General features: G+C 32.8%; 7 protein-coding genes and 1 pseudogene across 10 annotated transcripts in view; 2 read left to right on the plus strand and 6 right to left on the minus strand.

Annotated features, from left to right (window-relative positions):
- Nucleotides 1-4,453: 4,453 nt before the first annotated feature.
- On the minus strand, nucleotides 4,454-7,258 carry LOC133306520 (patellin-3-like). Its single transcript, XM_061506845.1, has 4 exons — nucleotides 5,897-7,258; nucleotides 5,640-5,764; nucleotides 5,276-5,417; nucleotides 4,454-5,174 (listed from the first exon to the last, which is right to left on the minus strand). Exons 1-4 carry the CDS (start codon nucleotides 7,133-7,135, stop codon nucleotides 4,920-4,922), a joined length of 1,761 nt encoding a protein of 586 aa, XP_061362829.1. The 5' UTR covers nucleotides 7,136-7,258; the 3' UTR covers nucleotides 4,454-4,919.
- Nucleotides 7,259-9,252: 1,994 nt separating this feature from the next.
- LOC133306553 (dof zinc finger protein DOF2.2-like) lies at nucleotides 9,253-10,073 on the minus strand (annotated as a pseudogene).
- A 10,214-nt stretch (nucleotides 10,074-20,287) lies between these two features.
- LOC133306528 (protein NRT1/ PTR FAMILY 5.10-like) lies at nucleotides 20,288-36,769 on the minus strand. Its single transcript, XM_061506857.1, has 4 exons — nucleotides 36,471-36,769; nucleotides 36,136-36,353; nucleotides 21,658-22,202; nucleotides 20,288-21,107 (listed from the first exon to the last, which is right to left on the minus strand). Exons 1-4 carry the CDS (start codon nucleotides 36,643-36,645, stop codon nucleotides 20,288-20,290), a joined length of 1,758 nt encoding a protein of 585 aa, XP_061362841.1. The 5' UTR covers nucleotides 36,646-36,769.
- On the minus strand, nucleotides 32,733-35,545 carry LOC133306530 (polyadenylate-binding protein 2-like). Its single transcript, XM_061506859.1, has 3 exons — nucleotides 35,049-35,545; nucleotides 33,950-34,020; nucleotides 32,733-33,168 (listed from the first exon to the last, which is right to left on the minus strand). Exons 1-3 carry the CDS (start codon nucleotides 35,269-35,271, stop codon nucleotides 33,073-33,075), a joined length of 390 nt encoding a protein of 129 aa, XP_061362843.1. The 5' UTR covers nucleotides 35,272-35,545; the 3' UTR covers nucleotides 32,733-33,072.
- Nucleotides 36,770-43,148: 6,379 nt separating the features above from the next.
- LOC133306529 (protein NRT1/ PTR FAMILY 5.10-like) lies at nucleotides 43,149-46,798 on the minus strand. Its single transcript, XM_061506858.1, has 4 exons — nucleotides 46,486-46,798; nucleotides 46,162-46,379; nucleotides 44,546-45,090; nucleotides 43,149-44,022 (listed from the first exon to the last, which is right to left on the minus strand). Exons 1-4 carry the CDS (start codon nucleotides 46,637-46,639, stop codon nucleotides 43,203-43,205), a joined length of 1,737 nt encoding a protein of 578 aa, XP_061362842.1. The 5' UTR covers nucleotides 46,640-46,798; the 3' UTR covers nucleotides 43,149-43,202.
- A 5,192-nt stretch (nucleotides 46,799-51,990) lies between these two features.
- LOC133306540 (transcription factor bHLH80-like) lies at nucleotides 51,991-55,718 on the plus strand. Of its 3 annotated transcripts, none has more exons than XM_061506871.1 (5): nucleotides 51,991-52,261; nucleotides 52,462-52,584; nucleotides 52,702-52,767; nucleotides 55,031-55,099; nucleotides 55,218-55,718. In XM_061506871.1, the coding sequence occupies exons 1-5, from the start codon at nucleotides 52,028-52,030 to the stop codon at nucleotides 55,287-55,289; spliced, it is 564 nt and encodes a 187-aa protein (XP_061362855.1). In that variant the 5' UTR covers nucleotides 51,991-52,027; the 3' UTR covers nucleotides 55,290-55,718. The 3 variants fall into 3 exon arrangements, with proteins under 3 accessions (XP_061362855.1, XP_061362856.1, XP_061362857.1); XM_061506872.1 differs by having other exon boundaries at nucleotides 55,252-55,718; XM_061506873.1 differs by having other exon boundaries at nucleotides 55,242-55,717.
- Nucleotides 55,719-57,243: 1,525 nt separating this feature from the next.
- LOC133306545 (uncharacterized) lies at nucleotides 57,244-58,816 on the minus strand. The gene is made up of 2 exons (XM_061506879.1): nucleotides 57,814-58,816; nucleotides 57,244-57,715 (listed from the first exon to the last, which is right to left on the minus strand). Exons 1-2 carry the CDS (start codon nucleotides 58,786-58,788, stop codon nucleotides 57,419-57,421), a joined length of 1,272 nt encoding a protein of 423 aa, XP_061362863.1. The 5' UTR covers nucleotides 58,789-58,816; the 3' UTR covers nucleotides 57,244-57,418.
- Nucleotides 58,817-67,918: 9,102 nt separating this feature from the next.
- Nucleotides 67,919-71,061, plus strand: part of LOC133306537 (multiple C2 domain and transmembrane region protein 6) — a 3,483-nt gene continuing 340 nt past the window's right edge. Inside the window, exons 1-2 of one of the 2 annotated variants that reach the window (XM_061506868.1) lie at nucleotides 67,919-68,724; nucleotides 68,923-71,061. The exon at nucleotides 68,923-71,061 is cut by the window's right edge and continues 340 nt beyond it. In XM_061506868.1, coding sequence (XP_061362852.1) covers nucleotides 68,305-68,724; nucleotides 68,923-71,061 — 2,559 coding nt within the window. In that variant the 5' untranslated portion in view covers nucleotides 67,919-68,304. The other variant, XM_061506867.1, reaches the window with a different exon arrangement.

Raw genomic sequence — 71,061 nt, forward strand, 5'->3', positions numbered from 1 at the left:
CCTTTCAATAATAAACTTTCCATTTTATTATGGAAGGGTGGATAATAATAATTAGAAAGAAAATAGGAGTCGTCTTACATTCATATTTTAGGTATTTGTTATTTTATCACATATTATATTTTAATAATAAAAATTACGACTTTATTTTTTATGAAAAAAATTCAATAATAATTTTAAAAAAATAAAATATTATTAATTTAATATCGTGGAGTAAAAATTATAGTATTATTAAACCGTGATTATCCCGGGTTAATATTTGGAATTTGATTACCAAAAAAAAATTGGAATTGAAAAGAACGAAATTGGTTGGTTGAGCTTTCAATGTTTAGGTGGAATATGTATCCGGGTTAGGTGACATTTTCTGCTTTATTCTTTTGCTTCCATGATCAATTTAGTGCGAAAGATGGTTGTAATCATTATGTTTGCAGTTGATAAAATATATGGGGTTCCTATCATCCTTTAGACCTTTGCTTGTAGTTTTTAATAATGGACTAAAGCAACTTCCAGTTGGACATCAATCAAACACCAAAGCATTTCAAAACGCAGCAGAGGACCTCTTAATAGTTTAAGATTTTCAAATCCTTATAATTCTCTTAACATGGAATCTCCTCAACTGCTAAAAGATGTCCAAGTTAATTTATCTCTCTCTCCATAATATAGGTTTCTTAGCTCCATCTTTTATTTATGTACTCTTTCATGTAAAGTCAAAACAAATTATCATAAATTTTGATATTTTTACACATAATATGTCCATTAACAAGTGTCTTTTAAAAATATATATATATCCAAAAGGCCGTTGATGAGAGATGTAATAGCTGAATGCAAGGACAGTTCAGATACACAAGTTTTATAAGTTAAAGTTTAAAAAAAGAAGTTAAAAGCTGTTTGAAAATTACATAAAAAATTTAGCTTAAAAATTACTTAAAAGCACATATTTCAAGAAAATTATCTCTCTCCCTATCTTTATCACTTTTCATTTAAAAAAAAAGCACACAATTCAAGAAAAACAGATAAGAGCTAAAAAAAAACTCCTCCTTGGAGCTTTTAATTTTCAGCTTTTTCTTCATTATAAAAAAAGAGAGCTTTTCGTTATAAGAGTTTTTTCCAAAACCTGTTTGGCCTAGCTTATACTTATAAGTAGTTTATAGCTTAAAAATAAGAGAACCCAAACAGGCAATTAAACTAAACAAAAAGTCTTCATTAGTTTTATGATTGCAACAGCTTTTATATAGTCAAACTGCTAGCCTGTCCAGCGGCCATATATGGATCAAGTGATTTATCAGAGGTTTACGATCCGATTCATATCAAGTGGGATGTAACCTAATATATTTAATAAAATTAAATATGTTTAAGTCTTTATAAAGGTTCATTAAAAAAAGAAAAACATATATATATTATTTTAAATGATATAAGTTGTATTATTTCATAGACACAAAAAAATAAAACACACACCTTTATTTTATTTTTTGTCTTTATTTTTTTTCAACGGAACTTACACCTTTTTGTGAGTTTGAAATAACACATATTTTTACTTTTTTTATTAAAACCGTCAAGTTTACATGAGGGCTTATATTGGATTATTTATTTTAATTAAAATAAATTAAATATTTTACTAATTTTAATTAATAAAAATATAATATTATTTTGTTTTAAAATAATATTATATCATTTTGTTTTAAAATAATATAATATAAATCAAGTCAAATTTATAATTTAACTTACACTAAATTAATATAGGCAATGTCATATTCAAAATATTTTATGTAGAGTTAACCTATTTGTGCTCATATCATCATATCCAATCAAATCCATGATGCACCGTCGCTGTGAAGTGGGAGTATAAGTGACACGTATGGGTTTTTTTACTCTTATAACCCTTTATTATTAATTAATTACCGATTTGACCTTGATTATAAACTATTTCAAAAATTTAACCCTCTCAAAAAACATAACACCAATCTGCTCATGTTTGACCGTTGACCACCAAGCCTACCCGGGTACACCCCTCTGTACTCGGGTATTTTTTGAAAATTTTTGTCTACCCGAGTAGGGAGGCGTGTACCCGGGTATTGTTCTTCGCACCTGAGAAATTGCTTGAATTATTTACCCGGGTAGAGAGGGGTGTACCCGGGTAAATCTTCGACCACCCGGGTATGATTACTCTTTGGATCTCCCATGCACTCTTCTTCTCCAAGCTTTGAATATGGAGGCACCCACTATCACATGCTCCGCCTCTGCAACTTTTTTGGGTCTGTAAAGCACACAAATATTTTTCAATGATTATTTTAGAAAGGGAATTCTCAGTTAACACTATAAAAGTAGACCCCATCATAATCGATACGAACATGGACCGCTTTGATGAGCAGTAAAGTGTTGATGTATGGAAATTCCAAATCCATTCTCAAAGCTAAAAGCTCTTCAAATTGGTTAGGCATGCTTAACTTGATAATACTGATCTATCTCATTAGCTGTAAAAAAGAGAGAAAAAAAAATTACCATGAAACAATTAATTACACATCCGCAAATATAATTAACTTGTGGTAAAATCAAATAAATCATATCTGTTCTTATATCCATCAGCTACAAGTTGCCCCAGTTATAGCAAGTACCAAATGGGTGGTCGAAGATTTACCCGGGTACACCCCTCCCTACCCGGGTAAATAATTCAAGCAATTTCTCAGGTACGAAGAACAATACCCGGGTACACTCCTCCTTACCCGGGTAGACAAAAATTTTCAAAAAATACCCGGGTACAGAGGAGTGTACCCGGGTAGGCTTGGTGGTCAACGGTCAAACATGGGCAGATTGGTGTTATGTTTTTTGAGGGGGTTAAATTTTTGAAATAGTTTATAATCAAGGTCAAATCAGTAATTAGTTAATAATAAAGGGTTATAAGGGTCAAAAAGCCGACATGTATGCTTTGGTTTAGTTTGAACCAAATGTAGTTCATCAACAATTTTTTTAATTGTTACACATTGTTTTGATTACGATAAATATGCATTTTCATAAAAAATTATTCACATCCTAAAATAAAATAATTCATATTTATTTATAAAAGATAGCTTAGAATATTATTGAGTGTTTTTCCCTTAAAAATCAATTTCTTTTAATAAGCATCTCTATGTCTTCCCATTTTATTTGTGCTCAGTTTAGTGTTGGACCTGTGTGTGTGTGTGTCGTGGTTAATTATTTAGTAGTTGGTAATTTGGTATGGACCCTCGAAAGATGCTTCTCTTAACACATTGGGTGGGGACAATTTTTCTTTCCTTTTTTTGTCTTTCTCAACACCGGGTTTGTAACTTGTATTAGTCACCAAAGAATTTATTTGATTTTATTTCATACACATATTTATTATTTTGTATTTTAAATAAATTGATATCACAGGAAGCCAGCCCAAATTGTGTGGATTGCTTGCTCAATCGGCCACTTAAATTGATTTATCCTAAACTCTACGTACCTAACTTTTATGGAGAGCAATTTTGATACTACTACAATATCACATATTTCATAATAATTTTGTAATTTAAGATTCGAGTTAAAAATATAAAATTCATTTAATTTTAATATACTAAAGAATGAGTTATTTGTATTGGTAAAACTGTAAGTAAGAAGTACTTTCTTGCTTATCATTATTTTATTTTTTAAAAATATTTCATTGGTTCATCGCTTCGTGACTAGTCTAATTTAAGCTTTAAACTCTTCCTAAAGGTGACACTGAAGATGGTCGAACACATGCTCTTACCCTACCTGCTCAACTCTCGTGCGCCAATTGAATTATCACCATTTAATTGCTTATCATCATTTAGATTTAGACTAGTGTTACTTTTTTTCTCGTAGGTAAATATGAATTGTCATAAAAAAACAAATAACGGCGTGAATATATACTGTGTGTCAAAGTACCAAAAGCTGTCATAACTATAAAGAAATCATAAAGCTATGGGTTAAATTTCTGTAGGAAAATGTCAGCATATGATACGAGTTATATTCTTTACTTAGTTTAGAATGTTATTATGTTGGTACCAATTTTGAGTCAGCCATCCTAAAGTAGACGAACAGATTTCTGAGCGTTCCTTAATTGAAAAGTGCCATTATCGAGACCAGATAACATTAAAATGGGCCTAATTGCTAATGACTCGAGACTGTAAGGTGGCTGCAAAACGCTACACTGCTGACATTGTTGAGCCACATTCCAGCGATGCTATATTGGAAACAACTCATATATGCTACTTGACCAACAATCCTCACTCTCATCATTCAAGTTTTCATTTAGATGCAACTGCTGGGCTTTAGAAGAGTTAATATAATAATAGTATTGTCCTTAATTTATAAAAGAATAAAAAAAATATAATATTTACCTCAATTTACTCGAAGCTAAACTCAACCAGTAAATAATTTCTCAATCAAGAAAGCATAACATCAGAAACAATGAACTAATTTTTTATTATTTACGGGGAATAAGAAAGTAATACATCATGACATTTAAACAAACTTTACAGCTATAAGAGCATCACAATGCAAACAGTTTTTCTTCCACAGTTCATCACGCAGACATTAATTTTTCCTTTACAAATGAACTCCAATTGTGTTCCCTCCCCACCCACCGTCCTTCATCCAGTTCATGCATCTCAGAAATTTCCAAGCAGTAAATGTTTTATCAAATTCCAAAACCAAATGAACAAAATACCACATCCACGTCACTGTAACTGTAAATAAAATTGCCCAACCCCCAGACTCGAAACAAGAAACAAAATAATTTATAAACCAAATGAACAAAATAACCCCTTGTATAAAAGAATAAGTTCCCCCACCCCCAACTTCCACAATGTTCTTTTACTTTCAATGAAAATACATAACAACCCCTGGTCTTCACCATGTCATTCTCTTATCCATGGGAATTCAGACATTCTTCCTCGAAAGCTTTACTCGGAGATGGCTTTGGTCTTGGACCTGTACAGGAGTTTCTTCCTCTTGGAAGTTTGGTTGTCTATGGTGAGTACAACCTTGCCCGGTTCACCAATTTTGAAGCTGTTAGTAATTACTGTTTCATCAGCGGGAGCAATTTTCCTGCTCTTCTGCACTAACACAGTGTATCCATCCTCGGTGCTGGGCACGAATTCAGCTCCATAGTTAACATCCCAACCCACAACTCGGACTTCCCAAACCAGATGGCTTTTCTGCATATACAATGGTTTAGTCAGCACACCAAATATGCACGTTAGAGATAGGGCCCTACTTAATGAAATAAGATTGTATCAAATAATTGTCTCCTAGTTACCTCAGAAACTGGGAACTCAACAGTATGTTTTGTTGCTGGTTTAATAGTAACCTCGGTGACAGGGTCAGCATTGGTGAATTCCTGTTCACCCTCTCTGCTCAGTCCACCATATTGAACCGGCACTAGCTCGGGAGCTATATACCTGTCCCGGCCAAATATGTATCATTATCAATAAGAGCTAGCTAACAGTAACCATAATAATAATAATAATATCATATCAATAGAGTAAGTTGCTGATAATGGTACCAATAATGACGTAGAGATATAAATACACGACGACCCAACAAACCGAAAGGAAGACAAAAAAACACAGAACATATTTATGATGATCGAGCAGTAAAAAAAGGAGAAGAAATGCCCTTACTTGAAAAGGGTTTCAGCAGATTTGGATGGACCAGCAAATACAAATTTGCTCTTTGTCCTCTGTGTCAGGAAAGCACTGATCATCCTAGAAAAGGCAAGGTACCACCAAGGAACATTGATAAATATCTGCGGAAACAAAAACCAAGCAATCACTTTTAAGAATACAAGGTTGCCAAAATTCCATCTTCAAAATTAGAATACAAAGAAAATTGAAAAGGGGGCTGAGTTAGAAATAATAAGGGAACAAGTAGTACGAACCTGCTTGGCAACGAACTCAGGGTAGTTATCCTGAAGCAACTGAAGGGCCTGATTGGTAGCCTGCCTGAGCTCCCTCTTGCCAAGTCCAGGAGAATTTCTAAGATCATTCACCTGGACAATGGTAGAGATACCAGTTGGACTGTATTCAAGATTTCTGACACTCTTCTCCAAGAACTGAGTCCTCCACCTGATGAACTTGTTGCGCTTCTCCTCATCAGAAAAGGTGTTGTTATACAACTCCTTGTTCTCAAACTCACCAAAGACGTTGTAGCAAACTGGGTGTCCTTCTTTGTCATATCCATGAGTAAACACCACCCTGTCCCAATCACTTCCGAGATCTTCATCGACGAGCGCGTCGGCTCCGAATTCCTTTCTCCAACGGACGGTGTTTTTGATCATCGCGAAGGCATCCTTGACCTTGAAATCCCTGGCTCTGAGGAATTTAAGGAGAATGACATCGCTCCTCTCATCGGCAAGGAGGGGAATTCCCCATATTTCAACTTCCTCAGGCGAAGGCGGAGCCGGTGCTTCCTCGACAGCAGGAGCAGACACTGAAACTATGGTCTCCTTAATAGCCTCCACCGTCTTTTCACCGTCCTCCTCCACAGCCTCACCCTTCTTCTCTTCGCCAGTTGTTGCAGTCTCAGCCTCAGGTTTAACTTCAATTATAGGTTCCTCAGAAGCTGAAACTGGTTTATCTTCTATTGCCTCCTCTTCCTTCTTCTCTTCTTCTGTCACCTCCGCGGCCTTCTTCTCTTCTTCTGTCACCTCCGGAGCCTTCTTCTCTTCTTCTGCCACCTCTGGAGCCTTCTTTTCCACTTCAGTTGCCTCTTCCTTCTTATCTTGCTCCTGTTCTACTTCTGCCACCTCTTCCTTCTTTTGTTCTTCAGTTATTATCTCTTCCTTCTTATCTTCTTGTTTCTTATCTTGTTGTGTGACCTCAGGGGCCTTGGGTGGTGGTGGGGGAGTAGTTAGCTCATGCTTGTTAAGTGCTTCTTGAATAAGGTGCTTGAGTTCATCGAGGGCCTTCTTCTCAGCTTCGGGGAGGTCACCAACAACGTTGGTCTCCTCCTTGAAGGAAACCGACTGGGGAATCTTGTCATCGAGGGGTTTCTCCACTTCTTCAGCAGATGGTGGCTTCTCTTCAGCAGGAGCAGCAGATGCATCAGCAGCGGGGTCCTTGTCAGCGTCCACGGCGGTCACTACTTCTTCAGTTGGTTTTTGGGTTTCCTCAGCCATGGATGATGTGGATGGATGGTGTTGAAAGTACAAAATAAGTATGAACAAAAAGTAAAGACTGACAGAGTCGTTGAAGCAGAAAGAGATGATGAAGAAGGAGGGAGGGAGAGAGAGAGGGGTCTGTCTAATAAAAGAGAGAGGGAATGAGAAGAACCAGACTGTCAGGACTAATATGCCAGCAGGTACACCACTTTCTTTCTCATTGTGGGCCAGCCCAATTCCACTTCTCTCTCTCACTACATCAATCATTCATTTTTTTTCCACTTCTATATCACCGTTTATGTATAATCTAAAGCTCAGTTTATATTTATAATTTTTTTTTTTTTTTTACAAATTATATTAGGATAGTATATTGTGACACATAAGTTATGTTACACCTAGTCAATCTCACCGTTAGATCGCTTATGTTGATCCAACGGTTATATTTATTTCCATCTTTGTATGGTCATGATTTCCCAAATTTAATATTTTATATTTATTTCTACCTTTGTATGGTTATGATTTTTCATATTTAATTCTTTCACTTTAAATTTGGGAAATCATGACCATACAAAGATTGGAAATAAATATAACCGTTGAATCAACATAAACGATCTAACGTGAGATTGACTGGGTGTCACATGGGTGTAACATAACTTGGGTATCACAATATCCTATCTCAACCATATTATGTAGTATCGGTCCTACATTAATCAATTAATCATACAGTGTACGACTAATCTTACATTAGTGTAATTGTAAAAAAAGTTTGTAAACAGGTCCCTATTATTAGATATTATGTCCTTTTAAACCTCCATTCAATTCGGATTTCCTTTTTCTTCTATTCTATTCACTTGTTCTCATCCTTAAATGCTATATAACGTAAACAAAACTATGGTTATTATTCAAAAAAATCATTTAATGGGGATCAATGATAACTTGATTTTCAAATTAATAATACTAAGAATGAATCACAATACGTGTATTATTTGACTGATTTTTTGTATTGTGATTCATATTCAATCATAAGATATAAAAATATATTAAAAAATAATTTAAAAATAAATATTAAAATATTTCTTTTATTATTACAATTTTTTCAGATTAATTTTTGAATTTCTATCATAAATTAATTTTTTTCTTATATAACAATCAAATCAAATCAAATCAAATAATTTTTAATTTGGCAAATCAAATCAGATTTTTTATTAATTCATAAATTAAATTTTTATTTTTTATATTAAAAAACATAAATTTTGATTCAATTTTCTGTCATATTATATATGATACATACCATATCATATGATATAATATTATATCGTTTGATACAAATTACTTTTTGATATACATTACATTTATAAATTATACAATATCGTATGAATCATATCATATATCATTCAATATTGATAACTATACCGAGAAGAATAACATTTTGGGAACTAATATTGCTTTCAGCGTTATGAATGGCGTGTTACTATTAATATGATTTTAAAAAGCAACAGAGCCAAAAAGTAGTTGGAATCAAACGTTACCAAAATTTGGAATTATTGAAAGATATCAAATTAATCAAAATTAATATATTCTGACAAAATCGCATTTGCCAGTCGTACAACCAATATTTTCATGCTTTTCAACACACAATTTCAAATCACTCAAGCTACTTTAAATTTTCGGGTAAATAAATAAAAAAATTAAAATACTCTCTAAATCACTGTAATATTACTAAATTTTTAAGAGTAAATACTCATTTTCGTCCCTAGCAATTTTCACGAGGTACATTTTAGTTCCGAATAATAAAAAAAAGCTCATTTTAGTCCCTAATATTTGAAAAAAAGAGCCACGTTCGTCCTTCCGTTAGTTGGCATCTGATGGCCCAACTAACGAAGCACACGTGGACCGTTACTTTGTTGAGTCACTGTTAAGTATGCCAGCGTGGAAGTAATATGACGTCATTTTATGTCTTCTTGAAGTTTTGGACAACTGACCCTAGCATCGAAGGCCCTATTTGGTCCTTGACAAATTTATCGAGGCCCTACTTGGTCCCTAACAAATTTATCGAGGTCCTATTTAGTCCTTAACACCACAAACCTTTCTAATCTTTAGACACTATCACATGTTGCTTTTTTGTTTTTTCCGTCTTATGGTTTGATATCAGAATCATCCCAGGGATCTTTTAGATCAGTTGAGACCAAAGAATCAATGTCCTTCCAATTCCAATAGTTTGAAGTTTCCATGCCAGCACTTGTTGCTGGTATCTCCCATGTGTGTTACTGCCACTTGTGCTGGGCATTATGTTGTTGATGGTTGGTTCCTCCATTGTTTTAAACTCCTCCCCATAGTTATAAACATTGGAGGATCGCAGAGAAGTTCATACTGCACAAGGGTTTGTGTCAAAAGAGCTTGAGGTTGAGAAGAGAAAGTGTAGGCTTTGGTTTTGAGGAAAAGGCAAAGTTGAACTCAAAAAGATGATATTACCAATACCAAAATCTTTGCTTTCTAAGTCTCCAGTATTCATCAGATTCTGTTGTAACAGCAAAGATGGTGGGCGAATCAAAGCTTGAACTTGATAGAAAGAGGAAGGGATGTTTTTCTGATTACTCACTGCAAGAGGAGTTGGATTCATTGTCATGTGGCTACTTGACCCGCCACCCATGTTGCCAATTGAGGTGGAGACAGTGGTGGTGCAAGTAGAGGAGGTGGTGGCTTTGGTCGTGGAGGAAGATGTTGGGGTGGTTGATTTTTTTACCTTCTTATTCTTCCTGCCACCACCAACAGGAACATTGCGTAAAGTTCCGCCTTTAATCCAGTGCCTCTTACAAGCTCTGCAGAAATGGCGAGGCTGAGACTTGTTGTAGTAACAAAATTTGGTGTTTGTAGAGTCACATCGTGGGCAGTTCAAAGACTCTGATTGCTGAGTTTGTTGCTGTTGTTTCCTCATCAGATGAGGCTTTGGTAGCTCCAAGTTTATCGAAGGCCCTATTTAGGGGTGTAGATTCAATATAAAAATATAGCATTAAGCACAAAAGTGCTGATATAAATAGAGCCTCAGTGAGGTCATGTTTGTCATAGAGAAAGGTTTGTCTAAATAGGGCCTCGATAAATTTGTCAGGGACCAAATAAGGCCTTCGATTGTTAGGGTCAGTTGTCCAAAACTCCAAGAAGACATAAAACGACATCGTATTAGTTTCACGCTGGCATACTTAACGGTGACTCGGCAAAGTAACGGTCCACATATGCTCCGTTAGTTGGGCCGTCAGATGCCAACTAACGGACGGACGAACGTGGCCATTTTTTTCAAATATTTGGGACTAAAATGAGTCTTTTTTTATTGTTCGGGACTAAAATGTGCCTCGTGAAAATTGCCAAGAACGAAAATGGGTATTTACTCAATTTTTAAATAGTTTCCAATAGTTTACAATTTTTTAGTAAGATTTCTATATGTTTAAAAAAATTAAATTAATTATAAAGATTTATTTGACAGATAATGTAGTTGAATGTCTCCCGTGCTTGTTTGAGGTTTCAAATAAATCCCTATAATTTAGTAAAATTTAACAGTAGTTAAAACAGAAAATATTTATTTAAGACTTTTTAAAAATATATAAACTTAATTAAAAATAATAAAAGAAGAGTCTATTTAAAAAATTTAGTAAAATTATAATTTCGTAAAGAAAATTTAATCCAATAAAATATAAAACTTTTCAAAAGCATTTTCAATTATCTAAAACATAGTTATTAGTATCGTACAATACAAGATATGATAGGATACAATTCACAAGCCCATCAAGACAGCAATACATATCAAGTGGGTGTATCGAAAAAAATTGTATTGGACAATACGATACTGTATCATATGATAAAATATCGTATTGTGATACGATATGAAAATTAAATAATTTTTTAATTTTTTAATATAAAACAAAGATTTAAATTAAAAAATCTAAATATTAATATTAATAAGAAAAAGAAAATTAAAATTTAACTTGTGATTTAAATTAAAAAATTATTTTGAAAAGTCTGTATTAATAAAGAAAATAACTAAATAAATATTTTAAATCTCTTCCATCTTCAAAATAAAGAATAAATCAATAAAAAAATTATTCAAATTAAAGCAACATGAGGTTGACTAAACAAAAAGCAAAAAAAAAAAAAGCCTTTTCAAAATATTTTTATAGACTTTGCTTTAGCCTTAGGAAGTCGAATTTTTTTTAGTAAAATAGTTAATTGATAAAAAAAATCATTCATAGGCTTTAAGCTTCCAACAAATCTAATCATAGAGACGATAAACTTCTTACCATAATTTCTGATAGATACAGATTTGCACTAGTTATTTATGTATTTTGTTTATTGGATTCTTTTTAAATTTAAATTTACATGATATTAAATATATTATATATTTTCAAATTATTTTTTATTATATTTTTATATCTTACGATTTGATATAATTCATAATATATTGTAAAAAAAAAGGGACAAAATAATGAGGTTCAACAACCTTGATCTAAAATGAACTTCTCCTTCTTCAAACACAGTGTCATGTGCCAATATGGTAAATGCCCATAAATTGAATTAATCAATCACTTATTTTATTTTACACAATATGGCACTAGCTTTAAATTTATAATCCCGTGTAAATTATTTAATTTTTTTTATTTTTACATTATACTACTCTTAGTGGCTTATCAATCTTTTATATTAAAAGAGGGACTAGATAAGAATTATAAAAACATTGAAAATTTTGTAAACCCTGATAAATTCAATTGAAAATAACTAAATATGTTTAGTTTTTTTTTTATAACAATCTACTTCAATTTTAATCTAGGTTATGAGCTTACTTGGCTATTTTTTTTAAACGGCTTTCTGAGAACAATTTTGAGAAAAAAAAATCACAGGACTTGTTTGGATAAACAAAATTAAAGCAGTTAAAAAAAAAAATGTTTGACTCATGTTAATTTTTAAAGCCTCCATGCGTTTGGTTCAGTCCAAGTCATCGTAAAAGTTACAACTCAAAGTGCCTGTTTATAAGCTATTTTTATAATTTTCAATATAGAAATGGGTTTTATAATTCTTATTTAACATGAGAATTCAAATTTTTCTACACATTTTTCGATTTTCGTGCTGACATGTGTCCTACATATAATTTTTTCTAACACCTGGGTCTCACATGCTTTTTATCTCTACAACATGAGAATTGAATTCTCATTTAACATGAGAAAATCAAACATCTATAGAAATATAGATAAACGTAATTTTATAAAAGCTCTTATCATAAAATAAAAAAATTAAAATGAAGACAAAAATTTAGAAGTGAAGACTCCTTAGAAGAGTTTTTTTTTAAGATATATGTCAGTTTTTTTAAATTTTCATATTTATTTTTTAATTAACCTTTATTTTAAATTTGTATTTATGAATTTTATCATCTATTCTTATAATTTATTTTAATAATAAATTATTTTATCTCTCTCCCTTCAACACCCTAAGTACAATTTTATATAATTATCAAACAGTTTTTAACTTCATTTATTAAATTCTTATTTTTAACTTTAACTTTAAAGTAATTTTTAGTTTAAAAAAATGTCGCAAACAGAATTGTAGTAGTTGTTGAATGATAATCATGGTAATTTAGCGGCTTTTGTTAATTTATTTTTTTAAACGAAATATGAATTTGATAATGTATGCAACTTAATTATTAATCTAACAAAATTGGAATACATGGGTCAGCATAGTCAAAATGGCAGCACTTGGTAAATAAGCTGGTCTAGCGTGTTTTATTTCGATGCAATTATTCTTATAACTTTTAAATTAAAATCAAATTCATTAAAAACAAAGTAAATAACTTTTACTTTTATGTTATAATATATGTTTTTAAATTCACTCTATAAATTCAAATATTTAATAAATGAAATTTTTTTAAGTAATTAAAATTTAAATATTTAATAATAAGTAAAATTATGTTTTTGAATTTGCAATGATTCTAAACTATCGTGCCACACAAATAAAAATTAGTTATCGTATATTATCCGAACGAGAAAGGTTATATCTACAAATTTTTTGTTTACAAACTCTTATAAATTATATTATGTCTGATCGGTCATACTTCAATCAAAAGTGTATGACCGGTCAAACTTAGACTTAGTATAATTTGTAAACAAATTTTTCTCCTTGTCGAATTATTAAAATAATAACTACGTTATATAAAATCGATATTAGTTATTATTATTATTGATGAGGTTTCGGTCGTGAACAATAATATTAATGAACGTTTATATGAAATTATCAAAAGTTGAAATTGTGGAATGAGAAAATGATTTGAAATTGACAACCACACAAATTGAAAAATATAAGAGAAAAGAAAGAGAGATTTAACACAGTAATTTATCTTGTAAGTTATGTCCAGCTTGTTTATACTATATTCATCTTAAAGTCACTCATTATAAGTCACTTGATTTATAAGTGAATATAAATATAAGTTAGAAATCTCTAACAACAATTATTCATAAATTCAAACCTAAAGTACTAAAAAAATTTACAATAAATCAAAGGTCCATAATAATATTAGATCTTTATGGGCATGGAGCACTGACTCCTACACTCCACCGGAGCGAGCCATACCTAACAAAAATAAGGGGGCGTTTGATTGACGGATTCTTTGTGATTTCCTTGGATTTTTGGGGTCGGTAAACTGAAATGCAGCGTTTGGTAAACACAAAATGGTACATAATTCCTTGAAATCTTAGGATTTCAAAAGCAACGTAAATATTTTCAATATCCCAACAAAAAAATCTCACAGATTATATGGATTTGTGTGTTTCCCACGGAAAGAAAAAATTAATCGCGAAAAAGTAGACTGAAATAACCCTCTAACTTGTACTTGTTTTGCAGGAACTGATGGGTAGAGAGAGACAGACCTCAGTGGCATATGAACGATGTGATAGCATATGAACGTTGTAAAAAAATGGATTTTTTTTTTTAAAACGAGGGTACATTTGTAAATTCAACCCAAAATCCTACCAAAATTTTATTATCAACCAAACATAGCAATGTGAAAATTCATCAAATATTTCCACAAATATTTCTGCCTACCAAACACCTTTTTGCAAACATTTCCGGAAAAGTTGTTTTCCAATTATATTCCAGGAAATTATGATTCCCGGATAAAAAAAAAATATTCCCTCTATCAAACGCCCCTTAAGGGTGAAATACGGAGCAATCTTGGTTTAACATGTTTGAGTTTATATTCGGTCCCTAACATGTTGCAGCTTTGTTAGATTGGTAATTAGGTTAGACACTTAGCCATGGAGAATCGTTTAATTTTTTTTTACCAGAAAGGTAAAAACTAAAAATCCTGAATTCGCTCATGATTTTTAACAACTTTGTCTTCTGGCACAACACACTAGGCCAAATCTTAGAAGGATTGGTCACTTGCTTCAACTTCATTTCAAGGTGGAGAAATCCCAAAGAAAAGGGCGGAAAACGAAAGTGTATTACGGAAAGAAAGATCAAAAGCAATTAGAATCTACTTTTGTTATGTCGTGTTTGCTAATTACATCACTGCCTCTTTCACTTGTTTAAAAATAAAATTAAAAATTGGTCTGAAAACATAAAAAAACTTTAGTTTTTTTGTTTTTTTGTTTTTTGTTTCAAAACACGTATCTTGAAAACTGTTTCCAATAACTCAAGAAAAACACGCGCAAGCATGCATGCTCACATTTAACAAAAAAACAATACTACGTTTAATTATGTATGTAAGGTATATGGTAAGAATTTTAGGTGCGTTAATTCATCCAGTTCGAACATCTAAATATCTTTTTATATAAAAATAGGTAATAATATTTTTCTGACAAGCCTTTTGTACTGTATAACATCAAACAATCTCTGTAGTGTTACGTAAAGCTAGTCTGCAATGACGATCAGGGGGAAAAAAAATCAACCCTCGATCTGCATTTGAGTCATTAGTTTATTATGTCACTCACTATAAATAAATGAAAAAAATAAATGAGCATTTTCTTAAGTCAGGATAGTTGTTTTACAAGTATTAATAGTTTATACAAAAAAGAAAGAAAGAAAAATGTGGTACTAGTGTTAATAGTAATTTTTTTTCATTATCAAATGATTTACAATCATTGTCACTTAGGGAATATTTTAAGTAAAAAAACTCATATATATCTTACGGAAACAAGTTGTGATTAAAACAATAAGCAAACTAGAATCATTGACTTTAAGAGCAATAAACTTTTAAAAATGGTGGAACTGAGGAAGATAAGCTTTTGGGCATTCATTGTTCATTGTTCATTTTTATTTTTCTCCAGGATTTGGTATTCAGAAACTATTGCAACGGCAGCTAATCATATTTTAAAAAATTCAATTATTTATTATAAAATTAACAGTTAATTATATCAAACAATTCATCCTAAGTATCTTAATAATTCCTATATATATTGCGTTGGGAAAAGTGTTTGTCATTTTAAATGACAAACACCAAATCCAAATTGCGTTTGCTTGTTAATTCTTTTAGGGTTTTTTTTTTTTTTTGGATACAAGCCAAGATTATAACTTTTGCTGTTAATTCATCTTTTAGGTTCATAACTTTTGGTTTGGTCTGCTTAAAAATGTTTTTAACAAGCCAAGATTATAATGAATGGTTTTTTTTTTTTTTTAGCAATAGTAATTTGGTAATAGTAGTTAGAATTGAATCTAATATGATTTCACGAGTCCAACAAATTTAGTCAATAAAACTCATTCATTATGCACCACCTACCAAAAACGTAAACAAATGAAATTATATATATACATAAAATAATATGTTAATATGACCCAAAAAATTATGAATTGATATATATAATTATTAGGTTTTATTATAAAAACTTAGGAAAAAATATTTCTCCAGCAGATAAATTATCTGCATTTATTATCAAAACGACGTCGTTTTGATATTGAAATCTTAAAAAGTTATAAATATAAAGATTATTATAATCCTGAAATAAATTAAAATTATAAAAACACCATGATTTCTGTCCCAAAACAACATCGTATTGAATTTAGATAACTTATCTGCAGTAAATACAAAAAAAATAACCCAAAAACTTATATAAAAAAGATTTCTGAATGATTATTCATTTTAAATTGATTTTATAATCATATAACTAATACAAGTGGTTGTCCTTATCCTTTAACAGTACAAATACTATGGGCTGATCTGCCAGGAAGAGAGGAATAAAATGAGAATGACAAATATAATGTAATGTAGTAATGATAAGCACGCAACTTATCAACAAGAAGCGTTGCTAACAAAGATAACAGAGCTGTCACGGAGAATATAATCACAGAGACATTGGTGGCGGACCACGTCGTACACCCAATATTGAAAGAGTCTAGTGTTTAGACACGTACCCCGACCTTCACATATTTTCTGGAACAGCCTGTCATGGGATCACAATCTAGATATTATCATTATAAGATGGAATGCAACCGGCAACAAAGCAAGACATTATTCTATTATAACAAAAGTTGTATTGTGTGCCTCTCTGTCTGTCAAAACTCAAAAAACAAAAATATTCGGTTTTTTTTTTTTTTTTTTTTTTGTCATTTGGCACATAGAATGGACCCCGCATACAGCCTTTTAATTTCTTTTCCTTGCTCCTTCAAGCAAGCCAAACTGTTGGCCCATACTTGTTGGCTGGCTCTTCTCAAATTAATCCCAACAGATATTTTTCTCTTTTCTTTCTGTTTGTGCAAAGTTATTATTAGTTTCAAGACTTAAATGATATCTTAGAAATGAGTGAGGTTGCGTTGCGTGCCAAAAGACTAGTTTTGAACGACGAAAATAGTGTTTAATTTCCCTTAATTTTGCTTGCATTGAGCGATCCCATTTTGGACTTTATAAGCGTCCAATTGCACAGGTTAATTTATTTCTTTATTTCTTAATGGATATATCTCAAATCAGTCATCGCTGAAGTGATTGTATAGAATAAAACAATTTTGTACTTTCGCTATCCTTATTATTTCTGAGTTTCTTCTCCTTAATTTGTTTATGTCTCTGATGTGCTTCTTTACCTTCTTAGCATCATTTTTAAATTTCTTACTGGAGTTGGTGTCTTTGACTTTTCTTTTGGTTTGAATCATTTAAGTAGCTTCAAATTGTTTTAAGCATTTTCTTTTTCTAAAAAATTAATAAATAAATAACAGTATCGCGCATATTGTACTGGTATTTATAAATACAGCTAAAATATAAAAAAAAACATTTAAGATAAAATTAGTTTATTTAACATAAGACTATTTTATTGATAATGAAAATTAAATTAATATGTGAAAAATATAGGTGTTTGATATTTTTAATTTTAAAAATTAAAAAATTAATTTAACTGACAGAATAATTGTTTTATTAATAATTTTTAAAGACTCTATCATGTCTAATGTTAGTCAACAAATTTGAGCATCGATTAAATAAATAAAAATTTTAAAAATAAATTATTGAATTATTTTTATATCGGTAGGATCTGTTTATATTTATGTCAAACTTTAAAATTTGACATCAAATTCTAACCGTTGATTTTCGCATAGTTATAATTTCCGTCAATCAAACTCGTTAATTAATTATTAATTATCAATAAATAATAATTGTTGATTGGTGAAAATTAACAGTTAGGATTTTGTGTGAAAATTTTAAAATTTGACACCAGTGTGAAAAGATCCTATCTATATATATATATACACACACACCAAATTTGATGTGAGCTGTCGAATTCACGCAAATTATCAAGTTTGGAAATATAAGGATTTGTAGTAAAAAGGAAAATCTGAATCGTCTCTCAAAGAATTTGCAATGAACTAAAATCGAACAATTAAAAACAAAAAGTAAAAAAGAGTTTTTTTTAATGTGATTAAAATAAAGAAAGTAAATCAAGATTGTAAAAACGAAAATTATCAAATAAAAGCAACCAACCCAAGAATTAAGATTTTAAGGACATCCATCATTAGACAAATAATTACCCAAAATTATGGTTGATCCTAAACAAATCAGAATCCTTGCATTTGTTTAGGAACCCTTCTCTAAACAATCGCCTAGCGTTTAATCAATATGACGCATCTACTTGTGCAATCGCAAAGTATCAACCCATTTTACTTGAGTTATTGGGTTAATCAACTTAAATGTTATTGGGTTAATCAACTTAAATCTAACGTTTAATCTCTCCTTAGAGTGCAATCACAGACATCAGATTCAACACCTATAATCATGCGATGTTCAATCGAGTTAACATATATATATATATATATATATATATATATATATATATATATATATATATATATAGAAGTAAGATCCTTTGACATCAGTGTTAAATTGTTAAATTTTGTCTGTGAGCCGTTAGATGAAAAAAGATCAATGGTGTCACATGCTTACAGATCAGAGTCGTGGTTTTTTTTTATCTAATGACTCTTAGATGAGGTGTCAAACGTTAAATTTGACACTGGTGTCAAAGGATCCTACCTCATTTATATATATATATATATATATGTATATATATATATTCATTTTTTTCAGTAAATACAGATAAATTATCTGCATTGAGCGCAATTTTAATTTTTGTGGATAATATTATTTATATCTAACAATTTTAATTTAGTAATTATGTGGATAATTAAATGTAAGCGAATTAACAGCTAAAATTAGATATAAAATTTGTTATTCTTGAAAATAACAACAAATTCTGAACAATATTGATGACATATCGAAGACAGAAATTAATTTGTTATTTATACTCATCATGAATTGAAACCTAATTTAGTTGCAATTTTTAACATAAAAAAGTTTAAGATCTTTTGTGAAGAAAGTAGAAATAAAACAAGTGTGTGTTTCGTTGAACTTATTTTTAAAAAACTTTATTAAAGATATTAATTACTATTATTTTAGCTGACCCAAACATTGGTCAAATAGAAAAAATAAAAAAGAAGAGTAAAGTCTGAAGTTGCATAACTTTTGGATCCCCAACAAAAAATACGGTTCTCATTTTAATTCCTTAAAAAAGAAAAATAGTCTTGAACTCTTCAAGAAATTCAAAGTAAACCTATTTAGTTGAAATCGTAATTTTTCACAAATTCATAAAAGACCTACATTAGTCCCTTAAAAAGATTAAGATAGATCCATTTTGAATTTTACAAGGACCAGACGCGATAATGTTTTTTTTGTCGGGTACACAAATTTAATTTAATTTTTCTGTTGGGTAAATAATGACATCAAGGTTTAGCAAAATAATAACTGATTCCATTCTACTAGGAAATTATTTCCTAATAATTATGAGATACATATTTTATTATCAATTATATTATATTATTTAATTTATTAAACAAAATGAATGACCAAATTAACGGGGTCTAATTAAATTGAAAATTGTGTATGATCTATTAGGTATAATGAGATAATATAAAAATAAACCTGCTAATGCTAATGCCTTCTCAAGAGAGAAGACACCCGCGTAGGAATCAAGCGATTTGATCGGATCGAGGAAGACCAAAATCTCATGGAAATATTTACACTTCTTATTTTTACTTTTATGTTCCTGGATGACAAAATATAATGATTTTTATCACCATACGATTTATGAGATTTAACCCCATCACAATTTTGAACCAAATATACAACTCTGTCCCATTTAGCATTTTTAATGTAACCAAGGTTTTGTTATCATATAAAAAAGATTAACCCGTATTTTTATTTTATTTTTTTGCAATTTTCTAAAAAAAGAAACCAGCATCAGGATTACGATAGTGCATCCTAAGCATGAGAAGCCTTGGCAAGGATGCGTTTGATGTGGGTTCATGGCATGATCCAGCCAAATCAAACCCCTTCCCTTTGGACAAATTCCTTTCCATTCAAACATCACTGTCACAGACCACCTCCCTATCCTTATTGTTCGTAAACATTTTTCCATGCTTTTCACAAAATCTGCCGAGTAAATTAATCATTCAAAATCATGTTTATTCAATCCTTCAACAACATTTTCAATTCCACATATTATCCCTGAAGTGAAAACAGCATCTGTAAATACACGCACCCGATTCTATTTTTTTTATTTATTTATTTGGGGTGGGGGCATTTGGATAAAATATTTGAAACTTTTGACATAACAAATGTTTATATTCAATACTTACATACAAATGACCGAATAAAACCACTGACTATCCTCGGGTGGTTCCTTTGCGATTATAAGTGTAAGATTTTGCAGAGAAAATGAACAAAGTCAATCCCATGACACTGAGTACAGCAATCAGCCAGTAAAAGTAATCAAGATGAGCCTTATTGAGATTATTAGCAAACCAACTGTCTTGTCCATCTTTCTCAGTCAATTTTTCTATCACGGATATGAGAAAGCCACTTAGAAAGCTCCCTACACCTAAGACACTCAAGTAGAGAGCAAGGCCCATGCTTCTTAGTTCATTTGGGACCTGATCATAGAAAAATTCCTGCAGACCAACCATGGTAAAAACCTCAGAAACTCCGAACAAGAAATATTGGGGAGTCAACCACCATATACTCATTGGAACAGTTGCATTAGGTTCATCAATAAGACCGGACTCTCGTGCTGTTTCTAATCTTTTCATCTCAACAAGGGCTGCAAGTACTATTGTAAATATGGATATTGAAATTCCAATCCCAATTCTTTGCAGCATTGTGATGCCTGAGGGTTTCCCAGTGATAGCTCTTGTTATAGGCACAAACAGACGGTCATAGATAGGAGTGAAGAGAACAATGCCCAGGTTTGTAAGCGTTTGAAGAGAAGCAGCTGGTATATCAAAGCCCGCAAATAATTTTCTGTCCATAGTAATCCCTTGCTTGGTAAAGAAAGTAAAAACTTGAGCAAACACAATAGCATAAACCAGACATGAAGCCCAAATAGGAACCAGCCTTAGTACTGCCTTTGCTTCTTCCACCTCACTATGACAACAAGTCTCCTCTTCTTTAGAACCCTTTGGTGCTAACAATGCTTTGTTGAGAAATCTGTCAATATAGAAAATACTAACTACTTTGGGCAAATAGTTATAATCTTTTTTTTTTTTTTTTTTGTAAATTATAGTTATAATCTTTCGAATCCAAAGATGCTACTTTTAGAAGCAATTGTGATATCTGCTCATCAATTTTTCACATCATTCGTATGCTTCTTCCTAATTAGGTAATAAAAAAAATACTCGTTTCAACATATTCTCTATCTTTCCCTACCCAAAATAGCAGAGTGTATTCAATATGTGTAAATCTTTTGGTGTATAAATATCATTGTTCAGAAACACAATTACAGATTCAGGCATCTTCAAATGGCGTAGTCAAATTCGTGGCAAACACAATCATCAACTGTGAAGCAATGAGTTCAGTTAAATGCTGCAATTTATTTACAATCTACCGCATAAGACTAATACAATCTTGCATAACAAAACGTAAAAGCAAAACTCTAGTTGGACTATCATGTATTTCATCATATTTGCTGTATTAGGAATGCTACTAATAAGATCTACAAAACTTCGAAACAAGCAGAAATTAGCATTGTAATTCTTACTTGAATAGTTCAGAATCTTGATGAGGAAGTATTCGACCAGTTTCCTCTTCTATAGGCGTGCATGATAGGGTAGCTCGCCTATTCCTTATAGCTGCAATGAATACACGGCCAATTCTGAGAAAGGGACTCTTGTCATGCTGCTGAATGTTAAACCTGTAGGTCATTGTTCCAAGCAAGAAAACAAGCAAAGCAATAATCATTGCAACAAAAGGGATTCCAAATCCAAGAACCCAACTAAGGTTGTCCTGTATATAGTTCAAGATCCAAAGAGTTGCCATGCAGCCAGCAACCAGAGTAAAATACCACCAATTAAAGAATGAGCTTCTAGCTTTGTACTCCTCTGGATGCTGTTCATCGAATTGATCTGCCCCAAAAGCCTGAACACAGGGCTTATGTCCACCTTGTCCAATGGCGACCAGATAAAGTGAAATAAAGAACAAGATTACTTGCAACGGAGGAGAGCAAGATGTGAATTTATTGCCACCTTGGCATTCAGAATTGATGAGAGAAGGAAGCATAGCTGATAGTGTTAACAATCCTAGTCCCTGCAATTAATAATAAACCAAGGACTAGCATCAAAACAATGTACACAAACACATTGTTCCGTGAGAGAATCCGTTCTTTTTTGTTTTCTTAAACAACTTTTTATTGATAATATACTTATTGTGTAAAGTTAAACTATTCTCGGTGTATTATATTTGTGCATAAAAGTTGGAAGATTATGTCAGTGAGGGTTGATGTTGAATAAACGTTAAATGTGGAGTTATGTGTCAGTTTAATTTTTAATGGGTTTAATTCAGCAGTCAGTTTAGTTTTTAATGGGTTTGATTCAGGTTAAATGTCATTTTTATGTTTTTAAGTTTCTGAAATTATGTGAGTTTATTGTGGTGTTAAGTGTCTTTATTATAGATTTTCCAAAGTTCCTCCTTGTCAGTTACGAGAATTGGAGCATCCAAATGAAAGCTCTTCTCGGGTCTCAAGACGGTTGGGAGGTCGTCCAAGAAGGTTTCGAAGAACCAGCAACTACCGCGAGGTATACGGCGGCTCAAAACAAGGCGTTGAAAGAGACGCGATCGAAAGATAAGGCGGCTTTGTACATGTTGTTCCGAGCGGTTGACGAGTCGAGCTTTGAGAAGATTGCGAGTGCAACAACTTCAAAAGAAGCATGGGACATTTTGGCAAAGGTGTACAAAGGTGCCGACCGAGTTAAACAAGTTCGCCTTCAAACTCTTCGCGGCGAGTTGGAAGGCATGAAGATGAAGGAGTCGGAAGGTGTCTCCGACTACATCACGCGTGTTCAAACCGTGGTGAACCAACTCAACCGAAACGGAGAAGCATCAACCGATGCGCGAGTTGTGGAGAAGATTATGAGGTCATTAACCGACAGCTTCGAGAATGTCGTACATGCCATAGAAAAGTCAAAGGACCTAGCAACGCTCACGGTCGACGAGCTCGCTGGTTCTCTCGAGGCACACGAACAACGCAAGAAGAAGAAGGAGGAGGAGACACTCGAGCAAGCACTTCAAACCAAGGCAGCAATAAAAGATGAAAAGGCACTCTATTCTCAAAACTTTAGAGGTAGAGGGCGTGCCCGTGGAGGTCGAGGAAATAGCCGAGGTGGTAGAGGTCGCGGTCAAGAATGGTATTATGAGGAGAAGGGGCAATCAAACCAACAGAATTGGCGTGAAAGGGGACGCGGTCGTGGGAGAGGCGGTCGGTCAAATTATTCCAACATCGAGTGCTACAAGTGTGGCAAATATGGTCACTATGCAAAGGATTGTAACTCTGATAAGTGTTACAATTGTGGCCAGGTCGGGCATTTCGCGAAAGAATGTCGATTCCAGAAAAAGGTGGAAGAGACAACCAACCTAGCCACAAAAGATGAGGCGAAAGAAGGTCTTCTCATGATGATACACAACGAAGGCAACACCGACAATGACACGGTGTGGTACCTCGACACGGGTGCAAGCAACCATATGTGCTGGCACGAGCACCTATTCAGAGAGATGCGAAAGGTGGAAACTGGACATGTGTCATTTGGAGATGTGTCGAAGGTTGAGGTCAAAGGCCAAGGTACGATTTGTTACTTACAAAAGGATGGCTTAGTTAGGTCAATCCAAGATGTGTATTACGTACCAGACCTCAAGAGCAACATCTTGAGTATGGAGCAACTCATGGAGAAAGGTTATTCGGTACTTATGCAAGGCCGGATTTTACACTTGAAAGATAAGCAAGGGTGTTCGGTCGCTCAAGTTGAAATGGGGAGAAATCGCATGTACAAGCTGAATTTGAAAAGCGTGCGAGAAAAATGTTTGCGTTTGCAGGTAGAAGAAAAATGTTTGCAGTTAGCGTAGAAGACAAGGCGTCGCTGTGGCATCTCCGTTTTGGTCACCTACATCATGGTGGTCTAAACGAGTTGACAAAGAAGAACATGGTGCACGGGCTACCAAACATGGACTACGAGGGAAAGTTTTGTGAAGAGTGTGTGCTCGGCAAGCATGCGAGAACTTCGTTTCAAAAGAAGGCAGAATATCGGGCTAAGCAACCTCTTGAGTTGATTCATACTGACATATGTGGACCAATCACCCCTGAATCTTTTAGGGGTAAGAGGTATTTTATTTCCTTTATTGATGATTTCTCACGAAAAACTTGGGGTTTATTTTTTGAAAGAAAAATCTGAGGCGTTCGATTTGTTCAAAAAGTTCAAAGTGATGGTAGAAAAGACAACCAATAGACACATCAAATCCATACGATCTGATAGAGGTGGAGAGTATACTTCAACAGTTTTCATGGAGTATTGTGAGGAGCAAGGCATAAGGCGGTTTCTAACTGCACCGTACTCTCCACAACAAAACGGTGTGGCCGAGAGGAAGAACAGGACCATTCTTGACATGGTTCGGTCAATGCTCAAGATCAAGAAGATGCCGAAGGAATTTTGGGCGGAAGCTGTGCAATGTGCCATCTATGTGCAAAATCGGTGTCCACATGCGAAGTTGGATGATCAAACCCCGCAAGAGGCATGGAGCGGACAAAAACCGACAGTCTCTCATCTCAAAGTATTCGGTAGTGTACACGTGCCGGATCAACGGAGAACGAAGCTTGAAGACAAAAGCAAAAGGTATATTTTTATTGGGTATGATGAGAAAACAAAAGCATACAAGTTACTCGACCCGATAAGCAAGAAGGTTGTGGTGAGTCGTGATGTTCGAGTTAATGAAGCAAGCGGTTGGGATTGGAATAACTCAACGGAGGTTATCATTGAAGTTGGAGAATCATCAACTGTTACACCAACTACCATACCGACAAATTCTGAAACTACTGATGATGAAGATGAACCGCGACAACCCAGAATGAGAAGTTTGCAAGATTTGTATGATTCAAAAAATCAAGACATACTTCAAGGAGAATGGGTTCGAGCAATGTCCCTACGAACATGCCCTTTATGTGAAGAAGAGTGGAGGTAATTTGTTATTTGTTGCTCTTTATGTTGATGACCTTTTTTTTTGGGGAACAATGATGAGATGATACAAGAGTTTAAGAGCACAATGGCACGGGAATTTGAGATGACAGATCTGGGTTTGATGAAGTTTTTCCTTGGTCTGGAGGTGAGACAAGGAGAGACAGGTATTTTTGTGTCGCAGGAGGTATATGCAAAGGAGATCTTGAAGAAGTACAAGATGGCAGATTGCAATCCGGTTTCAACACCAATGGAACCGGGTGCAAAACTCTCGAAGTTCGATGGAGAAGAACGAGTCGACGCGAGCAAATATCGGAGTTTGGTGGGAAGCCTTCGCTATCTCACATACACAAGGCCAGACCTTTCGTTAAGTGTTGGCATTGTAAGTCGGTTCATGGAGGAGCCGGTTTATTCACATTGGAAGGCGTTGAAGCGAATCCTACGGTATATCCAAGGAACAGTGTCACTCGGGTTATTTTATTCAAATTCGGAAGATTACAAGTTAATTGGGTACTCCGAGAGCGATTGGTGTGGAGACTTAGACGATCGGAAAAGCACTTCAGGATGTGTTCTTTATGGGTGACACGACATTTACTTGGCTTTCAAAGAAGCAACCGATCGTGACGCTCTCAACATGTGAAGCTGAATATGTGGCAGCGTCTTGGTGTGTATGTCATGCAATATGGCTCAGAAATTTGTTGGGCAAGTTGGAGCAACAACAATTCAGTGCGACTGTGATACGAGTTGATAATAAATCGGCAATTGAGTTGGCAAAGAACCCAGGCAATCATGAGAGAAGCAAGCACATCGACGTTCGGTTTCACTTTATCCGAGATCATGTGAAGGAAGGAAGTGTAGAATTAGTACACGTGGCAAGTCGGGATCAGGTCGCGGATATCTTCACGAAACCGCTACCGACGGTACTCCTTGACAACTACAAGAAATTGATCGGCATGAAGGATGGCAGAAGCATTTAAGTTTACGGGGGAGTTTTGTTGAATAAACGTTAAATGTGGAGTTATGTGTCAGTTTAATTTTTAATGGGTTTAATTCAGCAGTCAGTTTAGTTTTTAATGGGTTTAATTCAACAAACGTTAAATGTCAGATTTATGTTTTTAAGTTTCTAAAATTATGTGAGTTTATTGTGGTGTTAAGTGTCTTTATTGTAGAGTTACAAGTTTCGTAATTTAAAAATCTATTGTTTGAATGTAAAAGTTACGACTTCTGCCTTAGTAAAAATCCTTTGTTTTTACTCTTCTCCTAACAGTTGACTAGTGATGAAGTACTTGAAGGACTTGAGTAGGAATATACAAATAAAAAAACTAGGAATATACGGCTTTTACTCAATTTTCCATTCACCAGCTGCACGAGTTAAACTGCTCAAGCTCAACAAAGCAGAAGTAGAAAACGAATTAGTCAAATCATCGCATCATATTAGAACCTATTATTAAAATTACACAAGCTTTAGTTTAGTTAAGTTGTTCACGAGCAAAATAAGTTTCAATTTGACAAATTCGGCTTTTATAATTAAAACGGGCCTAAAATAAGTCTCAAGCTGCTTATGGTGACTGACTTTAGAAAATCTTCGAATGGGCCCAGGCAGAAAATATCTGTTTATGAGGCATGCTCTAAAGGTGCTAGACTACTTTGCTGACCCACTTTCAAGAAAAATCATATTTAAGAAAACCCAAATCTACAAGTTTTATCTAGCTTACCGGTTTGAATTGGGCGGCTGAACATGCATAGTTGTCAAAAGTCAAATCATAAAATGATATAGCATTTTTGTTACTCAACATAATGTAGTTTTTTTTTTTAACTTTTCGAAATAAATTATAATTGTTTTTACAACCAAATGTATAAGTTGAATGCAAAAAACATTACTGTGTACACTCAATTAATTGATATTGTCTTTGCATATAATATTGCCCCTAGAGAATTAAATATGAGAGCTATGTAATAATTGAAAAAGAATATAAAGCTTAAAAAATGAGTAAGTAAATGTAAAAGTAAAAATAAAAAATAAGCGAATGTGCTAAAAAGATAGACACATAAATGAGAGAGAAAAATATTTGAAAGGTGAAAATAACATAAATAAAAGAATTTAATTAGGCATTAAGTTATGAGAGTGAGAGAGTATATATCATGTTGTACTAATTATTATAAGTAATTTTATAATTTAAGAATACATTTATAATTAAAAATATATAAGCTTTTAATATTAGAAAAAGGAAGAATCAGTATGCATAAAAGGGAAAAATTGCTCTTTGGGGTAGTAGCTCTTATAGATGTCCTTTTTGTCTAGATCAAGTGGAATCTAGTATCCATATATTTAGAGATTGCCCATTAGCTCTAAATGTTTGGAAGCTGCAAATTCTCCAACCCCTCCCTTCTACTTTCTTTGCTCTGATTAATTTTGCTGACTGGTTGCAGATGAATGTTAATTTTGTATCAAGCAACCACTTGGATTGGAGAGATTATTTTTTCCTGGTTTGTAACTGCTTGTGGTATTGGAGGAACGCAACAGCCCATGAAGCTGATTTTAAAAGGCCAATTAACCTTGCTGATTACATCCGGAACTGTCTAGAAGAATACATTTCTTCTAGAAATCATAAAATTTGTAGAGCTACCTTCCATCTAATAATGTCTTCTGCCTCCTTTTGGTCCTGCCCTTTGCAAGGTTCGATCAAACTCAATATTGATGGGGCTGTAGAAGGAGATAAGCCAGCCTGTGGTGGTCTCATCAAAGACTCCAACGACACCTGTCTAGGTGGTTTTACTTTTTCCTGGGGTCTTGCTATCCTTTGCTAGCTGAACTTTGGGCTATCTTTCATGGTCTAACCTTTGCTTGGGACAAAGGATGGAGGAAGGTTGAAGTGGAGATTGACTCCTTACAAGCTTTAAGCTCTCTTACCATAACTGGTAATGATTCCCGTAAACTTCCTTTGGTAGCTAAGATCCGGGATTTTCTAAATAAAGACTGGTCCGCTTCTATTTCCCATGTTCCTAGATCATCCAATAAATGTGCTGATTGGATGCCTAAGGAAGCTCTCGACAAATGTTTTGGTCTCACTGTTTATGCTTCCCCTGACCAGAGATTTCTTCCTATGCTAGCAGCGAATATTTTGGATCCTGGAGAAGACAAGGGACTGATTTAGTGTTTACTTTTATTTTTCTTGTTTTTACTGATTTTTGTTGTTTTGTCTTAGTTTTCCTGTCTTTCTGTTTTGTTCTGGGGCTGTAGTCCCTTTGATGTACCAAAAAAGAAAAAGAAAAATTGTGACCAAAGGGATAGGTGTTTCCTATCAAAAAGAAGAAGCGCAGCTTTTCGAATAGGGATGTTTAGACTGTGCAAGATAACTTTCCTAGAACTTTTTTTTTAATTCTTATTTTCGGAAATAGAAATAGATAAAAGTACTATTTGACAAAATCAATTTATTTTCGGTGAATCGATTCAATTTGTGTGTTGCAGAACAAAACAAAGAATTAAAAAAATTTTACTTTTTTTTGTTTCCGGATACAAAATGAAAAACACTTATCTCTCTCAATCACTCTACATAATTACCATCATCATCACCACCACAACCATCCCGACACGACCACGACCACTACCACCATCATTGCTGCCGTCGTCGTACCATCGCCACCGTCATCACCACCACCCACTACCATCACCATCACCACCACCATCGTCGCAGCCACTACCATCACCAATCCACCACTACCACCACCGCTGTTACCACCATCGCCGCAGTCAGTAGCCGACACCACCATCATGCCATCACCACTACTATCATCATGGCACCACCACCGCCACCATTACCCCCACCACCACACGATGTGAACAGGAAAGTGATCAACATCAAGATCAACATCAACAACACCTTTTTCCCAAATTAATTGGGATCGGTGGTAGATGAACTCAAATAAAAGATACGAAAAGGTTGAAAAAAGATAAAATAAATAAATAAATAAATAAAATAGTAATAATATATATATAAATATATAAATATAAATATAAAAGTGATAAAAGAAGGGGAAAAGAAGAGAGAGGATAGATGAAGAGGAAAAATGACTAAAAAAGAATCATCTGAAATATAGGAATAACAACGGGTCTAACACTCCACCATGCACATAGATTTTCTCCATTTTCGTTCTAAGGCATACCGTCTGCTAATCTATATCCCAATCTATTAAGTCTTTCTTTACTACCTTCCCCCAAGTAAGTTTCGGTCTACCTCTACCTTTCTTTGTGTTGAGCTCTTGGTAACAAACTTTTGTTCTTACGGGAAGTATCCAGGGGTCTTCTGATTACGTGCCCAAACCACTTCAACCTTTGTTCTCTCATCTTTTCAGCCACCGGTAGTACTCCTATCTTTCGTCGAATATCTTCATTTCTCATCTTATCCATCATCGTATAACCACACATCCAACTTAACATCTTTATCTCTGCTACTCCCATTTTATGCTCATATTGCCTATGTGCTAGCCAACATTCAGCTCCATATAGAATTGCATGTCTTACTGCTGTCCTATAAAATTTTCCTTTTAACTTAAGGGGAATTTTGCGGTCACACAAAAACCCAGATGCACAATTCTATTATTTGTGCTTGATAATTCGAAAAAAAATTATGCTTGATAGGAATGATTTTTTATTCTATTATTTGTTGTGTTATCAAAAACAATTCTCATTCTCGGAATAAAAATAGAACATGTTATCAAACACATTTTTTTTCAAAAACTGTTCCAAGGCACAGAAATAGAAAAAAATTGATTCTTTTCAGAAACAGTGACGAAAAATAGAATGATTGTCATACACACGTCTGATTGTGCCTTAAGAAGAGAAGAATGTGTGTTTTTTCTTGACTATTTCAATGTCTCAAATGTTAGGTTAATATTATTTAGAGTAAAGTCTTTTTTGAATTCCTAACAAAAAATACAGTACCTACTTTTGTCCCTTATAAAAAAAGTCAACTTTCGGTCCCTTTACAATTCTGATTCTTTGAAAATATAGTCCCTCAGAAATTCAATGAAGATTCATTTTAGACTCCTAAAAAGGACTAATATAATTTTTTTTTTGTAAGGGACGAAAATAGAGACCGTATATTTTTGTTAGAGACCCAAAAATAACTTCACTCTATTATTTAGTGGCGAAATTTATCAATAATGTCAGGTGCAGATCTTGGAATAGTTTTTTAGAGAGTAATTTATCTAATCATTTTACCTAAATATTCAATTATAAAGAATAATATTAAAATAGTTTTCCCATAATAAATTACGAGATTAAAAAATAAATTAACGTCTTTATATTATGAATAAACTGAATTAATTACAATCCAATCTTTTTAAGAATTAAAGGCACTTTACGTCTTTTTTTTTCTGTGTATCTAACATTTTCCATATTGATATAATTAAAATTTAAACTTCAAAACAAAGAAAAGCATCACCGAGCAGCGGAGGTTTAAATACATGCGCGACGGCTAAAGGAAGTCAAAGTAAAATTTAGATAAAGGGGAAAGTGTGTGTCAATCTAAATGACACACACTGGGTCATTTTAAATTAAACGCTGCGTTTTGGTATGAAAATTTTCCACCAGCTCTTTGTGCGTCTCCGCTCTTCCCGCGTTCTCTATTCTTTCCCAGCCCACACGTAAGTTATTCATCACCTTTTTCCACCATTCTCATCTCTGTTTTTCTTCAAGTTCCTTCTCTCCAAAACACCTGATTCAGATTCATCAAGAAAAGACAGCAAGCATAGCAAAGGAAATACAAAAATGGAAGAAAAAAACTAGAGCCAACATAAAAAGGTGATTCCAAAATCCCATTTCATGAACACGCTACTGTTACATTTTTTTTTTTTGAACTTGATTCACATTATACCTACAGGTGTTGTGCTTCTCAAAGTTTCGCTTTTTCTGATTTTTTTATTTTTTATTTATTTTTTATTTATTTTTTATTTTAGACCTTTGAAACACTTAATGGAGGAAATGTCGACTGCTACAAATATTTAGGTGCTTGAATTCTTGCAGGTTTGTTTTTTATCCCTGTATTGAAGTTAAGTTTATGTAATACACTTTTTTATGTTGGATTTTTTCCCAGCTATACTAAGATATTTTGATGGGTTTAAAGTTTACAACTTTGGCAAGAGTTTGTTTTTTATTTTCAGCTTTTCATAGACCATTTGACAGCATGCTTAATTTGGTATGGGTGTGTTTGTTTCTCTCTTTTTTGTTAAAGGTTTAAGCTGAAATGACTGGACTTTGTTAAATATATACATCTGCTAAACCATAACATGGTAGCCACAAAAACAAGATAATGCACATGATTGCTTTTCACAGACCCTTTGACAACATGCTTATGAATTATTATTTTTTCGTATAATTGTTTTTGTCAATGAACATTTGACAACACGCTTACTTTTTTTTTCTTAAGATTATAAAAAAAAATTCCAGTGAGAAACTAATTTTATTTGAATGTCAACCTTGTTGTAACATAGAGTTCAAGGAAATTCTTTTCTATCTAAATGTCAAGTTAATTTCAATTGAAGGTGTTAAGTTTTTTTGGTTCTTGTCAATGTAGGTTGTGAACAGCTATTGAAGACTTTGACATGAGTTCGTTATAATGGATCACTCCCAAATAACAGCTATTGAGGACATTGACATGAGTGAGAGCTTAATTTTTTATGATGACATTGTTGATTTAGAGAAAGACAATGCTGAGTTTGTTGATTTGGAGAAAGACAATGATGAGTTTGTTGACAATGATCAATGTGAAATTATGGAAGACGAAGATAGGGATCATGTGCAAGATAATGCATTTGAAATTGTAGGAGATGATAACAATGAATTCAGTGAGACTAATTTTTAATGTAGGGTCTTTGGAACCTCGGGAGAAGCTTATGATTTTTATAATAATTATGCAAAAGGTAAGGGGTTCGGAATACGTAAGCAGTTCTCTAACAAGAGTGCAAAAACACAAGAAATATATAGGTGGAGATATGTGTGTTCAAAAGAAGGCGTCAAGAGAATAAATGATAAAGCAGTTAAAAGGCGAAGGGATACAAGGACCAATTGTTTAGCGATGTTACAGATAAAGTTGGTGGATGGAGTATGGAAAGTAGAGAAGTTCAATGATACACACAATCACCCATTAATTAACACTCCATCAAAGGTGAAGAAGTTTCCTTCTCAGAATGAATTACGACGCTCAAAAGTTGCTAAATCTCTTGTTTCTATGCTTTATGAGGAGGGTTTAACTTCTTCAAAGATCTCAAAGGTGGTGAACGCTATGGACAAAGAAGTTAACATTACTCCAGCTCAAGTCACTACTATTATATCAATTCAGCGAAGGAATAATGTGGGGTGAGAATGTCAAGGCATCATCAAGCACTTTCAAAGGAAGTCTACTCTTGATGGTAAAGTCAATGTAACCTGCATATATTCTCTATTTTTTTGTGTACTTGTCCATTGTGGTTTACCATATTCTATTTCAATTGAGAATCTCAAGTTAAATGTAGCCTGTCACGAAGAAACTTTTTGTCATCATGTTTTTTCTGCAACAGGAATACCATCCAAGCTATCAATTGCTCAAAAAATTGATCTATATACCTCAACATTAACAAAATATATTAATGTTATCAATCTTGGTTGAAGGATCATTCAATCCCAAATACAAAACTAACACTAATATAACTAACTTATACATATCACAATTCTATAAGAATATATACAGGTTCCTTCACAATTGTTGTTCATATAGTATTTCCCACCCCTTGAATGTGTTATAAGCAAGTTCACGTGTGCTGCAAGATTCCTTGAAGAAGATTTCTTTCCTCTGTACTCAGAATTCTCATCCCCATTAACCACATAGCTATTTCTTTCCTCTCACCCCTTCGCGTCCCATTATTTCTCTTATCAGCTTATTTCAGTTTTTGCTGCAATCGCTGCTTCCGGTTGGGTGAATTTAGCTCTTGCTGTTTTGATTGTGAAGGAGGCGCTTCGTGTGGCCCCAGATAAGCATTCCAGCGCTAATTATAGAACCTGAGTAATAAGAATGACCCTGCGATCATAGTGAGACATAAGTCAAACCCTGTCTCCGAAGATTAACAACATTCACTCCAAAACAAAATAATCTGTACAGTTAAAAAAAGGAATAAAAGAATACAATAAAAATGAGCAGATGGAGTTCAGCCCAAGGTCCATTCAACCATAGTTTATCAGCACCAACTAATAGAATTATTGCATTCTTCAGAACCAGGCCAAATTAATATATGGACATATCAATTGAATAGATAGCCTAACTGAGAACGAGTCTGTTATCGCTGGTGATAAACAGGTGCAAAAAGTTTCAAATTTTAGAATTACCAAAAGTCAATTAGGGGGTAATCAGAGGGAAAAAGTTAAACAATGATACAGGGGAAGGTTTGCTAAAAGTTTTATATGATACATCCCCAAAATTTAAAAATCTTTCATAGAATGCTGCTAACTTCCGAGCATAGCATAAGCAAAACATAAGACACAAGAAAATGAAAAGAATGTAATTGGGGGGTCTTAATAGTAAATAATCTCAATGAAAATCAACTTCCAATTTAACAGGCTTATTTCTAGTGGATTTGAATCACAGCCTCCAATTATCAGGGCCTGTCGTGTGTTTTTCACTACTTTTTCATCGTATCACAGACAAATACCCAGGATCAGTAGGACAATTTGAACTAAATATATGCAACTGATCACCAGCCTACGGAAAAAACACCTACACAGAAAGAAGATAGAGAAGGAAGAGGGGGGACCATAGTTCAAATTCAAATACTGTTGATGATGAGAAATAGGGTGAATCATACATTGCCAACGAAAACAGACCGAGAATCTGTCTCCTCCTTGTTTGCCTGAGAAGCAGCTGCACTAGAAGGATCTGCAAAAGAGATTCAGTCAATAAGTTGAAAAAAGAATAATAATGACGCAAAATCAGCAAAACAAGAACGACAAGTCTCTATTTAAATAGTAGTCAGATGATTTGGTAATTTGATAAACTTCACAAATAGCTAAGGTAGTTCCAAATCATTAAAGGCTGCAATACCTAAATTTCTTGGCTAGAAAATATTCTTTTATGGATGAATTCTGGTGCTCAAGGATTCTGGGTAGGGCCTATACATTATCCTTTTCTGGAAATATCTTGGTTTAATAGACAAATTCATGAAATCATATATATGATTAGACTGATTCATGATTCTTGCGTGTTTAGATTATCATTTGCTTTAAGTCAAGAGATTGACATAATAGATATGAATTGAGTAACACTTGCTATTAGAAAAGTGCTCTGCTTTGGTAAAGTGTTAGGCATGAAGATTTTAATCGACTGCTGAATCATACATAGCAACATATAGTGTTGAAGGAAAGGTTAAAATTAGGACATAGGAATTTTTTGGCTATATAGAAGTTCTTATAAAATAATTTAGTTACACTTGTCAAATTGAAGTCTATAGCTAATTAGTTGGAAAAAGGAAAAAGCAATATAAGATCATTCCTGACTGAACTCAGCCTAATGTTTTGAGTCATGTAAGTCCACAGCTTATTGAGTATTAGTTACATGACTTCCTTTATAATTCATGTTATTTAGTTTACTCATATATTATATTGATGCAGGTGGTACAAGCTAAAAAGTTCCAAATCCTGATAAGTGAAGAATTTCACGTTTTGTAGAAAAGTAAGTTAGCTCTCGATGCTGATAAGAGTGTTCTTTCTCGAGTGTGGTCAAAACGTCAAAGCTTGAACAAATTTGAAGTAACACAATATTACATAACTCGAGTGAGAGTGAATTGCAGACAAGAACGTAAAATTCCAGCTAACTCATAAGCTTTTAAATAGCGATTAATCAAAATATGCTAAGATCAATTTGAGTAATTAATTAATTACAGAATAATCAAAAGAGGCAATGAAAACCTTGAACAGAGCCAATCTCCTTCTCGACCTTGGCTTGCATCTCAAGAAGTGCGGCGGCTTCCTCTTCCATTTCCTTCAAGCGCCGCTTCATCTCGTCGAGCTCTTTCACGGCGACGTCATCGTCGACGGCGGACATGTCCACGTCTCCTTCCATCACTCCCACGTCTGGGATCTCTCCTCCGTACACGTCGTGCTCTTCCTCCTCCATCTTCGGATTTCGCATAACACAAGTTACACAACTCAACCAAACCTTTAGAATGGAGATGAGAATGATGGAGAAATGTGATTTTCAGTGAGAAAGGAGAATAAAGAACGCGGGAATAGCGGGGACACACAAAGAGCTGGTGAGAAATTTTCATACCAAAACGCGGCGTTTAATTTAAAATGACCCAGTGTGTGTCATTTAGATTGACACACACTTTCCCCTTAGATAAAATAAGATAGGATAGATTATATTTATAAATTTTTTATTTATATATTCTCGTAAGTATATTAGGTTATACTATGTATTTTTGAAATACATAATATAATTTACAAAAATTTATAATTTTTTTTTTTTTTTTTTTTGTAAATGTATACTTTCCCAGATAAATTTATCATGAATCATTATAAAGGATGATAATTTGATTTAAGAAAAAAAAATGAAATAGGCATCAAAGAAAGAGAAACAAAGTGAGTCTTCCCTACAGATTACCCAAAATAAAAAATAAAAAATGATAACATAATAACGTTTAACGGGAGAAACAATAATTAATTCCTTATAATATATTTGAAGATAAGATGAAGAAGATCTTTATAAGAAAAGTATATAAATTTATGGAAAATAGTCAAAATACTACTTATGCTTTCTCACATAAAAAAATTTATTATGATTTTTTGTTTGCACTCTAATGAGAAATTCAGTTGACTTCTTTCTATAATACGAAAGAATTATTCTTATGTTAAATAAAAATAGTATTCCCCTAAATTTGTTTATAATAATTAATTATAGTTACTTGTTTGATTAAAAGAAAAGAAAAGAAAAAATGAAGAGGCGGAGAAAATGGAAAGTAGACGTTTGATTTGAAGGGAAACAGAAAAGACTGACCAAAATATAGATGAAGGAAGCGAGTATGATAGTGCGGTAGCGTCCAAGATAAGAATCGGCAATGAAAGCTCCAAAGAGAGCAAGCATGTAAGAGGTTCCAGACCACACGTTCACATTCTTGGCAGCGGTGGCCGTATTCTGTTGGAGTGGCCCTGTCAAATACGATATCAGGTTCGTCTTTATCCCATAAAATGCAACCCTCTCTGCCACTTCCACACCTGATCATTATTTCCATTCAATTAATAATAATAATAAATAAATAATTTTGAAAAATAATAAATAATAATAAGAGTTGGAGTGCGGAGTAGTGGAGTAGTGCAAAATTAATACAATACCTATGATAAAGCGAGCGGATGTCCAGGAGCCAGATTTGGATCTGATAACGGGTCGACCTTTGTAGTCAACAGCACCATCAACAACATGAACATGAACATGAACATGAACATGAACTTGAACATGAACCAGAGGAACTTGTATCGCAACGTCGTCGCTTTGGGTGGACACCGCCATTCTCTTTAGCTACCCCTCACCTCAACCACAATAATTGATTGAAAGAAGGAACACAACTTCAACATTCATGTCTAAATCTGACAACCACAAAAGCCATAAATAGCAAAGTCAAGTGTTGCTTTCTACTGTCTGAAATCAACAAGTGTTACAAATAGGGAACGGGACATTTGCAACTTTAACAATTTGTTTTCTTGCGGAGTCTGCGAGCAATCAATTCGGCAAAACGGTCTTTTTACTCTCTTTCTTTTTTTTAGGTGTATAGTACAAGTAGATTCTTCTTACCTTCGCTGCATCAAGGATTTTATAAGAGTTATGTTGTAGGAAAAGTGATTGTGTAATATTATAGAGATTCGTACAAAATATTGTGAGTGTAGGAAAGTTTGTTGTGTTATTTTAAAGGATAAAACGAAAACCCTTTAACCAATTATTATAAATGAATCATAATTGGATTTTATTATTCTTCTTTTACATAATATAGTTATTTTATGTTATAGAGAAAAATAGATGTGTGCCACCATTACAAAAAAAAAAAAATTGGGTGAGAAAAAAAAAAATTCTATAAAAATAGTTGAAGGAGATAACAAAAAAAATAAAATTATCTCTTATATATATAAAATATGTGGAGTTTATATGAAAAAAAATAAAAAAAATAAAAAAATAAAAAATATAAATTTCACATACTTGAAGGAGATAATTTAATTTCCCAGAGCTATTAGACCAAATTATAAAATAAGATTGCAAAACTCCTACAAGATCCATTTTGAATCGTATTTAAAGGATTCCTTGGTTCGAGCCGAAGAAGCAATGTCACTCGATCATTAGCAAATTGACTGCAATCTTTTTCTGTCCATAAGAATCCCACCAGGGCGCCCTCTACTTCTAATAGGCCATGAACTAGATCAAAATCATTCTCAATGAGCCCATAAGAAATGATCCCATTTTTTTCATCAGGTCGGGGTAGAGACCAAAGGTCTTGAGCGACCGACCCGGTAAACTTATAGTATAAACAAATGATTTGGTGTTTGTTATTTTAAATGACATAAGTTATGTCATCTTAAGAAAGAGATAAACACAAATAATAAAAGTTATGGGAGAGAAAGTGGATGGTTTTTTTAATTTAAATTTTTTTAAAAAAATATTTTTTGTGTCTATTTCTTTTTTAAAATGACATAACTTTATGTCATTTAGAATGAGAAACACTTTTTCCATAAACAAATTACACTTTAATAGGAGAAAAGAAACAATGTTTGATTCCTTATGACTTTTAGAGAGACTTTTTTTATTACTATTTAAGATTTGTTTGAAGATCAACTTATAAGAATAATTTTTCATGTAAAAAGGAGAGATAAATACAAATATCTAAAATAGAGTTCTACCAATTTTGATAAAATCTCATTTATTTAACAATTTTATGTTTATTTCTCTATACATTCATCCTGTTAAACAAAAAATTCACATAAAAATATTCATTTATAATCAATTCTAGTAACTTGTTTCACAAAAATTGGAACTTTTGGTATTGCAATCAATAACCTTAACAAACTCTTTTGTTTTTAGTTCATATAATTGAGTGACGCCTTTATGTGGATTAAAGTATGCAAAAAAAATTCACCAAAAAAAAATGGAAATATATATATATATATATATATATATATATATATATATATATATAGTGTATTTAAGTCTCTTAAATTGAGCTACTGACAGATGGAATTGATTGGGATTGTTTAGGGAGTATTTGGTAGTTGAATTTTTTTTTTTTTTTTTTGAGAATGTTACGAAAATAGTGATAGATGAGATTCACAAATAATTATATTTGGTATGGAGTAAGAAAAATTTGGTTAAAAAAAAAAAATTGATGGGAAAATTTTTAGAAGGAAAATTTTCTACTACTAACTTATTACTTATTTAATCATCATTGAATCAAAAAGAGAGAATGCTAAAAAAAAAATTTTAAAAAAAATGTTAATGCAAAGATGATTAGACAAGTAGTGAGTTGGTAGTAAAAAAATTTAGTAGTAACTAGTAAAAATATCCTTTCTCAAATTTTTATAGCGTAGAAATGAAGAAAAATGTCTACTTGAGAATAGCATCTTGATGGTGATATTTTGATTTCTCCAACAAATTCAAACTTATAATAATTTCACACCAAAAATTTTTCAGTGATATTTTGACCGGCCAAATGAATTTTTTTTTTTCCATAAAAATTTGTTCTCCCACATTTTATCAATAATTATATTTTCTTGATAAATTTCTTTTTTCTCCTCTAAATTCAAACTATTTGACCCCACACCACACCATGAGCATCCAACATGCCCCGCCACCCTCATAGGCAGCACTGTCACATTATTGCGCCTTCAATCAAATCCCACCGCTGCAAGCGATTTCCCTTCATGACTCATGCCGCCTGCCAAGTAATTTTTTTTTTATTAATATTATTTTTTTAATTTTGGGAAGTTTTTAAAATTAGGTCAGTTTATTTTTAATATTTTAACAAAAATTGTATGAAAATAATAATCAAAGTTTTAAAATTTGTAATCTCTATTCACTAGCGATCCAAAAAATAGAAAAGATTGAATGCGGTTATCGTTTAAAATATTGCAAAGGGTTAACTGTTTATAATTTTAAATGACATAATTTTGTATTATTTTAATTAAATTGTTATTTTAATATATTTTTATAAAATTAAAAAAAATGAAGAGAGAGAATACAATAACATAATAAAATTATGTAATTTTATTAAAATAACATAAAATTATATTATTTAAAATAATAAATACTTTTTCCTATTGCGCAAAATACGGTTGTTGAGGTTATTAATTTAATTTATGATGGAGGTTATCAGATAAGAAATAAAGCAGAAGAGCAAATGATGTGACTGACAAAAATACAGATGCAGAAAGCGATAATTATTGTGGGGAAGTGGGAAATTTCTAAGGTAGTGTTTGGTTGGGGAGAAATTTTTTGAATACTAGGAAAATGTAATTGATAGGAAAATGGTTAGAAAGTGAGTTTGGTAGGAAAATGTAAAAAAAACTGTTTGGTTCGGCAAAAGTTTACCAGGGAAATTGGGTTAAATTTTCTGAGTGTATGTTTGGTTGGAGACAGAATTTTGATGGGAAAATTGTTTGAAATTACAAAACTATCCTTATTTAAAAAACCTATTGTTTTATTACAAAATACGAACCACAATAAAATGGAGGAGGGGTATATTTGTCACCCCATTATCCACCTTTTTCAGATATCAGATTTCCTCACACAATTCCACCCGTTGAAAGGTAATCTCCAACAGTGCTAAAATCTGAATTTTACACTTCCTCTTGCATTGCAGGGCAAGTGGGATTGATGGCACACTTTAACAAAAATCTCCAACCAAACGTTGATAACTCACATTCCCACCATCACTTGGCCAGGAAAATTTTTCCTTCTCCCCAACCAAACACACAGTAAGGGGTGTTTGGTTGAGGTTATATTTTTATTATCTTATGCATCTGGTGTTGGAATTTTTGGACATTCAAGTTTGGTGAAGGTTTTTCAAAAATTTCCCCATTTAACATATTTTCCTAGCATTTGAAGAGTGTGAGTAAAATGAGGAATATTTCACTGTTTAGAATAACAACTTCAATGGTGACTTTTGTAATTGCATGGATAAATGGCAAGGGGACATTATGACGGAGACCAAAATTCTCCAACTAAAGAACATGAACATTGGAGGAGAGATATATTGACATTCAAAAATTATAAACGGGTTAATTTGATAATTTTAACCCATTTCTTCATAAATATTTTATCTTCAACCAAACATAGATTTATAAAATTGGGTTTTATTAGTGTTATGTAACATAATGTAAGTGTTGTTTCCAACTCTCACATCAAAAGGGAGAGAGAAAGTGGAATCATGAAAGAGAAAGAAAAACATGTGGACCCCACCTCTTTAATGTGTGTGTAGGAAAGTGAAGTTATATTATGTTAAATGATAAACATAAAACCCTATAAAATTCTACCCAATTTTTTGGGTAAAATTTTGGCCAACCAAACAATTTTTTTTTTAATTTTCCTACCAAACTTTCTTTCCCACCATATTCCTGTTAATTATATTTTCCTGGTAAATTTTTTTTTATCCTCTACCAAACGCCCCCTAAAATACTCCCATGTGATGAGATTATTACACATCGACTGACATATATTTATATATATTGGAGAGAAAAAAAATTATTTTAATATTACAATTATGTATTTTTCAAAATATTATTGTCAAAAACTAATATAAAATATATATTTTTACGTTTTTACTGAAATGATATGAAATCATATAAACGAAAGGATACTAGAAATGTAAATTCTACCATAACTACGTACTTCGAAGCAATATTGTCAAAATCAAGTTTCTACATAAAATCGAAAGGAGATGGTAGAAAAGTAAATCATAAAAATAACATAAAACATAAAAAAATTACTATATATATATATATGGGCTTATCATTTCTCAAACTGTCGGAGATAAAGTTATCTCCGACTACTAAATCATAACCGTACAAAGATGGATCAATGGTGATAAAGGAAAAGAGAAAAAAAGGGAATCATAACCATTCAAAGGTGAATCAATACATATAAGGAAATAAATAATCAAAACGACGTAGTTTTGGAGTGGCCGGAGATAAATTTATCTCAAGCAGTTTGAGAAATGTTTTTCCCTATATATATATATATATATATATATATATATATATATATATATATATATATATATATATATATATATAAGGCAAGATATTGTTACACTCGTGTAAGAGTTAGAAGTCTTACACTCAGTCTTGACCATTGATCCACTTGTATCCAATGGCTCACATTACTAAAAAATTAGAACCCTTAGATATAAGTTAGATCAATTGACAAGATTGAAAGTGTAACTTACACTGGTGTAAAATGATCCTGACCCTATATATATATATATATATATATATATATATATATATATATATATATATATATATATATAGAGAGAGAGAGAGAGAGAAAAAAAGATAGGATCCTTTGACACGAGGTGTCAAATTTCACACACATATATATATATAGGGGATGGATATTTTAACTCTAGAGTAAGACTTACAACTCTTACTCCTCATCTCAACCGTTGATTTCCGTCCATCTAACAGTTATTATTTATTTGAAATAAATAAATAATTAATTGTTATAGATAACCGTTGGATGGACGAAAATCAACAGTTGAGATGAGGAGTAAAAATTGTAAGTCTTACTCTAGAGTCAAAAGATCCCTCCCTATATATATATATAGGGGAGGGATCATTTGACTCCAGAGTAAGATTTAAAAGTCTTACTCCTCATCTCAGCCCTTAATCTTCGTTCATCCAACGGTTATCATTTATTTGAAATTAATAATTAATTAATTGTTGTAACTTATTAAATAATAACCGTTGAATGAATAGAAATCAAGGGTTGGGATGAGGAGTAAGACTTTTAAATCTTACTCTGGAGTCAAAAGATCCCTCCCCACACACATATATATATATATATATATATATATATATATATATATATATATATATATAATATCACATAAGTCACTACTCAAAATTAAATGAAAAACTTTATATTTAAACGATATAAGTCACGTAACTACATAAGATACAAGTTCAGAAACACAAAAAGAGTTTAACAATTGCTACAACCAAGTTCCAAAATATCAAAAGAATAAAGTTTAGCATCTCCTAAATTATTTCAATTAATTCAAATCAAACACGTCATCTTGCATAAGTTGTATATCTTCAATGTCCTATTCTTTGGTTCGTGTAACAAGTTCATTTGCAATAACACGTAATAGATTGATTCAAAATTCACCTCAACTTAATATTCTAATTTTTCACCAGTGGCTTCTTCCTTCTTCTTTTTTGTTACATAGCTTCACCCTTTCTTTCTATGCAAAAGCAACCCCGCTTGAGAATTTTTTTTTTCATTGTGCATTTTGATTTAGGAGAATGGAAATAGATTTAAAAAAAAAAGATCTTTTTTTTTTTTGTTGCTATAAGACCCGATTTAGTTTATTTTTTAAGTAAAACGTAGAAACTTGTGTTTCTATCATTTTTACACAGAGTTTTATCAGTTTTTAACGATGAGAGTTTTTTTTGCATTTTAACACGTATGACTTCAGTAAAACATAAAAATATAAGTTGTTATATTTTTACACTAATTTTTCACAACAATAATTTAAGCTCAACTCCGCTATTTAAATGACCTCATGATATAAACTATCAATACGATGCACATACATATTTTTAAAATAAATTACTAAGAATTTATAATTTTAAAACTCTTTTACTCTATTTTTTATATCTTTTTTTCATTTTTAACAGTTTTGTTATATTGAAAAATAAATAAGGAAAAAAATTTAATTAATATAAGATTATTTTATTGATAATAAAGATTAAATTGATATGGGAAAAGTATAGATGTTTAAAATTTTTAATTTAAAAAAAATCCCAGAAATTAAAGATTACATCCCAAATACTTGTACACAAATGACAGAAGAGCACCACTAACTATCCTCGGGTGGTTCCTTTGTGATTATAAGTGTAAGATTTTGCAGAGAAAATGAACAAAGTTAATCCCATGACACTGAGTGCAGCAATCAGCCAGTAAAAGTAATCAAGATGAGCCTTATTGAGATTATTAGCAAACCAACTGTCTTGTCCATCTTTCTCAGTCAATTTTTCTATTACAGAAATGAGAAAGCCGCTTAGAAAGCTCCCGACACCGAAGATACTCAAGTAGAGAGCAAGGCCCATGCTTCTTAGTTCATTTGGGACCTGATCATAGAAAAATTCCTGCAGACCAACCATGGTAAAAACCTCAGAAACTCCGAACAAGAAATATTGGGGAATCAACCACCATATACTCATTGGAACAGTTGCCTCAGGTTCATCAATAAGACCGGACTCTCGTGCTGTTTTTAATCTTTTCATCTCAACAAGGGCTGCAAGTACTATTGTAAATATGGATATTAAAATTCCAGTACCAATTCTTTGCAACATTGTGATGCCTGAGGGTTTCCCAGTGATAGCTCTTGTTATAGGCACAAAAAGACGGTCATAGATAGGAGTGAAGAGAACAATGCCCAGGGTGGTAAGGGTTTGAAGAGAAGCAGCTGGTATATCAAAGCCCGGAAATAATTTTCTGTCCATAGTAACCCCTTGCTTGGTAAAGAAAGTAAAAACTTGAGCAAACACAATAGCATAAACCAGACATGAAGCCCAAATAGGAACAAGCCTTAGTACTGCCTTTGCTTCTTCCACCTCACCAAGGCTACAAGTCTCCTCTTCTTTAGAACCCTTCGGTGCTAACAATGCTTTGTTGAGACATCTGTCAATGAAGAAAATACTAACTACTTTTTGGCAAAATAGTCATAACCTTTCAAATCCAAAGAAGCTACTTTTAGGAACAGATTAAAAATTAAGATATTTATTCATCATTTTTTTTACAGCATTCTTATATTTAGAACAAGAAAAATACTCGTTCCAATACATTCTATCTTTCCCTTCCGAATATGGCTTAATGTAGAAAATGTGTAAATCTTTTGGTGTTTAATTATCATTGTTCAGAAACACAATTACAGATTCAGGCATCTCCAAATGGCATAGTCAAACTAATGGAAAACAGAATCAACAACTGCAAAGCAATGAGAATTCAGTTAAATGCTGCAATTTATTTACAATCTACCGCATAAGACTATAAAGGAACTTGCGTAACAAAACGTAAAAGCAAAGCACAAGTTGAACTATAATGTATTTCATCTTCTTAGTTGCTTTAAGAATGCTACAAATAAAATTGAAAAAATGACTTGCAAGACTTTGAAACAAGCAGAAATCAGCATTGTAATTCTTACTTGAATTGCTCACAACTTTGATGAGCAAATATTCGACCAGGTTCCTCTTCTATAGCCGTGCTTGATAGGGTAGCTCGCCTATTCCTTATAGCTGCAACAAATACACGGCCAATTCTGAGAAAGGGGCTCTTGTCATGCTCCTTAATGTTAAACCTGTAGGTCATTGTTCCAAGCAAGAAAACAAGCAATGCAATAATCATTGCAACGCAAGGGATTCCAAATCCAAGAGCCCAACTAAGGTTGTCCTGTATATAGTTCAAGATCAAAAGAGTTGCCATGCAACCTGCACACATAGTAAAATACCACCAATTAAAGAATGAGCTTCTAGCTTTGTGCTCCTCTGGGTGCTGCTCATCGAATTGATCTGCCCCAAAAGCCTGAACACAGGGCTTATGTCCACCTTGTCCAATGGCAACCAGATAAAGTGAAATAAAGAACAAGATTACTTGCAATCGAGGAGAGCATGGCGTGAATTCGTTGCTAACTTGGCATTCAGAATTGACGAGAGAAGGAAGCATAGTTGATAGTGTTAACAAGCCTAGTCCCTGTGATTCATATTAAGCCAAGGACTAGCATCAAAACAATGTACAAACACATTATTCCGAAAGGAATCAGTTTTTTCATTGATAATATATCTAATTGGGTGTAGTTAAACTATTGTTGGTTTGGTGTAATATTTGTTTATGTAAAACTTGGAAGATACTGCTTTTACTCAATTTTTCATTCACCAGCCACTCAAGCTCAGCAAAGCTGAAGTAAATGATATAGCTTATTATTATTTATTTATTTTTGTACGAGGAAGGTTATACTTACAGCTTATTTTCGTTTACAACCTCTTATAATCCGTATCTTAACCGTTAATTTTCGTCAATCAACGGTTAAGAATTTTGCAAATAAAATTTATTAGTTAATTATTAATTCGCAATAAATAATAATTGTTGATTGGCGGGAATCAACGATTAAGATATGATTATAAGAGGTTGTAAATGAAAATAGGTTATAAGTATAACCTTCCATATAGCTTTTTTTTGTTACTCAATATGATGTAATTTTTTTAACTTGTGAAATAAATTATAGTTTTTTTTTTTTTACGATCAAATGAATAAGATGAATGCAAAAAGCATTGCTTTGTACGACGAGTGCTTCAATTAATTGAAATTGTTGTTTACAAAATAATATTGCATATTTCATTTAAGAGCAATGTAATAATTGAAAAGGAACATAAAGAAACAAAAAAAATGACCAAGTAAATGTAAAAAGGAAGAGAATTTTTTTAAGATAGACATATAAATTAGAGAGAAAAACTTATAAGTCGTTTACAGGGGAGACAGAGTGAAAAAATCAATGTAATATAATAATAACACGTTAAGTCCTCATAATATGTCTTGAGATAAGACTCAGAACAGTTATAAGAAAAGTACATCATTTATCTATTAATTAATTCGGGTTACTTGTTTGGTTAAGAAAATAAAAAATAAAATTGCAAGACATACCTTGACAATTGAAATTAGACTTTTGATTTGAAGTAAGTTATAATAATTGGTTACTGGGGAAGGGGGAACAAAATAATAAAAAAAAAAAAAAGAAAGAATGAAATGAAGGTGGGATTGACTGACCAAAATGTACAAGATGGAAGCGAGTATTATGGTGCGGTAGCGTCCAAGATAAGAATCGGCAACGAAAGCTCCAAAAAGAGGAAGTAAGCTAGCAGTTCCTGACCATAGATTCACATTCTCGGCAGCGGTGGCCGTATTCTGATGGAGTGGCCCTGTCAGATACGATATCAGGTTCGACTGAATCCCATAGTATGCAACCCTCTCTGCCACTTCCACGCCTGATTATTATTATTTCCATTAACCATTAATTTAATAAATAATTTTGAAAAATAAATAATAATAGAGTTGGAGTGCGGAGGAGTGCAAAAGTAATAATATTAATACCTATGATAAAGCGAGCGGATCTCCAGTAGCCAGATTTGGATCTGATAACGGGTCGACCTTTGTAGTCAACAGCACTATCAACAACATGAACATTCCTATCCACAACCAGAGGAACTTGTATCGCAACGTCGTCGCTTTGGGTGGACACCGCCATTAATTAACGCACGGATTCTCTTCTCTTTATTAGCTTAGGCACCGCCCTCAACCAGAACCAGAATCAGAATGATTGAAAGAAGAAACAAACAGCATCTGAACATTCATTTCTTGAGGATAAGTAGCATTCTAACTCTGGAAACCAAAGTCAAGTATTGCTTTCTATGATAATCGGGCTACTTCTGCTTCAAGTGTTGAGAACTCTTCTTTTATAGAAATTGCGAACGGGACATCCGGAAAAATAACACTTACTTTTCTTGCTGAACCTGCCAACTAACCCAAGTGGCAAAATCTGTCTTTTCCCCTTATATATATATATATATATATATATATATATGTCAATGATTTTCTCATGCTATTGGAGAGGAGGAAATCTCCTACACACTCAAATTTATGGTGGGGCCCACACATAAAAAATAAAAATAAAAATAAAAAATTATTACACGTAAAACGAACTTTCACTAACATGAGAAAAGAGCTCCTTACAACATAAGAATTCTTTTTCCCATATATATATATATATATATATATATATATATATATATAGAGTTTTATAAGAGTTATGTTGTAGGAACAGAGATTTAGTTATGTTATAGAGATTCTTATTGCGTGCCGAATTTTTATTTTTTTTTTGCTGCGGGCCCCACAAAATATTGTGTGGGTAGAAAACTTTTTGTGGTCATGTTAAATGATAAATGATAAACTCATATATATATATATATATATATATATATATATATATATATATATGATATATCATCTTCCTTTTTTTGACTGTGGAGTACAACCATAGATTCTTAACAATACTGAATATAAAACATGCAATTTTATTATTTTTATGTTAAATATCATAATAAACTAGCATTATCAAATTTAAGACCATGCAACCCGGTATAAATAATCATCACTAATACCATATCTCGAATCGTGTAAACTATATTTATTAAGTGGAAGTAAAAAAATAATTATTAAATCAAACAATGATTTACAAAATATTGTCATTCTGTTGCTTATCACTAAATACTACTATTGCTAGTCGTGACTTAAGGTAATTTTATATATCAGTTTTTAAAAAATGTCCCGTAAGAGATAAGACCTTATATTTTTAAAGAATAAACGTGCGCCATGCGTAGTTCAAACTTTACTTTTTGTTAACAAATTGAAGGAATTGAATTTTAAACTATTTGGTTTGTAAAAGCTAACGGAGCCCATTTTCTTTCTAGTTAAACTTTTATAGTTTGTGGGCCCATACTCTGTCATATCGTTCAACGTCGAGTCCTCTAGATTAATAGATTGTATTGACCGAATATTAATTTGATCAAGGGCAACACATAAAGCCCCTATTTCAAGACAGGTCTCACTGGAACGGTATCGTATTACACGTTATGTTGGGTAATATGGGGACCCACGGACCACGGTTACCTATCAATAGAAGAAAAAAAGTAATGCGGAAAATAAAATCATATAAACTTAAGAAAATTCAAATTCTATAGGTTATATATCAACCCTGCCAGTTTTGGAAGCAATCGTGTTCCCAAAACATGAAAACAAAACAGCTCAACAATTACTTGCAGGTATTTTTTTTTTTTTTTTTTTTGCTCTTGCGTGTAAAGAAATTGAGGTTAGATTTTCAACTTCAAATCAAAGAAAAGCAGCCCAAGATGTAAATGTATAATGAGGCAAACCGGGAACAAAATTAAACTATAATAAGCTTGAAAATTTAAAAAATTGGATGGAATATTTTATACTTTTTATTGCGATTTAAAAATATCAAAATATATTCAAGATCGATTTAAAAATAATATGTAGATTTAAAAATAATATGTAGATAGTGTATTTAAAATTTGGCTACCCAATAGGTTTGTGATAAAAATAATGTCGATGTCAACGTTGATATTGACGTATAATATAAAATTAAATTATATAATTCTTATTTTGATTATGAGTCTTCTAAAAAATTTAAACATTTAGATTATAATTTACTTTTACAAATATCAATTGAAATACATATTAAATTTTTATTGATTATTAAAAAACTTATAAAATACTGGGATAATTTAACTATTTTTTCCCCTAACCTAACCTTAATTACTTATTTGAGGTTACTTTGTTCTCTTTGATATTCTTACAAGCTTCGACATTTTGAGCCAATTACGAGATTAATTCGAAGTGTAGGGCAGGTTAATAATAAAAATATTTAAATCTCTTCCAACAATAACATATTAAGATTGAACCAAAGTTATTTTCTTTTCACTTACTCAACTATCTTACTATCATACAAGCTACCACCATCTCATAACCTAACTAATTTTATTCTATTGCTTTTCGTGCAGTTGTTTTTTTTTTTTGAGTTTTAGAAGTATTATGTCACATGACCCTAGCTAATTTCTTACAGAAACAAAAGTGAAGAGAGAGAAAATGATAGAAAAAAAGATAAAAGAAAAATGATGGACCTCACATTTGCATTGTTTGTGCAGGAAAATAGTTTTGGGTTCTTGTTACATGATATTTATATTACCCTTTTTTTTTGTATAAACTTTGGGATTGCAGTTTGTCCTTTAACACCATCAAATTTTCTACACACATAATATTTTGTGGGACCCACACTTTTAAAACAAAAAAAATTAAAAAAATTAAGGCACGCAAAATGAATCTCTATAACATTACACAATCATTTTTCCTACAACATAACTCTTATAAAATTCATAAACTTTTCGTGCAGTTGTTGAACCCGAATAGCTTTTGCTTATTCATTCAAGGTTAGATTACAATTTATAAATAAATAAGAAAATATTATGCATGCATAGCATGGATGATATAATTAATATATTTCATAGCTAGTTGCTCTTTTTTCTTTTTCTTTTTCTTAAAGAAAACGTGAATTGGGCACTTTTGCATCAATACTTTGCTTCGTTTTTTTTTTTTTTTTTAATTATAAGTTAACAAAGCACCGAAGAGACTGTCATAAAAACAGCCGCTAGCTGGGCTATCGAAAACATGCATCCCCAACCCAATGGAGTTCATGTACAATCAAATGGGCCCCTCTTTGTAAGGCCTTTTTATGGCCTGTGTTGGATTGGAAGACATCCATGGTTCAGAGTGCGATTGGATAGAGTTTTTTTTTCTCAAAATAAAGTATTTTTTTATTTATTGTGTGTATTTGAGAAAAATAAATGTCAAAAGTTAAATACCTGTTTCAAAATCCCATTTTGCCTCGAGCACTCTCATTCCACCATCATCCTATCATTATATATCTTTTAGTAATTTTATAAATAAAAAATATTTATTGATTTAAATATCAAAAAAAAATTACTCAACTTTTTTTTATATATTCAAATGAAAAATAATTTTTATTTTCTTAAAAAAAATCCATATAAACGGGTGTTAATCGTGAAATTAATGAAAGAATGTTGCATTTACTATCTGAGCCATCTTATTGAAATTAATGAAAGACTGCCCCATGACCAGTGACCATAACTATCTGAGCCATCTCCATTGTATTTACTTTTTTAATTAACATTTATTTTACAGGAAGTTGCAAAATGCTTCCCTTAATTATTTCCAATCCCATGTTAGTTATTGGCCAATAACCATAGGCTTGTACTTGTCACCGCCACTTTCCTTATAATTGAGGATAAGGAACACTTATCAAAATATCACTATTCTTTAATTTTTTCTAAATGTCATGTCAATAGTGTTAATTTTTAATATGTCACATAGGCAAATTCGTTATTAACAAAGTTCGTTACTTGTCCTAGCGAACTTCGTTGCATGTGTGTCATGTGTTATCGTGGCAGGTGGAAACGTGAAAGTGCATTAATTACAACCAAGTTCGTTACCTGAAGTAGCGAATTTGATGTCCACCAGAAACGTGACACATCAGCAAACTGAATTTGTTACAATGCCCAATAAACTTGTTCACGTAATATATTTGAAATTAATACTATTGGCATGTTGTTTAGAGAAAAAAATTAGGGAACATTGCCATTTTGGTAACTGTTCCCGAAGACAACACATACTAACTGTTTTAGGAGCTTTTGTAACAAGAGGAAGACATAATTGGCCCCAAAATCAGGGAAAATAATTGGATCTCTCTTCTTTCTTCTTTTCTCTCTCCTTTTCCCTGTCTCTTTACCTTTCTTTCTACCCGGCTCACCTGAGCCGAGATCGCTGAATAATTGCTCCAAAATCAGAATGATGCATTGTTGAACAGTTTAAGGGGTCGTTTGGTACACGGATTTTTCTTGAATTTCCAGAAAACTAAATTTTTTTAAATTTTAAATTTTTAGATATTATCGTAAACTGAATGTAAAAAGTATATTTTTAAAAATCGAGATTCCTAGACAAATAAAAATTTCTCCTGTATCAAACGCCCCCTAAGTGTTACTTATTTACCAACAACTCCGGATTATTGAGTTCGAATTTTTTTTAACAGATCCAACAAACGTAAACTGAATTAGTCGATAGTCAATCAACCTCTGAAAATATCCAAAAAAATAAATAAAAATTAGTACTTTAATATTAAAAAAACCATGACGCATATTATTACAATAGCTCAAAGATTTGAACATTAATAAAATGGAATGGCACCTGACATTGCTCGGAGTCTATTATTGCAATTCTTAAACAAGAGAGGACTGTTGTGGCAGGAGGATTACATTTTTAGGTTGCTATTAGTAAATTTAATGGAGTTAACATGAAACGATAGAATAGGAGCAATTTGTTAATCTCTCTCTCTCTCTCTTAAACCAATTTTGCAACGGCTCTAGTAAAAAAAAATAAGAATGTTAAACGTTAGATTAAAAATAAAAAACTTGAGGTATTAAAAAATGAAAAAAATACTTTTTGTTCTTTGAAGTAAATAAAAAAAAAATGAGATGAAATATTATATGATTGTTAACTAGCGTGAGTAAGGCATTGTTCCTAAAAGATGTAACTGTAAGTAAACAGCAAACAAAAAAAAAAATGTAGTAAAAAAAGAGTGCGCGTGAGAGCAGGGGATGTTTGGCGCGTGGAGGTGAGTATCCCCGTCGTTCTCGTTCCCAATACACAACTTTGCGGCTAGTAATGGAGCACCGTTGATGAGAGAGTCCAATCCAAATTGAAGAAGAAGAAGAAGAAGACGGCAGTAACAACATCAACATCAACATCAGTACATCACCCAGAAAAGAATGGTTGTGGTTATCCAAAATCACAACAAGAGAACACCGATGATTAGAAAAGAAAAGAAAACCTTTTCCTTTTCCTTTTGCTACACCTGAGGAAACATAAAATAAAACACTAGTTATTATTATTACTTCCCCTATAAAATAAATAAATTAAATAAATAAAAAAACAAAATTAAACTTAAAACAGAGAAACTAACAAACTCACTCGTGAGGCTGTGGCGATGCAACCCACATCTGGTGGCCTGGCACGGTTCCGCTCAACTCCGGCGAGCTGGTTAGAATCACTTCTTCTTAAGGAGGAAAGCGAAGGCGAAGACCCATTGAGTTTCACTCAGCTTCTTTCCAGTAACGCTGCTGGAACTTCAACAGGGAACTCTCTCTCTGCCTCTCAACAATATGAGGACGATTACCACTACGATATTCATGGCCATGCTAATCCAATCTCACACATGCAGGTTCAATTCCAACTATTCTTCACTTATCTTCTTCTTCTTCTGCTTCCTTTTGGGTTAATTAGTTGCTTCTTTTCATGTTATTAATCCATCTTCTTCTTTTCATTAAATTTTCATTGGATTAATCTATGCTGTGTTTGTTTATCTTTCTAGTGTCACCCCTTCCCCTTTTTAAATATATCTTAAATGCTTTTTTTTTTTAGGAAGTTGAGGACAGTGGTAAAGCACCCGACATGAACATGGACAAGATTTTAGAGGATTCGGTACCTTGTAGGGTTCGGGCAAAGCGTGGCTGTGCTACGCATCCAAGGAGTATTGCAGAAAGGGTTAGTCTTTTTACAAATGCAGTATTATCTATTTTCTTTCTAAATTGGGGTTTACTTCCTCATTTGCCTAATCCAAGTTGACTACAACTTTTCTTTTTTGGGATTCTCATCATTTAGGTTCGTAGGACTCGTATCAGTGACCGCATAAGAAAGCTTCAAGAACTTGTGCCAAACATGGATAAGGTTATATTTTTTCATCTCAAACCACTATACCATGTTCTAATGTTTTCTATCTTGAACAAATAATTTATTCAACAGTTATTAACCGTAGCATTTATGTATGCCCTGCATCACAAACAATGATGGAATGTCGAAAAAATGAAGAATCCATTTCATTTCCAAATGGATTCTTGTATGAAAATATATTATTACTTTAACAAGTCAACTCATTTAGAAATCATTTTGTGCTATATTTCGCGATTTGTAAATCTTATCACTTTTGATAGGATTTGCTAATCATTTCCTTTCTAATGAACTCTTTTTGACTCTGTAATTGAAGCGTTCCAAACCTGGGGTGAAATTCTTTCTATCGTTTATTAAGATATTCTTTTTTGTTCATGTGGGAGGATTTTACTAACTCTAGCCCTACAGTTCCAAACCCGCTGACATTTTGTGGTAAAGGCCAAGCTGATGCTTGAGCAAAGACACCTCGTGATCTTACCAATAAAAGACATCATTTGTGAATCCTATTAAGTACCACTGTCCAAACAAAAGAATTGACCTTAGGAGGAGCTTTGGATTTCCCAATTAGTTTGTCAAGGATACTGTAAAGAACCACTTCAATCCAAAAGCTTAAGCTGTTGGTTGAGACTACATTAATGATTTTATATATCTCAACACGTCCCCTCACACGAGAGCCCATTGGACTTGAAGGATGGACAATGCACAGGCCCACCTACCTGTACGAAGAAAGAAATTCCACTAGAAAGAAAGTGGGGGGCGAGGATTGAATCCGGTATACCGAGGCTCTGATACCATGTAAAGAACTACTTCAACCCAAAAGCTTAAGCTGTTGGGTGATGCTACATTAATGATTTTATATATCTCAACATACACGTCATTCAATATGTGAATAAACCAACAATTGGAGGAATGCCAGAATCATGTTGGTCGTTGGAGAATGTGTATATGCCGGAGTTAAATCCAACTTGACCACAAATTCTCAGGTTTAAGCCCCTACTATACAATTTTTATCAGTTTTTTATCTAATTCTTCTACACACTCAGGAGTCAGAGACATTGAGAGACAACTGTACACTAAAGTTTGTTCTTACACACGGCTCTCAAAAACAGGTAGGGTGGCTCTTGTTTTCTTTTATAGGAGGATCTGTGGTTGGATTTTGGAAGAGTCTTTTCTACTGTATCTCTTCCCTTGACTTTGCAGTCTTTTTACCCTTCATCATACTCCGTATCTTTCTTTCATTCCACGGTTTAGTAGAAAACTTTCACTTTTGCTGGAAACTAAATGATAGAGATTTTAGAGATCATAAATTACATGACCTTATTTGATTTGTTTCATTTTCCCCAAAAACCCAATAGAATAACTTGGCTATTAGAATCTTCTGGTTCATTTACCTCCAAATATGTTTTTCAAGATCTGATTCATAACCCTTCAAGCCTGGACTTGGTTTTCTCCAACACCTTTTGGAAGGTGAAGTATTCCTCCAATGTTAACGTCCATGTTTGGATATAATACTTAAAGGCAGCGTAAAGCTTTGTCCTCTGATGTAATGTGTTTTGCATTATGAAGTGGCTTGGCAAATTTGGAATAAGCTTTGCATTGTTTATGTGGGGAGCTTTGGGTTTGGCCTGCTACCTCAGGACACATTCTTTCTACCCTATATAGAGGTTATGGGTAAGGCAAGAACAAGCAGCTCTATGGAACTGTGCAGATTTTGCTGGTGTTTGGTGCCTTTGGCTGGAGCATGATGCTAGAGTTTTTTCCATCATTTCCAGCTGTTAGATCTCCTGCTTCTTGGCCTCGTTATTGTTCAAAGCTAGTGGTTTCTTGGATATTTATTTATTTGTTCTACAAAGCGATTGGGCTGCTCTCTCAAGATGATGGGTTTCTTTTCTTGTTTCTCTTTGCTCTCTTTTCCTTTGGTGTTTCTGGTGGATACTCATTCTACCCTCGTTCTCTCTTTCTTTCTAGTATGATCTTTTTGTTTTCCGTAAAAGAAAATATTTTTGTAAGCTTGGTTTTGTTTTTGTTTTTTATTATTTTATATTAAATTTTTCCAAAACAGCCCTTCCGTTATCCATACAAAAATAGGCTTAACAATCCTACATATGCATACATACATGTTCCGAAAGATCAATTTATATACTGTAAATATTTTAGTTAGAGACAGTTATGCAATGCTTGAAGAGTTTAATTTGTCATTATTTGTTTTTTTGATAAGTTAATTTGCAGTTGTTTAATGTGGTTGTTGCTTTTGTTCTTGTAGCAAACAAATACTGCAGACATGTTAGATGAGGCGGTAGCTTATGTCAAGTTTCTACAAAAGCAAATTGAGGTACTCTTTTGTGTGTGACTAATTAAATGCTAGTGACTTTATTGTTCTCTCTGCCGTTTGGCACTCAATATATTGATAATAATCTTGGCCCTGGGATTGGGGACTAATCTTTCATTAGTTGAGTAACTTAAAAACATTGCAGGAACTCTCAGAGCACCAGCAGAGATGTAAATGCATGGTTGAAGACTAAATTGCTGATTGTTCGCATATAGTGGCTGACTGCTTGTGCATTATTTTATGAATTATCAGACTTTTGGCTTTCTGATGAAGATCAATACTACACTGGTTGCTGATTATAAATCTTCAATGTCTCGAGATACCTTTGTTGATGCAGTTTCTGTTACATTCTTCTGCAATATATACATGTTAAGGGTGCCACTATCAAGTTCATGAAGAATCAACTTCGAAGAGAATTCCCCTTAGTGTGGTATTGCGGTAAAGTTGTATAGTTGTAGTGTTGTATAACTTTTAAGAGAGACAAATTTGCAAACCTAATAGCTACTTGAAATTATCTTTTATTAAGATATACATAACCAACCATATGTGAAATCTTTTGCATCGACAGAGTCAGATTGTGCCGAATTACTCCAGCTATATAGCTGACAGGTTTTTGCATTGGTGTTTTACGTATTTATCGGTTGATCCTTCCATAAGCTTTTTAATTTGTTATTTTATTCTATTATATTCTTTCTTTTCCCGCACTAGTACTATATTAACATTGTGCTGTACTCGAGTATTGACACGTACTGACAAGTCTGTCAGTCCTTCTTTTGTGTGTGTGTATTTTACAAAGAAAATGATCTGTATAATGTTTAACTCTTGAAATTATTTGTTCAATTATCTAAATAGCATCTTTAATTATTTAAAGAGTTAATAATTTGAAAATAGTAATCATATGGTTATTTAATATTTTGTTTTCTATTTTTTTGAATTGTTTATATCAACATTTTAAAATATCAAAGTGTGACTAAATTGAGATAATCCTTTTTATAATAGTTATGTGTAATGGTATACAGTAACCGTGTTTCCAATTCTTGTTTGAAAGCAGCATGAGCAGCTGAAATATATACATACGTATTTAACCATTAGTTGACCCTAATTTGTGAATTATTTTCTATACATGAAGCTTAGTTGAGATATATAAAAATTATTAATGTAACCTCACCTAACAGTTTAAACTTTTATTAGGTTGAATTGGTTCTTTACATGATATCAAAGTCCTGTGTCCTGGATTTGATCATCGCCGCCCTCACTTTCTTTCAAGTGGAATTTCTTTCCAACAGCTTAAATTTTTGAGTTTGGATTGAATTGATTCTTTATAAAGCTGAATATATTTTGTTAGAATATTTTTCGTCTATCATTCGTTTGGGTATTTCATTTTTCTAAATAGTTATTAATTATTGATTACTACTTTTTATAGATCCCTTGCCGTCTTGCGTATTTATAAAAGGCAAATCTATTGACAATTTGAAATTATTATTATAGTTTAAAAAAAAAAAACCTTTTACGTAGATTGTTCATAATTCCATTTTTTTCAATGGTATCCAATCTCTCGAAATAAAAAGCGAAGGTTTTTTGTTAACCCCAGATGCTTCACCAAAGAATAGAATTAGAGACCCGGTTGGGCACAGCTCATTTCGGGATTTCTATTACATTTTATTTACAAATATATTATTTATTATTGTTTATTAGTTGTTACTTGGGGTGCGCATCGTTTGATTGCGTTTAACTGACATTTTACAGAACAATTTTTATGCTTGGGACGATGGCTCGACTAATAATGAAGTAAAACCGAGTTAAAGTATACAAAAAAAAATTGAGTTAAACCTAGATAAAATGTATAAGGTTTAATATTAAAATTAGAGGTGTTTTGTAATATGAAAGTAAATTATATATAAAATATTATGATATGACATAAAAAGACCCATTGGAGGTCTCCTCTGCTTAAATTAAACATCAATGTTAAATTATTGGTACAAAAATTTCTTCCCAGTTAATCTGAACACAAGAAATTGAACATGGGTCAGGATCGAAATGTCAGGTTGAATTTTTAAACTAGGCCCAATCCGTCCAATTAATCAAACGAGAGCTTTAATGGCCAGAGAAAATTTCTCTTGTGTACTGTAGAATTACCTTGTGGTTAGAGTTTCAGACTAGCAGCTTAACACAAATTAAATATGCTTTACTGCAAGGACTGACAGACACTGCATGTATTCATAAACCCGAAAGATACAAATCTAGAGACTAAAGTCTTTGCAAATATCAACACATCATTACAAACACCAACACAGAAAACAACAATTACTAATAGTATTTGGTTTAGCAACTGCGTTGAACTCGTTGGGTCAAATAAACCAGATGCCAAGTAAGAGACATGAGATTCATGATATTTAGCAGTGACGAATATGAATTCATTCTCTTCAGCTTGTCATTCAGCTTCATTATCCTCGATCTCACTGCATTCTGCTCTTTCCCTTTTGTGGGTGATGCTGCTGCTGTTGCGGTGTCTTTAGGATCAACCGTGTGCTGATGCTCTTCTGTTCTGTTTCGTTCAGGAGTCATATCCTCTCTGCCCCTTCCTTCTTCTTTTTCTATTTTCATCCTTTCGAACACCAACTGATATTTAAAAAGAAACTGAGTCAAGCTGGTATGTATTTTTTTAAAAAACTCTCTGTATAAATAATAACAAAAGCTGAAACAAATAGAAAAGGTACCTTAGTGGCCCGAGGCTCCAGGTAAACATAATTGACGAAAACTGCTATAAGCGAGGCGAGAAGGTTATATGCTTGCAATGTTTCTGCCTTGCTGAAGAAGAGCCTATTTCTATGGCTCAAGACATGCCCCAACAAAGCAATCCCAATACTATAAGCCATGGCCCTGAAATAAACAGGGTATATCTTACTCTGCACCACAGCAAATTGTTGCCTTGGCATAGCCCTCGACAGCACATAGCTGGAGATGAACGTGACCCACACACACATTCCATAAGCCGTGGCAAACCCCAGCAAGTTAGCCACTCCCATCAAAGGATTGAGGGTCTCCGTAGATAAATTGCTTGCCACACGCTTCACTGCATCTTTCACACTATCACTCGCCTCCGACACGTTTCTAACTACGTGATCCTTAACGGTTTGGCCCGTGTCCTTAGCTTTATCAACAGACTCTCTTGCATATTCGTGGACATCATGGGCTTTATCATAGACGGTTTCTTTAGCCTTGCCAACAGCATCGGAAAGAGTATTACCAACATCACGTGCTGCTTCCTTCTGGTTATGGAGGGTCTCTTGAGACTTATCCTTGGCCTTGCCCATAGCAGTGGCAATTTTATGCTTGCATTTTCCAAAGGCATCGCAAATGAGTTCGGTCGGAGCATGAAGAAAGGCCGCCGCATCTTGAGGATGAGGAGGGAGGTCGTGTGAAATGCCTTGACCCATACCCATGTTAGGGAGAACGGAAGCAGCCTCTTTGATCTTATCTTTGGCATTGTCTAAGACGTTATCGTGATGGTGTTGTTCGGGGGAGATTGAGATTTTGGTGTTCTGCTTACCATCTTTGTCGTATTCAACAACCACAACTCTGTGCCCTTCTTTCACAATCTGTTGTGTGTCTGCGATCGGACTCGGAGACAAGATACCCGCTGCTGCAAGTGAAGTCACCAACAGGCTCAACCCTATAACATTCATCATCATTCTTCTTCTTCTTCTTCAAATTGCACCTTGTTTTTAAGTGTGTTTTATTTTGAGGATTCTTTATGTTATAGATTGGTTCGGTTATAAGTCTCTGACTCGGTGGTGGTTAACTGCCACGTTGCATGGTGAAATGGAATCAGACGTCGCCACGTGTGGTCTGGCTTCGGCAGTTGCCCACGTATCATTCTTCGTGTCGACATCAAACGGCAATGTTTAGTTTGATCAAGTGCTAGATGAGTCTAGACTCTAGGACAATCCGTTTCGCTTTTCTTATTATTTAAGAAATAATTAAAAGTATTCAAGAGTGTAGTTCGCGTTGCAAAAATAAATTCAAAATGTTCGCTAAAAAAAAAGAATTGAATGAATGTGCAAAATAGGCTTATGCTAGCATTTTTTTTTAAGAAAACATCAACTTATCAACACGAGTTTATTCTCAAAATACGTAAGTAAAACTGTATTTACTTTTAATTTAATTTAATTTAAATTTCGTAATAAACTTAGGGTTTGATGTTTGTATTTTTAAGTAAGAAAAAGAAATACACAATAAAAAATCATGAAGGAAAAAATGAATAATTTTGTTTTTAATTTAAATTTTAAATAAAAAGCACTAATTTTAACTAAAAAGACTATACTTTAAAAAGACAAACATTTTTCACGTAAACTTAGAGCCTGTTTGGATCCTCTTAATTTTAAGCTAGAAGTTACTTATAAGCTAAAACTAAAAAAAGAAGCTAAAAGCTGTTTGGAAATTACATAAAAAATTTAGCTAAAAAATTACTTAAACGTACATATTTCAAGAAAATTATCTCTCTCTATATCTTTATCACTCTTCGTTTAAAAAAAAATCACACAATTCAAGAAAAACAGATAAGAGCTTAAAAAAAAAGCTCCTCCTAGGAGCTTTTAGTTTTCAGTTTTTTTCTTTATTATAAAAAAAGAGCTTTTCACTATAAGAGCTTTTCCCAAAACCTGTTTGGCCTGGCTTCTAGCTTAAAAAAAAGAGGATCCAAACAGGCACTTGATGAGTTAAAAATGTAAGGATGCTCACTGTATAAATAAACTCAGTTAAAAAAGGAAAAAAACACAGTTTTCCTTTTACTATAATACATCAACTTGTCGAGGTACCTGGTCTAGAACGTTTGCTTAGATTATCCAACTTACTGCTAATGCTAGTTCTAGTGTTGTATTTGGTTTCATTTCATTTTTGTCCAAAATCAATAGCAAAATAACGACTAATAGCCACTTACCGATCTAGTAGAACTAAATCTCTCGACACGTTCTCAGCCTAATGTGGCTATGAATGTCATCATCAACTAAAATAATTTGAGAAGAAGTAAAACAATCTATTTCAGAGCTATGGTAGTACTATTTTCTTTCTCGTCAAAGCTATGTCATGCTGGTAGGATTTCTGTTATCTGATTAATTTAAATTCATCTTTCTGTTGTTTACGTAGGTTTCTCATTTTTTTTAGCATTTGATCCTTCTTTTCATAATTGTTATCATTACGGATACTACATTTTTTTATTATTATGTATTTTTTTTTTTTTCAAAAGATGGCTCTGCTCTTTTAGCCTCTTTTGATTCTTGAATCTTAGACCGAGATGGAAACAGCAGCGATGTTTAATTTAACAGATGCTGCTTATTCGATTGCAATCGTCTTGAGTAAATTAGCACCCCAACCGAGACCTTGGAGTCCAGCCCAACAAAGCAGCCCGACCCAGCAATATAAATCGGTCCATTACGTAGACAATCAGTGGAGCCACCCAAGAGTCCGCTAGGAAACGCACCCTCTAGACCTAACGTTATCATGATACGGTCCTTATTAGGGGCCGTAATTCGTGTCTGCGAGTCATTTTCATGTCGGGCGAAAATCGAACAAGAATACAAATATATTAGAAAGAGGAAATATATGTTTACAAATTTTTTTTATAAATTTTTACAAATTATACTATATATTCTCGAGAGAATATAGTGTAGCTTAGTGTTCTCCCAGAAGAACATAATGTAGTTTGTAAATAAAAAGTTTGTAAACATAATCCTCCCTATGAGATATAAACATAACATAAATTTGAAGATGAATTAAAATCTTCGATACAAATATAACACACTTATTTTGAGAGTTAGAATGACATGACGCTAATAAGTAATAACTCATCAATTTCAAAATATATTTTTTATTATGCGAGTTAATTAAACCAATGTTATTAAAATCGGCTAGGTCATTAATCCGCTCCAGGTACTGGGTTACTAGATTACTGGTTCAACCAGTAAATCATTGATTGAATCGCATGACTCGGTAATTATATGCAATTCTATAATTTATATTAAAAAATTATAACATACTCAAATATATAAAAATAATAATAAAAATTTCAAATATTTTAATATAAAAAATAATAAATCACACATTATTATCCAATAAAGGATCAAACAAAAATATAATGATTGTGATACATGGTTTCAGGTTCAATAAACGATATCTCTAACTATAAATCAAATCAAAATTTCCTGCATGGTGCATAATTGAGATAATATTAGTGTTGTAGGTACATAACCTATGTAAGTCAATAAGCAAAAAATACTCAAATATGTCCATTATGATTTTTATTTTGAGATCCGACCGAGTCACCGATTTTCACAAAAATTGAGCTAGGTCGCACCAGTTCTAATACATGGTCGGTCTGTTGCTTCACTCGAATAAGTTATATGACCGATTTAACGGTTACCGGATCGACCCAGCCGGGCCAATCCGATTTTATTAACATTGGATTAAACAAGCTTGTTTGTGTTGTTATTTTGAGAGTTAAAATGACATAACACTAATAACTCATCAATTTCAAAATATATTGCTTGTTATGTGAGTTGATTTAACACACTTGTTTGTGTCGTGTTAGTGAAACATGTTTAAAGTTATCAGTTCTAATCCTTCATAGCCCCAGCTACCAATTGATACGAATCTTATGAGAAGCTTATCCTAAAAACTAGCTTGCAAGATAAAAGAGTCCAAAATCCATATAAATCTCATACTAGAATCTTAACGTGAGACTTCAAGTCTCGTACTTTGCAATTGGATCATAACAATACACTTTTAAAATTTTTTATTGAAATTTAATTATGTTTTGTCATGTTATTTAATAAATTTAACATCTCATATAATTATTAATGTAATTAAATTTGTGAAATGCTGTGTCAATACATCATTAAACGTAAGTGTAATTTTCTTTTTACTGATAATGCATCAAAATTAAATTCTTTTAGATACACATAAGTGATATGACCTTATAAAGTCTTGTACGCTTATAAACATTCATAAACTCTTACCAAAATTGATTCCTTTATGTTTGTTAGTCAAAATTGGAGTTTGGTAGACATTGAATATTGATAACATTTTTAATTAAGGTTGAATTAGAGCGAACCAGAAGGCTTATGGTCCCTGAAAGCCTTAAAATTGATTTTGTTTAACCATTACTTCATATAACACACTTATGCAGAGGCAAAGTGGCATGGGCTAAATTTTTTATTTTCTTTATTCGAGTATATTCTTGAGGTCCAGTCACCTTCTAAAAAGATCAGAATAGATAGATATAAAGAGAAAAAGGTGACCCAAAAAACCGGCATGCGCATTTGCATGTGCAGGGATGCGATGCTAACTTGGCTTGCTAATATTTAGGAAACAAAACACGCATAATCGATAGAACTACCACCATACATCACTTTCAGGAGTTCATATTTTGGTGTTACTAACAACAATAAGAGATTTTAAGAAAGCAATTGCTCATCTACCTCAATCATTAATCTAAAGAAAAGTATTCTAATTGAAAATTGCTGTGAAACACTTGAGCGTGTATACCTTGAGGGTTTGGTCCCTTGAAATCTGATGAAGTAAATGGTTTTATATTTTTATTTGTATCATTGGATAAAAAAAATAAAAATCAAAACATGCTAGTGCAAAATTATAAAGAAATAAAACAAGCTTAACATAGCAACACCCATTATCGTTGACTTGATAAATTTAATTTTCAATACTTACAATAATTATGTTTAGTGATAAACGAGTCACATTTTTAAGAAGTGAATTAAATTGCAAATCTAACAATGATTATTTCTTCATGCAAATTAATGTTTCTAACATGCTTGAGCTTCTCACTTTCCAATTTTTTTTTGAACAGCTAAGTCCAAGTTTATTTATCACAGAATTAATGTTAACTTACTATTTATATAATTCTATACAATCTTTTTACATGTTCTTAGATCTCTTTAAGCTAGGAAAAAACAAAACACTCATTCACAGTATATTCTTGTTCATGAAATAGGAAGGGAAAGTTTAATAGGAGACTATAACACTGCGATACGAATGTATTTGGATGTAAGCCATTAAGATTAGTATAATGATAATGGATTAAGGTAATTTGTATGAGGTCATAAATTCAAACTTCAGTGTCACCATTTATATATAAATAAAAAGATGTATTTGGATGTGAATTTGTCATTTACTGTTTTTTTTTTTTAAAAAAAAATAAAATAAAATTTTAATGATTCAAAATAGTAGCACAATGGAAAGTCCATTTGTTGATCAATTTGGTCCCAACCCAAACAGTATTGTCCAAACGCTCGAGTCCTTTGGCCAGCCTTCTAACCAAAAAATAAGACACTTTAAATTATTGAAGCAATAAATGGGTGATAAACTTTTACTTGTTAATTTAACTTATTTTGGATAGGTACGTAGCTGTCAAGTTCTGTCGTGAAAACTGGCCAACCAATTATAATCAAATTATTATACATCATAGCTCAATTCTTTTCTTTAAAATTAGTTTTGTTTTATTGTTGATGCAAAAACAATTATTTAAAGATTTAATCATTATAGCAATTGTATAAATAAAAATACTTTATAAGAAATAATGAATTTTTTTATGAATTCAATTTTGATTTATGAAAGTATAACTTTTCATACATTATTATTTAATTATGTAGTATCACATTAATAAAAAAAATCTTAATTATGATTATAACTATTTAAAAAAAATAAATATTTAATAATTTATTGATACATGTTGGAATTATTAATGCAATAAATATTTTTGATAATAATTATGGAGAAAGATATTGTGACAACCAAGTTGTGTTACTACCAAATGACTACCAATTAATCTCACCGTTAGATCGATTATGTTGATCCAACGGTTATATTTATTTCCATCTTTGTATGGTTATGATTTCCCATATTTAAAGTGAAAGCATTAAATATGAAAAATCATAACCATACAAAGGTGAAAATAAATATAAAGTATTAAATTTGGGAAATCATGACCATACAAAGATAGAAATAAATATAACCGTTGGATCAACATAATCGATTTAACGATGAAATTAATTGGTAGTCACTAGGTAGTAACACAACTTGGTTGTGACATATCCTTCCCCAATAATTATATATCAAATAACTTACAGATACCGCATAAATAGGGATATTCAATGTAAAATGCGGATGATGCATTAATGACTAGGTTGTGGGACATGAATGATGCTGCATCACATGGTATGGAATATGGATAGTTCCATTTCGGTCACCAATTGGGGCAATCTTTGAATGCTTGAAAAGTCATGCGCCCTTTGGATATTCCATCGTTAAAGATAAATGCAACAAAGGAAAGAGAAAATAGCAGACAGAGAGAGGAAGGGCACACAGAAATCGCAAGAGAATGTTAGTTACACTGCTTTTCCGTTGGATTCACCAAACCTTAACTATTAAGAAAAAGAAAAACTCATAACCTTACAAGTAAGTTATTTTATAATTTTTATGTATTTTTCATTTTTTGTTCTTACTTTTTTTTATTAAATTATTTTTGTCCAACTAAAAAGTATCACGGCAATTCTTGCTCTTACTTTTTTTATGAAAATATATTTTGTAATGAAATCTATGTAATTTTTTTCTTACTTTTTCTTATCAAATCTACTAAAAAATCTATGCACTTTTTTTTTTTTTTTTTCTGGTAATCTATGCACCTTTTTTCCTACGAATAGCCAGGGCTTTCAGGAGTTAAAGTATTCTATATTGCTTTTACTCAATAAAAATTATAACGGACATAAAGAAAATAATATATTCTCTGGATATTATTATTATAATTCAGTTAAGGCTTGTTCGCTATGTTGGAGCGAATGAAATATGTTAAATTATTATATCTTGTTTTTATTTGACGAGCCAATAAAATATGATAATATTATTTTATTGTCTCATTTTATTCCACTTATAGCATAATAAGTTATGCTAATATGATAATATATTTTATTTGAAATTATGACTTTTAATTTTTTTTTAATAATTTAAAGTAAGAAAAAAAATGTATAAATAAATTAAAAACAGCTTTATCTCCGGTGAGAGATTAATGTTTCTCGGATAACAACTTATCTCTTATTCCAAAGAGACATCATTTTAAATTAAAAGAAATATGGCTATAAAAAAAATTAAAAGAAATATATTTTTATAATTATAATTTATTATGAAAATATATTAATTCTAATTATTATAATTTTTTTTCTCTTAACCCAAAACAATATTGGTTTAGGATAATTGAAGATAATTTTATTTTCAGTGACGGAAAAAATATAAAAAAAGTATAATTTTACTACACAATTTGCAAATTGCTTTTTTATTCCATTTTTGCTTTAAAAAAAGTATAATTAACAACCATGATTATCTTATTATAAAATATAGTTAATTAAATAAAAATCATAAAAAAATTATGATTCTTCGGAGATAATAATTATATATTTGTCATATTTTGAAAAAGGATGGATGGAACGATCGAAACATATCATATACCTCATCTCGTACTTCAAAAGCTACTGGTCTCAGTTTTGACAGCATACCATTAAGAGCCACAAAAAGCTGATAACCATAGAAATTTTCATACTCGGTTGTTTGTGGCTTGTGGTTGTGGGGCTAATTGTGACTGTTTCTCTCCCACCTTCCCTTTCTCTCTCTACACAGACACATAATTTATGTAACATCGATATCGACACGGGACACGTGATATGACACGACACGACATTCTGACACGTTAATTTAAAAAATATTAGATTTCGACACGTTAGGACACGTTTTGATATTAAATAATATTTTTAATTTATATAGTTTATAATATATTTAATATTCAATAATTTAACAAAAAATGAAACTAAACTTATAATATTCATCAATTTTGTAAATAAACATAAGATATCCCAAATATTTATATTAAACTCAATAAAATGGTAATCGTAATCTAACAAATCTATCAGTTAGAACTAAAAACTCAATGCAACACAATCTTTGAACTTTTTTTTTTAAAAATTTTATAACATGTGTTAGAATGTCAGAGTGTCGAAGAGTATCAAACACAACACATCAGGATTTTTGAAGCGTTGGTGCTCTGTAGCACACAACAATATAATCCAGAGAAAGGCAAGTCGGGACGTATAATAGTTATTGTGGCATAGTTTATTTTATGGCCAGCCAGATCGAATATTCCCTGGGCATTTTTATTTGCACGATTTAGACTGTCAAGGGTTTTTATGCTTTTTCTTTTAAAGGAAAATTGTGTTTAAGAATACTTTTTAATTTCAATAAATCACATGATATTGATTATATTATAATTCTTATCATCTTTTTTTGGAAACATAATTGTTATCATCTTTAAAACATCTTATATAAATTAGAGAGAAAAAAATCTAATTGAAATATCATAATCACAAGTTTTATTAGAATAATTATTCGTTTTTACGTAGTATCAATTAACATTGATTATCCATAATCATAATTCCCCCTTCTTTATTTTCTGGCTTTGTTTACTTCCTTCTTTAACTTTTGATGATATTACAGGTTCTTTATCTTATAAGTCCATCCATATTTATTATTCTAGAATTTAAAAATCATTTTTTTTTAATCTGTGTGGTTATAGAAAACAGCATATCCTTATATTAATAAAAACAGGAAGAAACTTAGCAAAACATAAAAGGAGAAGAAATAGAAAAGGAAATGGCCCAAAAAAGTTTCTTTTTCACTAATCAAAAAGGGACAGAGAAGAACAAATAAATAAGATAAAATAGAAAAGAAGAATAAGCAAATAAAAATGAAGGAAGGACACCGTAAATGCAAAACCGACACGACACGAGCGTTTCCAAGTAGAAACTAGAAAGGTTTGGGTACAACTGGCAATTATGACAAAAGCAAAACGATCCACTTTCAAGTTTGAAGTATTAAGATTAGTTTGATGCATATGAGTCATCAAATTTGACTTGTGACTCAACCAAGTCTTGAGTTTCCATTTGTTGCCCTATTATTTGTTTACAAAAACACTTTATTAAATCTTTTAGAAAATTAACTGTTTGATTTAAATTTGTGCGATCTCACCCAACATTTATGTTTTTTTTTTTGTTATCAATTTCAAGAAGCTTTCTGTTCTATTTAGTGATCTCATCCCAAAATGATTCAAACAGATTTTTACACCGACTTCACAATTTGAAAAATTATGCTTTCTTATATTTTTAATTTATAATAATTTGAAAATGATAAATAGAACGGAAATGTAGCTTCGAATTGGAAAACAATTATAAATGTTACAAAAGTTATATTTGGTAATTATTGTATTAATCCGGCAAAAGCAGAATTGTTACGTTGCCGACCTTTTGGACAAAAGACTTGATAACCTTGACAGTGTTTTTGGGTTTAGGATATTCTTCACAGTGAGTTGAATAATTGATTTGCCTAATTCCTTCGAAAGGGAGATATCCTATCAAAAGTGAAATCTGCTTTTTCTTTCAAAAATTATATATTAAACATTATAGTGCTTGAATATTTTCTTAGTTGTCCATCAGGCCCACCACCATTAATTAATCTTTTATTATTTTTTTATTTCGTCCACCTAAATTTATCCCTATCTTCAGGCCCACATCATCATAATCAGAAACAACAACACTCAAATTAGTAACTAAATATATAAACAGTTAACACCACCTCAGTAAATGGAAAATATCAATTAAAATAAATAAATATTTTTGGAACGAAAGAACTAAAAAAAATTGATTTCATAACACACCAAAAAAAGGTTGTATCAACATACAGAATTATTATGTTACACACAAATCTTTAGAAAATTTATTAAAGTAAACAAAAATAGTCGTGTATGGGTTTGGATGGATAAGAACTAAGAAGTGAAATAGTGAAATTTCTCTCTCCAAACCCCACCTGTACCACCCTATGCAACCCACTGGAATCTAACACCATCAAAATTAAAGGCATATGAATCAAGTGGCCACCAAACAAGACGTACATTTCTGTCTTCGTACTCAAAGATGAGCATTCTCAATTTCACATCACCACCACTATCGCCTACTCTTCTGTATTCTTCACTCCTACTCTTCCTTCCTTCCTTCATGGCCCTTCTTTAATTCTTGTTTCTTTTCTTGCACAAGCACAACAACATAATTGAATTCCCTTACACTCATTTAAGCTGCTAATATCATATCATCAGCATCATCATGATGAACAAGCTCGTAGTGGAAGTTCTTGATGCCAGCGACCTCATGCCCAAAGATGGAGAAGGGTCAGCTAGCCCCTTTGTAGAGGTAAACTTTGATGGTCAACAGCAGAGGAGTCAAACGAAGCACAAAGACCTCAATCCTTATTGGAATGAGAAGTTTGCTTTCAACATTAATAACCCAAGAGACCTTCCTCACAAGACAATTGAAGTTGTTGTTTACAATTACAATGATCCTAAAGCTTCCAACCACAATAATTTCCTAGGAAGGGTGAGAATCTCAGGTGTTTCTGTCCCTCTATCTGAGTCTGAGGCTACTGTCCAACGCTACCCACTTGACAAACGTGGTCTTTTTTCAAATATCAAGGGAGATATCGCTCTTAGAATTTATGCACTTCATGATCCTTCTTTTTCTTCTTATGCTGCTCCACCTCCACAACAACAACAACAACAACAACAACAACAACAAGCACAAGCCAGTCCTGGTGTTGAACTTGAACCTGAACCTGATTATTATGAGGAGACTCCCTTGCAAGAAATGAACACTAACATGCTATATGAGGAAAGCATGGCTGCTGATGCAGAGATGATGATGATGAAGAAGAAGAAGAAGCAGCAGAAAGAAAAGGAAGTGAGAACTTTTCACTCCATTGGGATCGAGAAAGCCACTCATGCTCCTCCTGCTCCTGGTCCTCCTCCTGCAGCACCAGCAGTTGAAACGAGGGCTTATTCTGCAAAAGCTGGGCCACCGAATGTAATGTTAATGCAGATCCCAAAGCAAAACCCGGAGTATGCATTGGTTGAGACATATCCTCCGCTGGCAGCTCGTCTGCGCTATAGAGGAAGGGACAAGATATCAAGCACTTATGATTTAGTGGAACAGATGCAATACTTGTATGTGAATGTGGTGAAGGCAAGAGATCTTCCGGTGATGGATATCTCAGGAAGTCTTGACCCTTATGTCGAGGTGAAGCTGGGTAACTACAAAGGAGTCACAAAGCACTTGGAGAAGAATCAGCACCCAGTTTGGAAGCAAATTTTTGCATTCTCAAGTGAGAGGTTGCAATCAAATTTGCTTGAAGTGACTGTCAAGGATAAGGACATTGGCAAAGATGATTTTGTGGGTAGAGTTCTCATTGATCTTACTGAGATTCCTCTTCGGGTACCCCCAGATAGCCCCTTGGCTCCTCAATGGTACAGATTGGAGGATAAGAAAGGGCAAAGGGTTAATAATGGGGAAATCATGCTTGCAGTTTGGAAAGGAACACAGGCTGATGAGTCATTTCCTGAGGCCTGGCACTCTGATGCTCATAACGTCAGTCACTCTAACCTTTCAAATACGCGATCGAAGGTATATTTCACACCCAGGCTTTACTATCTTAGAGTTGAAGTAATTGAAGCTCAAGATCTTGTCCCTTCTGAGAAAGGCAGAGTCCCAGACCCTTTAGTTAGGGTACAACTTGGAAATCAAATGAGATACACAAGGCCAATGAGAGGCACTAACCCAGTTTGGAACGATGAACTTATGTTTGTGGCAGCTGAGCCTTTTGAGGAATTTATAATGGTGACAGTTGAGGACAAAGTAGGTCCTAATAATGTTGAAATCCTAGGAAGGGAGATTATATCAGTCAGAAATGTTCCAAGACACGATACCAGCAAGCTCCCTGATCCTCGTTGGTTCAATTTGCACAGGCCTAGTGCTGTTGGTGAGGTAGAAACAGAGAAAAAGAAGGAGAAATTCTCAAGCAAGATTCACCTTCGAATCTGTCTAGAGGAAGGATATCATGTGCTTGATGAGTCCACCCATTTTAGCAGTGATCTTGAGCCATCCTCAAAACGTTTGAGGAAGAAGAAATGCATTGGAATTCTTGAACTTGGGATACTGAGTGCCCGGAATTTGCTACCTATGAAGGCCAACCAAGGTAGGACTACTGATGCATACTGCGTGGCCAAGTATGGCAACAAATGGGTTCGAACCAGAACCCTGCTCGACACACTGTCCCCTAGATGGAATGAGCAGTATTCATGGGAAGTTAATGATCCATGTACTGTGATCACAATCGGGGTTTTTGACAATTACCACATCAATGGGAGCCATGACACTAAAGATCACAAGATTGGAAAAGTAAGAATCCGGTTATCGACTCTGGAAACTGATAGAGTGTATACTCATTATTATCCTCTGCTGTTTCTCCAACCTAATGGCCTGAAGAAGCATGGAGAGCTTCACTTGGCAGTGAGATTTACTTGCACAGCTTGGGTTAATATGGTAGCACAGTATGGAAAGCCTTTGCTTCCAAAAATGCATTATGCCCAACCAATACCTGTTAGGCTCATAGATTGGCTCCGTTACCAGGCCATGCAGATTGTGGCAGGGCGGCTAGCAAGAGCTGAGCCACCACTTAGACGTGAAGTTGTTGAGTATATGCTTGATGTTGATTACAATATGTGGAGTCTAAGGAGAAGCAAGGCCAATTTTTACCGCATCATGTCACTCCTCTCAGGTGTTACATCTGTTTGTAAATGGTTTGATGACATTTGCACTTGGAGAAACCCAATTACAACCTGCCTTGTTCACGTCTTGTTCTTGATACTGGTTTGCTATCCAGAATTGATATTGCCAACCATTTTTCTTTACTTGTTTGTAATCGGGATTTGGAATTACCGGTTCAGGCCAAGGCATCCACCCCACATGGATGCTAGACTTTCACAAGCAGAATCTGCCCACCCAGATGAATTGGACGAGGAATTTGACACA

The sequence above is a fragment of the Gastrolobium bilobum genome, unplaced genomic scaffold (assembly GCF_033153095.1).
Source record: "Gastrolobium bilobum isolate Gb01-03AN ecotype WA unplaced genomic scaffold, APGP_CSIRO_Gbil_v1 utg3223, whole genome shotgun sequence".
Taxonomy (NCBI): Eukaryota; Viridiplantae; Streptophyta; class Magnoliopsida; order Fabales; family Fabaceae; genus Gastrolobium; species Gastrolobium bilobum.

Bases quoted from the DNA above. Each gene is read 5' to 3' on its own strand.
- LOC133306520 (XM_061506845.1), bottom strand. From the start codon at position 7,135: ATGGCTGAGGAAACCCAAAAACCAACTGAAGAAGTAGTGACCGCCGTG. The intron at 5,765-5,896 runs GTTCGTACTACT...TTGTTTCCGCAG, and splicing joins CTGAGTTCGTTGCCAAGCAG to ATATTTATCAATGTTCCTTG. The intron at 5,418-5,639 runs GTAAGGGCATTT...TGGCCGGGACAG, and splicing joins TCTGCTGAAACCCTTTTCAA to GTATATAGCTCCCGAGCTAG.
- LOC133306530 (XM_061506859.1), bottom strand. From the start codon at position 35,271: ATGCGAAATCCGAAGATGGAGGAGGAAGAGCACGACGTGTACGGAGGA. The intron at 34,021-35,048 runs GTTTTCATTGCC...TCTCTTTTGCAG, and splicing joins GGAGATTGGCTCTGTTCAAG to ATCCTTCTAGTGCAGCTGCT. The intron at 33,169-33,949 runs GTATGATTCACC...CTATGATCGCAG, and splicing joins GGTCTGTTTTCGTTGGCAAT to GGTCATTCTTATTACTCAGG.
- LOC133306528 (XM_061506857.1), bottom strand. From the start codon at position 36,645: ATGGCGGTGTCCACCCAAAGCGACGACGTTGCGATACAAGTTCCTCTG. The intron at 22,203-36,135 runs GTCAGTCTTTTC...TATTAATTGCAG, and splicing joins CTTCCTTCATCTATATTTTG to GGACTAGGATTGTTAACACT. The intron at 21,108-21,657 runs GTAAGAATTACA...CTATATTGACAG, and splicing joins CAAGATTCTGAACTATTCAA to ATTTCTCAACAAAGCATTGT.
- LOC133306529 (XM_061506858.1), bottom strand. From the start codon at position 46,639: ATGGCGGTGTCCACCCAAAGCGACGACGTTGCGATACAAGTTCCTCTG. The intron at 46,380-46,485 runs GTATTAATATTA...AATAATAATCAG, and splicing joins ATCCGCTCGCTTTATCATAG to GCGTGGAAGTGGCAGAGAGG. The intron at 45,091-46,161 runs GTCAGTCAATCC...TATGAATCACAG, and splicing joins CTTCCATCTTGTACATTTTG to GGACTAGGCTTGTTAACACT.
- LOC133306540 (XM_061506871.1), top strand. From the start codon at position 52,028: ATGCAACCCACATCTGGTGGCCTGGCACGGTTCCGCTCAACTCCGGCG. The intron at 52,262-52,461 runs GTTCAATTCCAA...TTTTTTTTTTAG, and splicing joins ATCCAATCTCACACATGCAG to GAAGTTGAGGACAGTGGTAA. The intron at 52,768-55,030 runs GTTATATTTTTT...TTGTTCTTGTAG, and splicing joins TTGTGCCAAACATGGATAAG to CAAACAAATACTGCAGACAT.
- LOC133306545 (XM_061506879.1), bottom strand. From the start codon at position 58,788: ATGATGATGAATGTTATAGGGTTGAGCCTGTTGGTGACTTCACTTGCA. The intron at 57,716-57,813 runs GTACCTTTTCTA...TTTAAATATCAG, and splicing joins TGGAGCCTCGGGCCACTAAG to TTGGTGTTCGAAAGGATGAA.